Here is a 72,089-nt window from a genome sequence, read left to right as displayed (position 1 = left end):
GGCATGTCAAAGATGGCTCTAATCTTATCCAGATCTACCTCTATGCCTCTCTCACTGACCATATATCCTAGGAGCTTCCCAGAAGTCACTTCAAAAATGCACTTCCTAGGATTCAATCTCAATCTAAACCGCTTGATCCTCTCAAAGAACCTCTCCAGAGTTGTTAGGTGATCTGATCTATCTCGGGATTTCACTATCATGTCGTCTACATAAACCTCGACATCTCAATGCATCATGTTATGGAAGAGTGTGGTTGTTGTTCTCTGATAAGTGGCTCCTGCATTCTTCAACTCGAATGGCATGACTCTATAGCAATAAGTACCCTACTCGATAATGAATGACGTCTTCTTCATGTTCTCTAGAGCCATCAAGATCTAACTATACCCGGAAAATCCTTCCATGAAGAACAACATCGAATGACCTGTTGTATTGTCAACTAGCATGTCGATGTGTGGGAGAGGAAAATCATCCTTAGAACTGGCCTTGTTGAGATCTCGAAAATCAACACAGACTCTCACCTTGTCGTCCTTTTTTAGAACAATGACGACATTGGTGAGTCATTCCGGGTACTCGACCATTGAAAAAAATCTCACACTGAGCTGCTTTTGGATCTCCTCCTTCACTTGCAAACTCCAACGAGGGTGCAACTGTCTCAATTTCTACTTAACCGGTCTGGCATAGGGTAGAAGTGGCAAATGATGTTGGACGATAGATGGATCAAGACTCGGCATGTCCTCATAAGACCATGCGAAAATGTCCAAGTATGATTTGAGCAATTGGATGAGGTTATCCCTCTTATCAGTAGATAAATCCGATCTGATCCTCAACTCCCTAAGTTGATCTGTTGTGCTGAAATCAACAATCTCAGCATCCCCTATAGTAGGTGAAACTCTCTAATCAATGGGGTTCGAATCAGAAGCGGATGATGAGTCATCATTTGAATCATGTTGTACAATCTCATCATCAATGTCAAATATCTGTGATGTGGGTGAAGATGGTGTAGATAAAGCAATATCACAAGAGGCAGGCAAATACTCAAAAATACTCAAATCCATAAATGAAGAGCCAAGAACATCATCATGAAGGGAAACAAATCCCGATAAAACATCAAATGAAATAAGTGGGTCCACAAAGTCGGACGCTCCCTCAACTAGGCCAACAGGGCCATCAAACAAGTCATTAACAGCTATGGCACCCTCAGTAAACTCCGGAGTAGAAGCAGTCGGGATCTCCTCAGCAATCTGGATGACGGACACCCCGAAAAGATCAAATGGTGAAGGGAGCCCAGGCTGAACTATCTCCTTGATCTGGCTTAAGCTCATCGCGAGCATCTCATCGACGTACTCTTTATGTGGAATGGCTCTGTCCACTATGTTTCCAATCTCGAGCAAATGTCTCATGCTCGTTGATCTCATCCGGGAAATAAAGCGTCATAAGGCTCATACGATCTGGAGATGATAGGGCAGCCAACACAGATATCGAAGTGCCAGGAACTCCATCACTCAACTGTAGCTGATAGACGAGGCGCTGAAGCTTGGCCTCTTGAGTAGTTTCGAGTCCCCCAATTATCCCATTTGAAGGCATCTGCGGCACTGACGCCTTCACAAAGTATTCTGTTAAGCTCATGGTGTATGAGCGAACAGGATAATCAAAAGGCGTGTGAGTCAGTTGGGCTCTCACCCATCTCCTTGCGCAGTTGCGCCATATATCGATAATTAGCCTCAGTGGGGATGAACCCGAGTTCGAACGGTACATCGTGATCGGGGATAGCCATGAACTCACTAGGCCCGTGCTGACGTCGCCCCAATCCCATACCGGGAAGATAAGACATACTCCTCATCATATCGAGCACCACCGTGCTACCATGCTAGTCAAACGACATAGCTACGAAGTCTCGGAAAAAATTCTCCATCTTTAGGGTTTGCACCTCGTCGAATGTGAATCCACTCAGAAGTAAGTCATCATCATTGTGACTAATCTGAAGCACCGGCTGAGTAGAAATAAACATATCTCCTATAGACCGCACTGTGATGACCTGACCATCGCAAATGAACTTCACCTTTTGATAAAGGGAAGAAGGAATGACCCCGACTTTGTGAATCCAAGGTCGACCCAATAGCAGGTTAAATGATGTAGGAATCTTCAAAACCTGGAACAAAGTAACAAATGTGATCGGACTTATCAGCAACTCAATCTCTAGAGTGCCCATGACCTCCCTTTGAGTGTTATCGTATGCTCGAACTATCTGAGTGAAGGGACCAAAGTCAGAGGACGCATAACCAAGGGCGATGGCAGTGGCCAGAGGGCAAACGTTCAGGGCCGAGTCGTTATCCAAAATGACAAATGAGACTCGATAGCCTAAACAACCAACTGATATATAAAATGGACATGTATGGTTCGCACTCTCTGGTTGCAAGCCGTCATCAGAGAATACTATGCATGCGGCTCTGCCAGCCATCACCATATGAATCAATCCCTCCGGAGTGGTGGTAGTTTCAACTCTGATCTGGCTCAAGGCTCAAATCAAAGCATCTCGGTGATTACTAGAAGATGCTAACAAGCTCTAGATGGAAATACAAGCATGAGTGCTTTGTAACTGCATCAGAATCTGATCATCCTCCCTCTCGACCTCCTCTTGGGATGACGTTCCCTTCAAGGGTCTAGCGGCAGCGGGGGGCTGCTGCCGTACTACCCTACCTCCGTGGATAACATACTGCACATCTAAAGTATGAACATCATCGACATATGGAGTCTGATAAACATCAACATAAGAAGTCTGAACCCCATCAACATCTGGAATCAAAACAAAATGCGTCTGAACACTATAATGTGAGAAAGTCAATCGCTCGATAGTGGTCGTTTGTACCGATACCGCCTTAGGGACGAATCTGAATGGAGCGGGTATCTAAGGTCCCAAAGTCACCCCACTCATCTCATAAATCCCATCTGACACTATGGGCTCTCGCTCTGTGTCATCCCGGCTCAACATATGGATATGGTCGTCAAACCCAGCAAAATCCAGAAAATGAATGTTATTGGTTGGTGGGGGAACCGCATGTGTGGTGTGGGTCGATAGTGGGTTTGTGGTTACACTCGGCTAATCTAAGTGAACCAAACCCTGGTCGATCAGATCTTGGATGGCATGTCTCAGAGCGGTACAACGGTCAGTCTCATGTCTAGGTCCTTGATGGTATGCATAGTGCAAATCCATCCTGAACCGAGAAGGAAGAGGCTGAGGTGGTGGCCTAAGAGTGAGAGCAATCAACAACCCAACCTCTATAGGTTTCCGAATAGCCTGGCTCAACGGCATGCTTAACTGCGAGAACTATATCTGCGTCCTCAAAACAAAAGGAACAGAAGTCTGTTGAGCTCTAAGCCTGGGATAAGAAGATGTAGGTCTTGCGGTAAACTACGCCGCATAGCATGGCTATCCTGTGGCTGTATATGAAACAGGTGGTCTCTCGATGCCCTGAGTGGCATAGTAAGGCAAAACTAGTGTCTGAGGCATGTAAGCATGATCAAAAGTCGGACGAGGCGCTCGTGGCCTGTACTGTTGAGGTGGATATGAAGGATGAGTCTCAGGAAGCTGTGGCACTGACTAATGACGCATAGGAGGCCTCTGGCTGGTAGAACTAGGGGCGCTCACATCAACTAGCCTCTATCATCTTAAAGGTTTCTTCCCCTTCGAATTAGAAAGAGAAGACTCAGACCATAATCCTCTGGCTATGCCCTCCTCTATACCATACAAGGCCTGTACCAAAGATCCAAAATCTCTATGAGGAAATCCCATCAAGTGTCTAGCAAATCGAGGTTGCAAGCTTCTCATAATCATGCTAATATGATCCTTCTCCGATGGTCTATTAATAACCTATGAAATCTTCTCCCTCCAACGGGAGATAAATGAGGTGATCGACTCCTCTGGCCTCTGTCTCAATGCCTCTAACTCTCTCCTCGAGACGTCAATGACAGTATTAAATGTGAATTGTCTCAAAAACTCCTAGGCCAAATCATCCCAAGTCCGACTTTGGGATGTATCCAATAAAGCAAACCATCACTACGCCACACCGTTCAAGCACATGGGGAAAAACATAATCATCTGAACCTCATCTAGTCCATGGGCCCTCATGATAGTACTATAAAGCCTCAAATGGATGCAAGGACAGCCAATGCCCGTGTATCGCTCAATCTCTGGCATCCTGAACTTGGCCGGCAAACTGGCCACTGGTAGTCCATCAAAATCGTCCCAAGTAACAGGTCTGTCTGAACTCCTCAATTGTCTCAACTTCTTATCGAGCCTATCCATACAAGCATGTGGGTCCTCTGAGGTTGGGGTAGGCACGATGATAGGAGTCGGGACAACCTCGGTCTGACTATGCAGAGTGAAAGGTATGGCTAGTGGTGCTGACTGATTAGGTGGAGGGGATGACGGCACTGTAGGGTCATACTGTGCGCCATCCTGAGGCGAAACCTCCTAGGCCTGCTGCCAACGGTAACCATCTGTGAGTCCATATTTCTATGATCTGATTTCTGGTCTAACGGGTCTGATACTCTGATCAATCTACCCCTAACCTGGATCCAAGAAGTCGAACCCAAACCCTATGTATCAATGCTCCTACAATATTGGAAATACTAGATAAGATACAAGGTTAGGAAAATCTCCACAAAGAAAGTCTATCAAATATGTCGAAAGGTAACTCGTAAGCAATCAAAGTGATATCCAATCCTGAGCAGATGTATAAGAGACCACTACGAAGGTAACTAAACCTATCACTACTGAAGTAACTTTGAAGGCCCACAGATGCACCCACGTGTTAGGGAAGAAATTCCTGATTGAAATATCTAAGGCTCGACCTACAAGGTCAAGGTGGCTCTGAAAAGAAGAGGGGTGGACTTTAAAGGATCCCTAACAGAAGCGATCGTACCCTCCGACGGTACGCAACCCTCTGCACGCCTCCGAAAAGAATGGGCGCTTCTATGCAAGGTGGTCATCACCTCCACACATGCACTACCTCGATATCTCAGGAGGTTTTCTATGGCGAAACCTCTCAAAACTCTCAACACTCAATGGTCAACTAGAGTGCGCAGTGAGCGGTGTGGGTGCATCCGAAAACTCTATGAAGCTAAATCAAAAAGGGAAACACACTGGCCGCACAAATATCCATGAAACCTAGCTCCAGGCTATACAGGTCTTCAATGATCGGACTCCAATTGACGTCAATGTGTCGGTCACCTCCAGAATGCTCCCAAACATCGATATAGCCCGTCGCTAGACCCTACTCCTAACCTCTTCCTCGGTCAAAGTACAAGCACACACAAGGCCTCACACTTGCAAAAGTGAAAACCGAAATAAAGGAAATAATCGAAACCCAGAGCGTTGGAGATAAGGGGATAGATGTGCTACCCACACAAACAAGCAACATGCAAAGGAGTGCAGTCATGCGACATACAACCAGGCAGAGTACATGATATATTGCTCATGTACACATACAAGCTATGACGATCAAATGAATACTAATACAAGCATCATGCTCAAAGACGATCAGGATAATACACAAGCCAAAGAAAACAACACATCAAGTCAAATGGTGTACAATAGTGAGTCTATGCATATGAAGTGAGCAGAACAATCATGGCAAGAATCAGGGTCACTATGCTAAGCAAGGCAAGATAAGAAATTGATACAATCAGTATGTCAATATCCCAAACAAATATAGCAATGAAGCACAAAAAAAATAGCTATCTCGGAATCCTCAATCAAGACAAATCAATCATCATAACCAACATATCAATGTCTCAAAATGAATACAATATCCAAGCATGCATCCAATGATATCAAGAACTCTCAATGTGCAATTAAAAGATAGGTACCCACTGATCGACCCATCAAATGTCGCATTTGCTTCATCTTAAGTTCAAGTTTGACCTTCTAAATCATCCTCAGTGGAGTCGCCATTTTATGGACCCAGCATTTTAGCTCAATGCGTTCCCACTCAATGGCGAACTTGCTTTTTATTTATTTAATGAAAAATATGATTTTTTTTTTTTTTAGAAAAGACTTGGAGTCACCACTTATTTTTGTTTTATTTTTAAAAAGGGTAAACAAAATAAGAAAGAAAACTCTAACTATGACTCCTTATTTTGGAAAAAGTGGTATGTGAAAAACCGAATTGGGTTTGGGGGTCAAGTTACTTATCGAGAAGGTATAGTAAGGACCGTAGCACCCCTCTAAGTCCCTAAAGTCGGGTCTCTACTAATAAAAGAAAGCTGACGTGGCAATCAATAAGGAAATCAACGGGTACTTAAATTGATCATGCACATATGGGAATCAGAACATGCATAGAGAATGACCAGAATAGGAGCGGATGCGCACCTGGGCCACGAGTCATAATGCACTATCAAGAAATGGGTTTAGTGCACAATTAACAAAACAGACTATGTCACACATGCCACTAAACAGAGTGAGAAATCAACAGATATCACAATTCAATTCAATCAAATTTATTTTTAGAGGAAAAAAACACCAATGTTGGGCCCCCCACCAAAACCCAATCTATCTTGCATGAATTAGTCTCACATATTCCATTATTGTGGAATTGTGAAAAATTACATTCATGCTTATGTAAAATCAAGAAAAACAACAGATTATTTGAGAACCGGAATGGAATTAAAATTGTTCGAGTGAAAACTAGATTTTTGAAATTTATTTGAAAATTAGAGTCTCGAAAATTATTTGGAAATTGGAGTCTTGGGAATTAAATTTAAGAATTGGAATTTCGGAAGAATTATTTAAAGATTGAATTTTAAAAATAAATAAGTAAATAATAAACTAATAATAATAACGAAAAATAATAATGATTGAATAAATAAATGCGAAAATTGGAATTTTAGAAATTGTAAATTAAATTCGGAAATGGGAAAATTGGAATCTCGAAAATTGGGAATTGAATTTGGAAATCAGAATTTTGAAGAATTATTTAAAGATGGAATTTTTAAAAGTAAGTAAGTAAATAAATAAAATAATAATAATAATAATAATAACTAAAATAATAATGATTGGATAAATAAATGCGAAAATTGGAATTTTGGAAATCGGAAATTAAATTCGGAATTTGGAAAATCGGAGTTTTGGAAATTGAGAATTAAATTTGGAAATCGGAATTTTGAATAATTGTTTAAGGATTGAATTTTTTAAAAATAAATAAATAAATAAATAGAATAATAATAATAACAGAAATAATAATTAAATAAATGAACGTGAACATTGAAATTTTTTTAAATCGGAAATTATATTTGGATGTCGGAATTTTGAAATATTGTTTAAAAAAATGAAATTTAAAAAATAAATAAATTAATTAAAAAAAAAAGGTTTGGTGGTGGAATGAGTGGAGGTCATCAAACTCAAAGTCTTATTCATGGCCCAATTTCCCATATTTGATTAAGAATCCATGCAACATTACTATGGGCCACCTGAGCCAAAATGTCTACACCTTCCACTCTTACACCATCCCATTGCAGCTCTCACCACAACAACCACAACAACGGAAGTAAAAATAAAATAAAATAAAACACGCCACATGAGTTGACCATGATGTCACCTCTTCCAATGCAAGCAATACACTTCCAATTGGAGCTCTAAAAGCAACAACCACTCCAACACGACAGCAAGGTAGACCAAGGCAACGGGTGTGAAATGAGTGATGAATTCAAAAAGAATGGATTTGTAACATAAACAATTAATCTTACAACATCACACAAGATATATGAATCCAGATTTACACACACATCCAAACAGAACCATATGAACAATAGATGAGACCATGCCACAACAAACCATTGTAAGAGTAAGAAAAAGAAAAAGAGAGAGAAAAAAAAAAGACGAACTTTAGCACAAAAAAAAAACAAATCTAGAAGGTAGGGAAATGATGTATGGAGAGTCACTATGATCATACCGAAACAAATTCACAAACAATGCAAAATAATAACGTAAAAAAACAAAAGGGTAGTAGGATGACCAGTAATAATCTATGAACCTGATCAGTCTTATCAGGTAAAGCTCTCCTTCCATTGGAGTTTTTTGGACTTTCTTTCCAACTTTCTTCATTCTCTTTCCTACTTCGACGTATTCCCGAAAAGCTTGCTCTGCCTGTTTTTCTACAACCAACCCGATAGCTAGGTCACCCTCCAAAAAGATGAAGATGCTCTCCCCTGTTTATTCCCTCTCGTTCAGCTCATTTTCCACCTATTTTTTCTCTCCAGATCTTTTTTTTCCCCCTAGTCTTCACTTGCTTCTTGCTCAGCCAATCTGTTACTATCTCAACCACCACCATGGCGAGGTAGTGGTGCCCTCCTCCATGCGTCTCATGCATGCTAATATTTGAAGAAGTCGGTCTCCCCTCCCCCTACAACAAGCTACCAACTATTCGGGTGGCTAGCATGAGGGGTCTACAAATATGCCCATTTTCGGTAAAGTTCACTTCATTTCGCTCACTATTCACACTTTCTTTTCACTCTAGTGTTCATATTTCTTTACGTTCGTGAACTCTACTGAAGAGGGGCATATTTGTAGACCCTTCATGCTAGCCACCCGGATAGCTAGCAGCTTGTTGTAGGAGGAAGGGGGATCGACTTTTTCAAATATTAGCATGCATGAGACGCATGGAGGACGACACCACTACCTCGCCATGGTGGTGGTTGAGATGGTGACAGATTGGTTGAGCAAGGAGTAGGGAGCATGTGAGGACTAGGGGAAAAAAAATCTGGAGAGAAAAACTGGGCGGGAAATGAGCTGAACGGGAGAGAATAAATAGGGGGGAGCGTCTTCATCTTTTTGGGGGCTAAGCTAGCTGTTGGGTTGGTTGTAGAAAAATGGGCAGAGCAAGCTTTTCGGGGATAGGCTGAAGCAGGAAAGAGGAGGAGGGAAGTTGGAAAGAAAGTCTAGAAAACTCCAGTGGATAGAAAGCTTTACCTGGTAAGACTGATAAGGTTCATGGATTATTATTGGTCATCCTATTACCCTTTTGTTTTTTTATGTGATTATTTTGCGTTGTTTGTGAGTTTGTTTCGGTATGATCACGGTGACTCTCCATACATCACTTCACTACCTTCTAGATTTGTTTTTTTTTATGCTGAAGTTTGTCTTTTTTTTTCTCTCTCTTTTTTCCTTTTCTTACTCTTATAATGGTTTGTTGTGGCATGGTCTCATCTATTGTTCATATGGTTTTGTTTGGATATGTGCGTAAATATGGATTCATATCTCTTGTGTGATGTTGTAAGATTAATCATTTATGTTACAAACCCATTCTTTTCGGATTCATCACTCATTCAACACCTACTGCCCTAGTCTACCTCGCTGTCGTGCTGAAGTGACTATTGCTTTCAGAGTTCCAATTGGAAGTGTATTGCTTGTGTTGGAAGAGGTGACATCATGGTCAACTCATGTGGCGTGATTTTTTTATTTTTTATTTTTTATTTTTACTTCCACTGTTGTGGCTGTTGTGGTGAGAGCTGCAATGGGATGGTGTAAGAGTGGAACGTGTAGACATTTTGGCTCAGGTGGCCCATAGTAATGTTGCATGGATTCTTAATCAAATATGGGAAATTGGGTCATGAATAAGACTTTGAGTTTGATGACCTTCACTACAATACTTTTTTTTTAATTAATTTATTTATTTTCTAAATTCCGTTTTTTTAAACAATTTTTCAAATTTCCGACATCCAAATTTAATTTTCTATTTCAAAAAATTTTAATGTTCATGTTCATTTATTTTATTATTATTTCGATTATTATTATTATTCTATTTATTTATTTATTTAAAAAAATCTATCTTTAAATAATTCTTCAAAATTCCAATTTCCAAATTTAATTCTCAATTTCCAAAACTCTGATTTTCCAAATTCCAAATATAATTTCCGATTTCCAAAATTCCAATTTTCGCATTTATTTATCCAATCATTATTATTTTATTTATTTATTTATTTACTTACTTTTAAAATTTTCATCTTTAAATAATTCTTCAAAATTCTGATTTCCAAATTCAATTCCCAATTTTTGAGATTCCAATTTTCCCATTTTCGAATTTAATTTCCAATTTCTAAAATTCCAATTTCCATATGTGCATGATCGATTTGAGTACCCATTGATTTCCTTATTGATTGCCATGTCAGCTTCCTTTTATCAATAGAGACCCGACTTTAGGGACTTAGAGGGGTGTCATGGTCCTTACTGTACCTTCCCGATAAGTAACCTAATCCCCGAGCCCGATCTGATTTTTCACATACCACTTTTTCCAAAATAAGGAGTCACACTTAGGGTTTTCTTTCTTATTTTGTTTACCATTTTTAAAAATAAAACAAAAATAAGTGGCGACTCCAAGTCTTTTCTAAAAAAAAAAATCATATTTTTCATTAAATAAATAAAAAGAGAGTTCAACATTGAGTGGGAACGCATTGAGCAAAAATGCAAGGTCCACACAATCATTTAAATATCGGATTCTTAATCATTCAAAAAGAATGTTTATAGATGATATTTTATAGATTCAACAAGAATACATAAAGAAACATTCTTGTAAAGAAACCAAAACAAATAAAGAAAAATGTAGTGTCAGATTAATTTATTTACATTTATTAAGCTGTGATTAATCTGGAAGATAGTGGTTGTTTTCTTCTAATAATATTTTAATCATCCCTAATATCTCAATTATTATTTTTAAAAGGAATCCATTCATTTATCGCCTAATTAAAAAATATAATTAGGATATAACAATTTCATTTGGTCATATATGTTGCTAGGAAATAGAAAATGACGGAGAATGTGCATGACCCAATATGGTCTGTTTCTAATACATACAGCTGGTTTGTGATTTCGAACTGCAAGTTAATAATTAGATTTTGGTGCAACACATCCTAACCACATGGTCAATGCATGCACATAGAAGAATATATAAATAAAATGAGTGTCTTAGTAAACCAGTTTTACAGCCTGATGTCTACCTGCATGCAAACTCTTAAATTAACTTTTTTTCTCTTTAATATTAAACCCCGACCATTTAGGGTTTGTTTGGTCATATTTTTTGAAACTTATTTTGAAAAATTATTTTTTATTCTTTAATTTAAAAACAAGTTTCAAAAAACATAGTAAAATGAGTTTATATATTTTTTGTTTTTTAAAAACTAATAAAAACAACTCCTACTTGTTCTTTAAAAATTGTTCTCAATGTTACTTTGTCTTTAAACATTGTTTCCAAAGAACAACATTAAAATAGTGTTATAAATTTTTTAAAATAATTTTTTATTTTTTAAAATAGAAAACCATTTTTAAATCACACAACTAAATAAGCTCTTAGTAACTTAAATTAATATATCTTGTTGTTGTGCTTTGTGTTATGCTTAAGATTTATTAAGTTGTATTTTATATATGGCAATATCTTTGATAATTGTAATATAATTTACTAACCAATTTTAAGATATAACATATATATATTTTGTAAAATAATTAATGAGATAACACTATTTTAAAATCAAATTCAACTTAAAGGGAAAAAGTTAAAAGAAATAATTTTTTTGAGTGTCAATTGTTCTTGTCTTTATTGGTGTTGGATTGTGAAGCTTGAATCAGTATTGTTGCGCTTTGCTTAGGATGTTAAGGTCGAGCTGCTTGGTTAGCTTATGGGGGTTGATGGGGTCATCGCCCTCTGGAGAAATTGTTTTTTATGTGATGATTGACGAGTTTATATCAAATATAATTTATTAGAAGTTTTTGTTCTTATCTTCTGACCAATAAGAATCAATCTTGTTTTTTTTCTAAGAAGGTGCAAGGATAAGCTCACAAGAATAAGTTTCTAGTATTTTAATGCAAGTATTAGGTGAGCTTTTTTTGTATTTTAATGCTAACACTAGGTGAGCAGAAGGAAATCAAATGTTCGTTGAAAAATTCAACTTAGTTTTTATTAAAAATTTAAATACATTATCATCTTTATTTAAATATTGTTAGTGCATATCTATGGTTGAAATTTATTCAATGCAAACTTACATCCATAAACATGTTTAAATTAAAGAAATTTGATGTGGAAATACGTCAACAAAAATTTTATCTAGTGGGCTCTATTTGATGCAATAGTCACATGACCAGTTGGAAATTAATTTATGGTAACTTCCAATACATAGAAGAAAAATAATCATAAGTTTTGTTACAACAAGATCAGACCAGTTGCATGAATAGTAGCTATTCTTCTTTGATTCTTACATGATAAATTTTGTTAATTCTTTAACAAAAATAGAAAAATAATTATGTTTACTTCAAAATTGAAATTTATCTCTTTGATTCAATTTCATAAGAATGAACTTTCTTTCTATTATTAAGATAATTAATCTTATTGACTTTCTAGGTGTTGCCCTTTCTCATAAGAAGTTGTTCATTTCTTCCAACATTAAAGTTATAATTAACTTTCATTGTAGCCTAATTTATATCTTAATACCATCCATATAAACACTATATTTTATGAGTCATTTGGATTATTTTTCAATGAAAGAGGTTCAACAAGGATAAAAGATTAGAGAATAGCCTTACTTAACCATATGTGGTATTGTCATATTCAATGTTCTTACTCGTTTCCCATTCCCACCAAGACATTATTCTTTTTTAATAAGATATTATTCTCAATATATGTTTCTATATGTTTTCTGTTTTTTGACCAAGGGATTGTTCCTTTTGAAATCTTTTATCTCACACACACACACACACACACACACATATATATATATATATATATATATATATATATATATATATATATATATATATATATCATAAGAAGTTGTTCATTTCTTCCAACATTAAAGTTATAATTAACTTTCATTGTAGCCTAATTTATATCTTAATACCATCCATATAAACACTATATTTTATGAGTCATTTGGATTATTTTTCAATGAAAGAGGTTCAACAAGGATAAAAGATTAGAGAATAGCCTTACTTAACCATATGTGGTATTGTCATATTCAATGTTCTTACTCGTTTCCCATTCCCACCAAGACATTATTCTTTTTTAATAAGATATTATTCTCAATATATGTTTCTATATGTTTTCTGTTTTTTGACCAAGGGATTGTTCCTTTTGAAATCTTTTATCTCACACACACACACACACACACACACTAACGTAACAACCTGTTGAGGATTTAAACTACTTTGTTGACATTTCAACAATACTATTTTCTCAAGGAAGTTTCATGTGTATGACTACTTTGTTGACATTTCAACAATACTATTTTCTCAAGGAAGTTTCATGTGTATGCGTACATCAATGCAAGGTACTTTTGTATGTTATACTTTCGAATTTTAGGGTGGTTGTTCACTTCTATTCTTTTTAAAGGCAGGCACCCACCTTCCCACTCATTACCATTATGACCTAGTGCAAATGGCTTTTGTTATATCTCATAAAAGATGAACAACTCATTTTAAATAAATTTTTTCATGCAAATAAATAATTAGTTTAGAGCCACTTAAATGATCAACATTTTTTAATATGTATGCATATATACATGCATGCATACATACATAAACATACACTAATTAAAAAGTAAAAAAAAAATTGAAATTAATTTTAGAAAATAGTGAAACAACTTTTAGATTTTATTAATTTTAAAATTATTTCCAATTTATATATAATTTTTCTCAATATAAGACATGTGAGAACAATTTCTTTCCATGTTTATCTTGATTAAATAAAATATTCATATAAAAAATAATTTATCTTTTATAATAATAGGAATGTCCTTATGAAGAGTATATCTTAATTGAAAAATATGAAAAAAAAAAATTTATTATAATAATAGGAATTTTTTTGCAAAAAAATATATATTTCAATAGAAAAATGTAAAAAGTTATTTGATAATATTGATTAAGAAATTTTTATATATATAAAAAGTATAGAACACTTGTAATTTCTCAATAGGAAATCAATTTTAATGTCATTTATAATGATCTATTCATTTTTATATAAATATTGTCTAGGCTAAGATCAAAATATACATGTATATGCATTTATTATATGTAGTGGTAGAAACTTCACTTTTTAACTAATATGATCTCATAATCATTAAGGTTATGTTTGGTTTCCAAAAAAATCTGAGGGAAAATACAAAGGAAAGAAAACAAAGTGAAAAAAAAAAAAAGAAATGAAAAATTGAAGGAAAATAAAAAATAAGGTTAAAGTCGATAAATTATTTTTATTTGTTATTTCAAACTCATTTTATTTATTTTAACTCATCAACATAAAGATTAAATAATTTGAAAATACATAAGTTCTAAACTAATTTTAATTATATTTTATTTTATTTTTTTTGAAATTTTTCATAAGACAATCAAACATGAAGAATTATTTTCCTTAATATCTTTTTTTTCCTTAATATTTTCTGAGAACCAAAGTTAAATAAAAATAATTGAAGGTGCAACTCATATACATCACAATGCAATATAATCTTAATGGGATTTAATTCTAAAAGAAATATTACTAAGTACAATATTCATGGATATGCATCTATTAATAGTAATGTCCAATGCAAATGGAAAAAGACTTTAAATTTTTAACTAAGAATGGTTAATGGTATTTGACTATATAATTAATTAGAATTATGTGTTTTTTAATTTTCTCATAAAAATTAATCATATTTAATAATTATCATGATATGATTCTAGATTATTTATTTTTTTATGACCATTAAAAATGAAACTAAATATTGAATCTATATATGTTTGCTTTAAAAGATTGATTTCAAACCCCACATTTTCTCTCTATGCAAAAGACTTTTGTAAAGAAGGGTGGTGAATATTTATACCTAGGTTTCTAATGGGAAAAGACCATTCTACTCCCTTTATTATCTTTTTTTTTTTTTTTTTCAATCCAATTAAATATTAATTCTAAAGACTAATTGTTTAAATATAAATGCCCAATTAATTTATTTGGGTCATTTTTTTTTCTTTTGTAACTTTAACCCAAACTAAAAATTAAAATCCAATTATATTTAAATAGCCCAAAGGTTTTATTTTCTTAATTAATTAAGTTACAAAATTAAAATCCAATCATATATTTGTATAAATGTGTCGTCCAACTATATTATCCTTTTACATTTACAAAATTTAAGGTCTTTTCCCATTAAATTACCAATATACCAAATATAATTTATTAGAAGTTTTTGTTCTTATCTTCTTATCAACGAGAATCAATCTTGTTTTCTAAGGTGTAAGGATAAGCTCACAAAAAAAAAGTTTATAGTATTTTAATGCAAGCATTAGGTGAGCACAACAAGAATCAATCTTATTTTTTTTAAGAAGGTTTGAGGATAAGCACCGAAGAAAAAGTTCCCAAGACAATGATTATATATTTATATATCTATATATATATATATATATATATATATATATATATATATTAATGCATTTTAATGCCAACATTAGGTGAGTGGAAGGAAATCAAATGTTGGTTGAAAAATTCAACTCAATTTTTATTAAAAATTTAAATATATTATCATTTTTATTTAAATATTGTTAGTCTACATTAATACTTGAAATTTATTCAATGCAAACTTACATCCATAAACATGTTTAAAATAAAGAAATTTGATGTGGAAATACCTTGAGAGAAATTTTATCTAGTGGGCTCTATTTGATACCTAAGTCACATAACAAGTGGGAAATGAATTTATAGTAACTTCCAATACATGGAAGAAAAATAATCATAAGTTTTGTTACAATAAGATGAGACCCATTGCATGAATAGTAGCTATTCTTCTTTGATTCTTACACGATCGATAAATTAAGTATTACTAATTATTTAACAAAGAAACAAAAAAATAATAATTATGTTCACTTCAAAATTGAAGTTTGTCTCTTTGATTCACTTTGAGGATTCATAAGAATGAACTTTTTTTCCATTATTAAGATAATTAATCTTATTGACTTTCTAGGTGTTGCCCTTTCTCACAAAAAATTGCTTATTCCCTCCAACATTAAAGTTATAATTAACTTTCATTGTAGCCTAATTTATATCTTAATAGCATCCATATAAACACTATATTTTATGAGTCATTTGGATTATTTTCGTATCAAAGAGGTTCAACAAGTGTATGAGCCAACAAGGATAAGGGATTAGAGAATTGTCTTACCTAAACCCTATGTGATATTGTCTTATTTAATGTTCCTATGCATTTTCCATTTTTTACTAAAGCATTATTCTTTTTGACCAAGATATTATTTGATATATGTTCCTATGCGTTTTCCTTTTTTGACCAAGGCATTGTTTAATGTTCCTACATGTTTAGATGTTTCACTTCAAAACTTTCTATTTCTAAGATACATATTGTCCTTTAATGCAAGTTATCTAATGTAACAAGTTGAAAATTTAAACTACTTTATTAACTTTTCAACATTGCCATTTTTTCAAGGAAGTTTCATGTCTCATTCCCTATTTAAATTAAAGTACTTTTTTTTAATTTTGTTAGGTACGTAACTTATATTACTCTTTTTATACTTTCAAAAATCATGTTAAATGAATGGAGACACAATAAAAGAAATGAAATAATTTAGAATAAGGACCATAATGTTCGTCAATGCAAGTTATTTAATTCAACATTACCATTTTCTTAAGGAAGTTTAGTGTTTGCTTCCTCCAGTAGAATTAAAGTTTTCTTTACTTTTTATTAGGTACATGATTTCATTACTCTTTTCATACTTCCAAAAAAGTATATAAGATTGTCACACACACACCCACCTTGATCTTGACCATGTTATTTGTAGTTTTATTCTAACTATTACCTTGATCTTCACCATGTAATTGGATTTAAAATTACTTTCTCAAATTATTTAAAAAGACTTCAATGAATAAAGTGAGAAGATTAAAGGAGGTCTTCTCATTAGATTTAATATTGTATTAGTATTAAAAATTAATAAATGTTTAAAAATAAAGAAAATACCTTCTTCTCTTTTTTAAGAAATGATAATTTTACATAATCTTTTTTAGAATCTATTTACGTTATTTATTTCTAAAGAAATTTGTACCCTAAATTATAATCACTTTAAATAATATAGAGTACCAACTCATGACTCTGAATTCCCTTACCTTTTTTTATCATTTATTATTATTATTTTTCTTTTTCTTGTTTCACCTATTAATATGTTTGCTTCCTTCCCAACCTTTCCTTGTGATAGATGTTACCATTTTATTTATATCTATAAGCAAAATTTCCTAGTGATAAATATCATAAATTTTACCAAGTTGCAACATTCATGTGTAACAATGAATTACTAGATACTTTTTCTTATTTTTTACAAGTCTAATTTAGAAATTATTCAAAATAAAATCTATATTTAGGACAATTCTCACCAATCCCAATCAAAGAAAAATATAAAATACAAAACAACTAAGGCAAGCATCTTGATAAATAATGCTTTCCTTGAAAACTAGCAGAATAAATTTTGATTGAATGAAACATTTTAACTTCATAATGAAACATTAATGTTACTCTTTAATATAATAAATAAAATAAAATTATTGAAAATGTTTTTCTTGCATTCTTGTATCTTTCATGTTTAGGATATTTAGGTCATGTTTAGCCAAGTTTTCAAAAGCACTTCTTAAAAAATAATTTTTAAGAACATTCTCAAATATTTCATTTGCAAAATTGTATTTGAAAACATAAATATAAAACATAGTATTTTCATTTGCAAAGTTTTTGGAGTATTCTCCATCTTTTCATTTTTTGCTCAAAAACTATACAAACAATATTTGAAAATATGTCAAAATCATGTTTTTAAAATAACATGTATCTAGAGCAAATTTTGAAGAAATTCTTCTTGGTCGAAATTTGTCTAATGTGTTTTTTTTTTTTAAAAAAAAAAAAGTTAGAACCTGGTTTTCTACTATAAAAAATAGAAAATTATTTTTAAACATAATTACCTACCAAATCCTTATTTTCTTAATTTTCTTTGTAGAACTTTAATAAATAACTATGGAAGGATTTTATATTTTAAATTGATAATAAGAAAAGTATACTTGCATGATTTCCTTAAAATCTAATGTTTCTAGAAAGATTCAAAGGATAATTTTCGATATAAATATATAAGTGAATTTAATATAAGTAAAATGGAAATTGACATTTATTTTATCACATGCCGACTCATTTCCAATTTAATTTATTGGAAGATGGACATGTTGATAAAGTTGGTTTGGACTATTTTATTTTTCAAAATTTATTTTTGGAATATGTGCCCATTTTGAGTTTAATTTATTGGAAGGTGGGTAGTTGAATTGGATTATACTCTTTTTCAAATCTTATTTTTGACTTATGTATCTATCATTAGTTTAATTTATAGGAAGATGGATGTGTGGATATGGTTGGACTGGACTATTCTATTTTTCAAATTTTATTTTTTGCATATGCACCTAACTTTATTTTAACATTTCCTATGGTATTGATATTTTATTTATATCTATACTCTAAATAATTTATGATAAAATGATATTAATATCAATAAAAATTTGTATCACATCAATTTTTACCATGAAAAACTCTTATTAAAAATGAAATCCATCTAAAATATAAGTCAAAATAAACAACAATCACCTAGCCTCATTAAAGAAAATCCAAAAACAAACAAGTGAAAAAGCCATGAAAGGGGTTACCTAGGTCAGTCAACAAAGGTCTCTTTCGTTCTTGTGAACTTGTTATTTCTACGCAAGGGTCTCCAACGGCCGGGCCTAAATTTAGGCCCGCGGCCCGGCCCGCCCATAAATGGGCTCGGGCCGGGCTTGGGCCCGGCGGGCTTGGGCCGGGCTTTAGCCCGTCGGGCCGGGCCGGGCCGGGCCTAAAGCGGGCCGCGGGCTTTTTAGAGACCCCTATTTCTACGTACTAACGGTCTTAAAATTAAGTCTTTTATAAAATGGCGAAAATGACAACTCAACTCTCACAATTTTTCTCAGGTAAATCATATTTCAGTTATATGGTTTTGAAAACCATGTATTTCTCGTATAACAGCCAGTAATCCCAACTCTCCCTAAAAGAAAAGATCAGCTGTAAATCGCAGAGGCAAGACTGTCGGCCATTGTTGACTGCCAAAAGGGACAAAAGTGAAAGTTCAAAGCTAGAGGGATACAGCTAAGCAGAAATAATTGAGAAAGGAAAAGCACATCCCACCACCAGCATCCAAACTTCATAAAGGCAAAGGATTCAGCTGCAGAACGTGTTTGGAGATGAGATCAGGAGGCTCGGCGGTCTGACGAGGCTGTGCTGGAGTTGATTAAAAATAATAATAAAAAAAATTTGGCTTTGGTGTGACTCTTACAAAGGGCTGGCAGTGGGCTATTAGGGATGGCTGAGGAGATGGTTTGCAGGTTGTAAGGTATGGTTTATCAGCTAGTTTGGTGTGACTTTGGGCAGCTCAAAGGTAAAAAATAGCTGTGGCAGGGGTAAATGGGTGATGGGTGAAAAGATGTATGTCTTGGGCGGCCAAAGCTGGACTGTAACAGAGAGTGGAACAGCTGATTGCAGCTGCAAGGGGCTAAGGCTAGGAGCAGCTGTGCTGTTGACCGGTTATGGGATACTGTGTTTTATTAGATTATTTTAATACCATGGGCTATGGAGGTAGATATGTAAATACATTTAAATGGAAATGTAACTTTTATTATTTTGTTTAATTTAAAACATAGGTTATGATAAACATAAAACTTTATTTTTATATATAATTGATGAAATGTTATTCAAATATGATTAGTTATTATTATTAAAAATAACTCATTTTATATTCCGTGGGGATTGAATAATTATAATGACGTTTTAATTTATAATTAATAAAATATTAAAAAGATTATAATTTCATTATGATTTGTCAATTTAAAAAAAAACATATTAATAGATGTGATTAATATCTTTATTTTTATAATTTATAGAGTGATTTTTAATAAAATGATTGGATGACCTAAATTCTCACTTGTATAATGATTTGTTTGAATTTGTTACACGCCTTTTATCATATTCTACACTTTAAAGAGAATGAAATCAATTATTAATTAATTCAAAACTTGAATCTATTTTATAAAAATTAAAGTTTGAAAATTTTAAACAAACTTAAATATGTTATAAATCAATAAAAAATAAAGTCCTAAATTAAGATTTAAAAATCATTAAAATCAATATTGGAATGCATCTAATCCCTTCAGAATGTCTCTTGCATAAAATAAAATAAAATAATTAGTAATCAACATAATCACAATGAATAGAAGACAATTTTAGAAAAATAGCTTAGAAAAATAACCATAAGTGCATAATAAGGTGTTAAAGGATGTAAGAAGACAATTTTAGATGAGATGTGTTAAAAAAAATAAAATAGAAGATCTACATTATTACGATAGTTTGAAAGGTTGTTTGGTGGAAGTGAAGTTGTGGGTTGAGTTGGTGTTTGGATTGAATGGTTGTAACTGTTGATAAGAATCTCAAAATATGGTCATTTGACTTTGTTCCTACAAGAAAGATACGGGAGAAGTTTTGTTAGTAAAAGAAAACTCAAACTTATCAAAGATTACATATTTAGAGATGTAAACTTGATTAGTTCGAGAATGTAAATAACGATAACCCTTTTGAAAAGAGGACCATAATCAATAAATACATTAGAATATGTTTTCTTCAAATTTGCAACTTATTTCATTAAAACATAAAATCAATATTATTATTTAAAAAAAAAAGGAGTTGAAACTTTTGAATAACAAGAGGAAGACAAGGAGGAAGGAGTAAGATTTTCAACAAAGTTACAATTAAAAGCCATGAAATGGTTACCTAGATCAGTCAATAAAAATTTCTTTATTTTTTATGAACTCTTTATTTCTTCTATTAATGATCTTAAAATGAAGTATTTTCTAAAAAGACAAAAATGCCAACTTAACACTCACATTTTTTCTTTTTAAACCATAGAAAAACTTCTAGCATCATCTTTAACCATCCTCACGATAATAATAATAAAAAGATATAAAGTAAAAAAAGATAAGACTGTTGGGATACAATCGCCAAGAAACAGACATTTTTTTGAAATTCAGGGTTGTCTATTCTTTTAAAAGATATCCACTCTCATTACCACACTTTTATGATAAAGGTGCTTTTGAAATTTAGGGTGATTGGTTTAGCTTATTCTTTTTAAAGGTACCCACCTTCCCACTCATTACTATGATGACCTACATATACCATAATGACCTATAAATTAGTGGGATTTAAGTACAATATTTATTTATGTGCTTCTATTAATAATAAACCTATCTGCAAAATATGAAAAGATTGTGAGAATTTAAATTTCGAGTTTTGAGCATGGTCTTTCTTCCTTAGAATTAGAATTTCATGAAGGTTTTGTGCTTTTTTCTACTTTTCATGATCAAAATTTTCTTTGCCTTTTGTCATATGACTTCTCATATTTTTCTATCTACAAAAATCAAGCTTATAATACCAAAGTTGTTAGCTTTACTTGACATATCAACATAATAAACCTTTATTTTCTACTATAATATTGCTCATTATGCAAAAGACAAAAATTAATTGAATAACTTTAATTTAATGTGCGTTCACACGATCTTATGACCTAAGTAAAGATCACATGGATTTGATCATTTTTTATATTTTAGAAATTAATTGGAAATAAAAGAAAAGAACAGCTGTAAACTGCAGAGACGAGACTGTCGGCCATTGTTGACTGTCAACAAGAGAAAAGTGAGAGTAAAATGTATAAGAAAAGAGTGGAGGGAAATAATTGAGGTAGGGTCTTGAGTCATGTGAACCAGCAAGAGGGATACAGCTAAGAATAAAAACAATTGAGAAAGAAAAGGCAACATCCCACCACCAACATCCATACTTCTATAAGGCCAAGGGAATCAACCCACTAAATACCCAAAGACCCTTATTTTTCTTTCAATTTCTGTTCAACCATGGCCTCTTCTTCTTCCACTTCCCATTCTCAATGGAGTTACGATGTGTTTTTGAGTTTTAGAGGTGAAGATACTCGCAGAAACTTCACTGATCATCTCTACAAGGCTTTGATTCATAGCGGTATTAGAACCTTTAGAGATGATGAAGAACTTCGAAGGGGTGAAGAGATTGCACCAGAGCTCTTAAAAGCTATTGAGGAATCAAGGAGTGCCATTGTTGTCTTCTCAGAAACCTATGCTCGTTCCAAATGGTGTCTGGAAGAGCTTGTCAAGATCATGAAATGCAAAGAGGAAAGGGAACAAATGGTAGTTATCCCAATTTTCTATCATGTGGATCCGTCTGAAGTGCGGAACCAAACTGAGATTTACGGAGAAGCATTTACCCATCATGAGAAGAATGCAGAGGAGGAGAGAAAGGAAAAGATAAGGAAATGGAAGACTGCCCTGAGGCAAGCAAGCAATCTAGCCGGATATGATGCGACGAACAGGTAATTGTAACTTCTCTTCATTTGTCATTTGAAGTACTCTCCTTTTCTCTGTCTGCTGATATAAAAAATATTTATATCATTTTTATAATTTTTAAAGCTAAGTGAGTTTTAAACTTTTATAATTTTTTATTCATTTTTATTATTTATAAAATAAAGATCTGTTCATTAAAATTTTAAACTTGATACCATAATATTACAATTTCTTAAAAACAAAATTCTATTTTATTGATTCATAAAGAATATACTAAATTATTTTAGGTTAAAATTGATGTAAATTTGTTTTCTTAATTCATTCATGCAATAGAATTAAAATTATAAATAAAATATTTTTAATTAATTCATGAAAGTTATTTTTTAATTAAACGGTTTTCAAAAATTTTTGTTCATACAGCTAGAGACAAAAATAAATGCAAAATACAACATATGGAACAGCAAGAGACATTTATCTAAATAAATGGTGAGAGAAAGTCTTGCAAGTATAGAAGATAGTAATGTTGACCGTCTAATCAGTAGTAAAATCATTAGATTAAAAAGCTTGGATGCAGACTAGCAGTTGATCCTATGATGGAATCCCTTATCAAAATAGGGTAGTAATGTTCTAGACAACTCAACTTTATTTTGAACCTTCCACAAGATTGAATAGTATAAGCTAACACAAAAATATTTTAGTTTTTTTTTTTTTTTCCGCTTTTGATAATCCAATTCATATTTTGTATTTTCTTCCCTTATTTCTATCATATACATGAGCAATTGTATAGAATAATGAAATTGTACTGATACGTAATTTGTTAGATGTGGTTTATTTTATTTTAATTTCAATTCGTTTTAGCCCTATTAAGTTAAAGTTGGAAAACTAGGCATCATTAAATTTATTTCATATAATTTATTGTTTTTTGCAACTCATCCTAATGCAATTGGCAGGTACGAATCAGAGCTTATTGATGAAATTATTGAGAACGTCCTTAGAAGCTTCCCTAAGACTTTAGTTGTTAACGAGAACATTGTTGGAATGGATTCTCGTTTGGAAAGACTAATATCATTGTTAAAGATTGAGTTGAATGATGTTCGCATGGTCGGGGTTTATGGGCTTGGTGGTATCGGCAAGACCACCATCATCAATGCTCTTTATAACCGAATCTCAAATCAATTCGAAAGTGTTAGCTTGCTCACAGATGTCAGAAAAGAATCCACAGAAAATTCTGGTCTTCTTAAGTTACAACAACAACTTCTTAATGATACTCTAAGGACAACGAGGAAAATAGTTTTAAGGGATGTTCATGAAGGTATCAAAGAAATAAGGGACAAGCTTTCCTCAAAAAAGGTTCTTGTTTTTCTGGATGATGTAGATGAGCTGACACAATTAGAACACTTAATTGGAAAGCATGATTGGTTTGGTCCAGGAAGCAGAATCATCATTACTACTAGGAAAAAAGATTTGCTAACTAGGCATGAAGTAAATGATATGTATGAAGTTGAGAAATTATATTTTCACGAAGCTCTTCAACTTTTTTGCCGTTATGCCTTTAAACAACATCATCCGAAGGAAGGTTATGGAGATCTCTCTCATCAAGTAGTACAATATGCTGATGGTCTTCCATTAGCACTTAAAGTTTTGGGTTCTCTATTATTTGGAAAGAGACTACCAGATTGGAAAAGTGAATTGCAGAAGCTGGAAAAGGTGCCTAACATGGAAATTGTAAAAGTGCTTAAAATAAGTTTCGATGGATTGGATTATACACAAAGGATGATATTTCTCGACATTGCATGTTTCTTTAGAGGAGATGATGTGAAAAGAGTTTCAAGAATATTGGATGCTTCCGAATTCAATGCGGAAAGTGGAATAAATGCTCTCGTTGATAGGTGTTTCATAACCATTTCAAAGGACAACAGAATAGATATGCATGATTTGTTAGCCCAAATGGGCAAGGGCATTGTTGATCAAGAATGTCCTAATGAGCCAGGAGAGAGGAGCAGATTATGGAGACATATAGATATTTATCGAGTATTAAAAAGAAATACGGTAAGATATATATATATAGAAAATATGTTTTGTTCAAGACGTTATTTATCTTTATCACCTTAGTAAGGATTTATATTTATTGCGCTTTTCTAATTTTATACTCTTATTATCTAGGGGACTGAAAAAATCGAAGGGATATATCTTCATGTGGACAAATCAGAACAAATACAGTTTACATCCAAAGCTTTCGAAAGGATGCATAGACTTAGATTGCTTTCCATCTCCCACAATCACGTACAACTCTCTAAAGATTTTGTATTTCCGTATGACTTGACATACCTTAGATGGAATGGATATTCTTTAGAATCTCTACCATCAAACTTTCATGCGAACAATCTTGTTTCCCTCATATTGGGCAATAGTAACATAAAACTACTTTGGAAAGGAAACATGGTATGATTATTATTTATTTGTGCTTTTATTTTATAATATTTTAAAGTTTTTTAAAATTGATTTATTAATAGAAATTCTATTTTGTTCCAGTGTCTTAGAAATTTAAGGCGCATCAATCTCAGCGATTCACAACAACTCATTGAGCTACCAAATTTCTCAAACGTGCCAAATTTGGAGGAACTAATTCTTTCAGGTTGTATAATTTTACTTAAGGTTCACACACATATAAGAGTGTTATTAAACTAACTTTTTTTTTCCTTGAATTTTATAGGGTGTGTAAGCCTTGAGAGTCTTCCTGGGGACATTCATGAGTCGAAACACCTTTTAACTCTTCATTGCACTGGCTGTTCAAAACTAGCTAGTTTTCCAAAAATCAAGAGCAATATTGCAAAACTAGAGGAGCTTTGTTTAGATGAAACAGCTATAAAAGAGCTACCATCATCGATTGAACTTCTAGAAGGCCTTCGCTACTTGAATTTGGATAATTGTAAAAACCTTGAGGGTCTCCCGAACAGCATTTGTAATTTGAGATTTCTTGTTGTTCTAAGTCTTGAAGGCTGCTCAAAACTTGACAGATTGCCGGAGGACTTGGAGAGAATGCCATGTCTAGAGGTTCTTTATTTAAATTCGCTTAGTTGTCAATTGCCTTCTCTGTCAGGTTTATCTCTCTTAAGGGAACTATATTTAGATCAATGCAATCTAACACCAGGAGTAATAAAGAGTGATAACTGCTTGAACGCATTGAAAGAATTTAGTCTAGGAAATTGCATTCTAAATGGAGGAGTGTTCCATTGTATTTTCCATCTATCCTCACTGGAAGTATTAAATCTAAGTCGGTGCAGTCCAGAGGAAGGAGGAACCCTCAGTGACATACTTGTGGGTATCAGTCAACTCTCTAACCTTAGAGCCCTTGACTTGAGTCACTGCAAGAAGCTTTCACAAATTCCAGAGCTTCCTTCAAGTCTGCGACTGTTAGATTGTCACAGCTCAATTGGGATCTCATTGCCACCTATGCATTCTCTGGTGAATTGCCTCAAATCAGCAAGTCAGGTATGATTTTCTTGTGTTAGCGTGCAATGTTTGTATAAATTGTATGTATTCCTGTATGTTGGCATATTTAGGGTAGAAATTGCATTTTCCATGTAAATTAACTAGCATAGATATTGTATGATATATAATGCTAGTTATTTTGTTAGCTTCTTATGAATTTGATGGAGCAAATGGGGTTGGAAATATGGTGAGTCGGGAGGAGCTACTGCCTGCCAGCTCACAAGTGTTTCCTGTATAGCCCTGGAGTGAATGGAGTTGATTATATAAGACCATTTGTTTTCACTGGTGGAGGGAATTGAGCTTGAAAATGGGATTGAAAGGATAAGCTACTTGTTCCAGGTTGCTAACAGAAGTCCTGGTTTGCTAGAGCTAGGCAACCGAGAACCAGGAACTCAATCCAAGTCTTTTGATAGGATTTCACTACTGCAGATTGGAGTTCACAGGTAATGTGAATGAAAGACTGGAGTGAGTGATTTGAGAAGCATTTTTCATGAAAGAGTTGAAACAATGGGAATCATCTAGGACATATTTTTCTAGACCATAGAAACAAATGGCCAGAAGCGAAAAAACATTTGTTTAGTTAGTTGGATTCTCCTCCACCTAGAAATTTGCATGACAATAGGCCAATAAGAGTGTGCCTTATGTCCCTTGGCACTAAGTTGGTTCTACTCTCATTTCAAAAAGGAAGAGTAAGTGAAACTCTTGGTGGGAGATTTTGAAATGTGAGCTTTACCTTAATTGAGATTCTAAGAGTGAATTTGAAGTTACAATTTGAGTTCTCTGAATCTACATGAAGATGTTGCTACAAGTGAAAACATCTTCTTATTTTGGTTCTCTGAATCTATATGAAGAAGTTGCTTTGCAAATGGAATTTTTGTTTTCTAGTTTTTGGAGATCACTTCAATGAGATAATGAAGGTGATTCTGTTGTAATGTAATTAGTAGAGCAGAAGAAAACTCGTGGTAATTGAAGAGAGTTGAAGGAGGCTATGGTGAGAGATTGGTGGTGAGTACATGATGAGCCGTATTGAAGCATATCAAAACGAGGTGTGGATTGAAGAAATAATCACTTTGAGGATTCCTTAAGGGGATTGGTGATTGATCTTGGAGGACTTGTAGGCAAAACTGGATTTATATTCATAGTGGATTTGCAACAACAAAGGCACCCACTGTTATTTATTTATTTATTTTCCTTTCTCCACTTAGAGATTTTTCATGTTATATCTTGTGCAATATTTGTGTGCTTGTTTGCTGAGATTTCATTAGAGACATTTTAGTCTATGACCTTGTGCTAATCACGCAATCACATTCATGTGCATATGTTATTTGATAATCTAAAAGAGATCTCAAGTTCATTGCATACTCTCTTAAAAACTCATAAATTGTGTCAAAACATGTTTGCTCATGTTCTCAATATGGATAAACTATATTCTCTTAAGATGGAAATTCTCTGAGAAGGAACCTCTATAGGTAGACCTCCATACTTCAAAGGAGATAATTATACTCACTCCAAGGTGCAACTGATATACTTCTTGAAAATGAAGTCTAATAGAGATTGGAGTTCTGTTCAATTTTGTTGATATCCTGATAAGGTGCTAAATAGAGATTGGATGTATATCCACTAGGGTAGGTAAAACTATGTAAAGTTGGGATAGGTGAAGTAATGAATTTCAAATGATCACAACAAAATTATTTTCTTAATATATTATTGAAATCATGGACATTGTGAATGCTAACTTTCAATCTATGTAGGCCTCTACCTGATTCCAAGGTTACTCGAAAAACTGTTAAGATCCCCTTTGATCGTTTTAGACCTAAGGTCATAACAATAGAGGAATGGAACACTGTTGATTCAATAAAGCCAGATGAGATAGTTGGCTTCCTTCAATTGGAGATGACTCCAAGTGTTCCTAAGAAAAAGAAACATTAATATTGCACTAGGAGTAGATAAACATGCTTCTAAATCAGAATAGGAATAAAAAAGGACCAATATTGGAAATTTATAGGCTTGATAAAGTTTCAAAAAGTTCAAAAAGCTTCCAGAAACAAAGGATAACCTATTTGATTAAACAAGGGAAAAGAAATGTGATAAAAAGATTAAAAAGCACAAAAAAGATCTAGTTGATTCAAAGTTTCTATTGTGTCAAGAAAGGTCACTTTCTTGAATGTCAAAAGGATAAAGTCATAGAAGTAATTTGGTATGATTTTGATGAAGAATGTACAAATTTCATTGCATTAAGTTGCTAGAAACATGCATAAACATAATTATGATTTATTGTCACATGACATTGATGATATTTGTGTCTTTTGAGCATGATGAGCCTGACGAAATTGTTGATATACTTGTTACCTTCTATATCACTTTGCAATGAAAAGAAAAATGTTAAATTTGAAACTGATCTTGAATCTGAAAATTTTGAAGGTTCATCTCATGATACAACATATTTGGAAGAAAAGTTGTCTTTTGAGATTGCCAAGGAAGCCTTAAGATTAAAATTGTGAAAGTTGGATGAGAATAAAAGAAGTATGAGAGAAGACTTCCTTGCTTGAAAAAAATCTCTTACCTTGAAAATGAGCAAGGTACCTTGTTAAAAAATTTGAATGTTTTACAATCTGATTATGAGTCACGTAAATCAGAATTGACTAAATTTAAAGAAAGTCTGATCTAGCTCCATTCCTTTGTCCATAAAAGAAGTTGAATGTATGCCAAGGTTATTCTTCAATACTTAGCCAAACTTAATGCTCAGGTAAAATGAATAGTAAATTAAAGAAAATATTGCAAGATCATCATAAAGCTTGCAAGACTAAGAAAATCCAACAATAAAACACCAAACTTAGTGCAAAGTTTTAGATCCTTGAAGGTTAAGGCTTTGTTTAGGAATTTTTTTTGAAAATAAATCTTAAAAAACGGTTATTGAAAAAAGTTCTCAAAAATAGTTTTTTTTTTTTTTTTTTGATAGGTAAAAAGAAATATATTAAACAAAAAGAGGAAACACCAAACTAGTGCCCTCTAAGTATACAGGGAGTATACAAAAGCAACCCACATACTCTAAACCAAGAAAGGGGAAAGAAACGACAACCCCTACCCTTACTTAGAGCCTAGCCACTCAAAAAAGCTAACAAGAGAACAAGGGCTCAAAACTATAAACACCCTAACCCAAGATCAAAAATTACATACAAAAGAATGTTTCAACCTTTGGAGTGAAAACACCTCATTCCCAAAAGCCAATAAATTTCTTTCCTTCCATATTGACCAAAATATAGATAAATGATTCATTTGCCACGCCTTTTTACGGGTTTTTCCCACAAATGCTCCATGCCAACCAAGGAGAGTTTCCTTAACTAAACCAGAGAGAACCCAAGTCACACCAAAGAGGGAAAAAAGAAGATTCCACAATGCCCGTGTCTTAACACAATGAAGTAAAAGGTGATCCACCCTTTCTGCTTCAGAAAGGCAAAGAAAACATCTATTTGCCAAAGAGTACCCCTTTCAATGGAGTTGCTCCAAAGTTAAGATTTTGCCTCAGGATGCTTTCCCAAGCGAAGAAAGTTACCTTAGGAGGCACATACGCTCTCCAAATACTAGTCCTCCACTTTTAGATGCTGTCCATACCACTGTATCCTCGTCCTCCCTTTACACCCTAAAGGCTTGGATTTTTAGCATAAACTGCTCCACCATCTCAATCTCCCAATCATTAAGCGCCCTTGAGAAAAGAGGGGTCCAACCATCCTCTACACCATCTGGTTTCCACACATCTGATACCCAAACATCTTTAGCCAAGGAAATGGCAAATAAAGAAGGGAAGGACTCCTAAAGAGGCTCATCTCCATACTACTTATCCTTCCAGGATCTCACTTTCCTACCACTGCCCACGCGATAGACTAAACTTCTATACATACCCAACCACTCCTTTCTAATAGCTTTCCAAAGCCCTACACCATGCCTCCCACTTACGGCCCGAGTACACCATCCCCCCTCCTTTACATCATATTTGTGACCGATCGCTTGCTTCCACAAAGCCTCACTTTCAATGGCAAAGCGCCAATTCCACTTACCCAAGAGAGCTTTATTCATCAAAGCTAAATTTCTCACACCCAAATCACTTTTCTTTCTTTCCAGACAAACCAAGTTCCACCTAACAAGATGTGACCTTTGTTCAAGAGCTCCTCTTCCCCACAGGAAGTCCCTCTGAATCTTCTCCAACCTTAGCCTTACTTTTTTGGGCAAAAAGAAGAGAGACATGAAGTAAACTGGCAAACTAGAGAGTGCTTCATATTAGGGTGAGTCTTCCCCCTTTTGATATATGTTGTCTCTTCCATATAGTTAGCCTTTTTCGAAACCTCTCTTCAACACTATCCCATACCACCTCTGATTTGAAGGGTGCCCCTAAAGGCAGACCCAAATAACAGGAAGGCAGACCACCCACTTTATAGCCCAATTCCAAAGCCAAATATTCTATATCTTTTACCCTCCCCATCGGAATAAGCTCACTCTTCTCCAAGTTAGCTCTCAACCATGAGCAAGCCTCAAACCACATGGGAAGCCAGCTTAGATGCGTCAATTGATCCTGAGACTCCTCACAAAACACCAAGGTGTCATCCGCAAAAAGCAAGTGAGATATCAGAATCCCCTCTCCACCCTGCCTCTTATCCTCCACCCTAATATAAAGCCCCCACTAATGGCCCTTCTCAATAAGCAACTAAATACCTCAATAACTATCACAAACAGATAAGGGGATAAGGGGTCTCTTTGTCTCAAACCCCTTGAACTTTGGAAAAACCCGGAGGGAGAACCATCTATAAGAACAGAGAATCTTATAATAGAGATACACCACTCCATCCACTTAATCCATCTCTCACCAAAGCCTATTTTTTTTAGCATTGCCAACACGAACTTTTAGCAGACATGATCATAGGCCTTCTCTATATCCAATTTGCACATCATACCCCCTTGACTGCTTTTCAACCTAGAATTCGTAGCCTCATTTGCAATCAAAACTGCATCAAGTATTTATCTACCCTTCACAAAGGCATTTTGGGTTCCGAAATCACTTTTCCCATTACCTTCTTGATTCTATTTGGCAACACTTGGCCAACAACTTGTAAAGGCTCCACAAGGCTAATCGGTCTGAAATCCTTCAAATCTTGAGCACCTCCCTTCTTACGGACTAAACCCAAGATGGTGACATTTAGAGATTTTACAAATCTACCCCTTTCATGAAATTCTCTAAAAAAGCCTATAATCTCAACCTTCACCACATCCCACCAAAAAAACCAAAATGCCATGGTAAAACCATGCGGCCCTAGGGCTTTGTATTTGCTTAGATCTGAAAGAGCTGCAAACACCACTTCCTCCGAGAAAGGATTCTCCAACCCCTCAGCCTCACTTCTATCTAACCTATAAAGGACGACCTGTCGATACTAGGGCGCCACCCCTCTTCTTTTGAGTATGGTTTTTGAAACGCCCCCACCACACTTTTTTAAATTATTTTCCTCTGAGTGTCAATAGCCATTAACTTTCAACTTGGACAACTAGATTCTTTTATTATGAGCATTCGCCAACCTATGAAAAAATCTAGTATTATTGTCCCCCCTCCCGCTTCAGCCACAACTTCCTAGACTTTTGTCTCCAAAAAATCTCTTCTCTCGTCACCCAAGACTTGTAGGACTCTTGCTCCATTTCTTGCTTCACACTCTTTTATATTTAAAGCTGCACATTTCTTCTTTTCATCCCAATAGAGCCCAAACTCTTCTTTATTCCAAATCTTCAGAATATTTTTAAGAGTCCCCAATTTAGCATTTAAAATGTAGTTGGATGTCCCCGTAAATTTTAAACTCCCCCACCATGTCTTCATCTTGTCTTTGAAACCCTCCTCCTCCAACCACATATTCTCAAATCTGAAAGGGGAAGGTCCCTTCGTCAACCCTCCTCCTAGGAGGATCGGGAAATGATCTGAGACAGGTCTGGGGAGAATTCCCTGCATGGCCCCATTGAACAGATTATCCCAGTTGTTCGTCAATAAGAACCAGTCAAGCCTAGACTGGGCCTGGTTATTCAAGCCTCCTCTCCAAGTAAATGAGCCCCCCGTCAAAGGAAAATCCCTCAACTCCAAATCTTCTATCACTTTTGAGAATCTCCTCATTGAAGCAATAAGCCCACCTCTCCTACTACGCTCTTTTGGAAACCTTACCAAATTGAAATCCCCTCCTACACACCAAGGGTCACTCCATAACCCTTTAATTGACCCTAGTTCCTTCCAGAAATCCTCTCTATCTCTATTGCATACTGGCCCATACACTCCAGTGAACACCCACACTACACCATCCATGCAATTTTTAAACCAACGCCAAATTGAGAAAACCCCTTCTTCCTAGCCAACCAGCTCCACCAGTCTATTGTCCCAGAACAACAGAATACCACTAGCTGCTCCCCTAGGATTGACTGCTCTCCATTTTAGATTTCTTCCCACCCCTAGACTACGAACAAGCCCTGTAGTCATTTCTTTAATTTTAGTTTCCTGTAAACAAACCAGGTCCACTCTTTGGGATTTAATGACTGACTTGATAATCTTCCTTTTACCCCTATCATTAGCCTCTTTAACAGTCCACTCCAGCTTCTTGAGTTCCTTGTTGGATTTTGAAGATTTTAAACTTGTCTTCCTAGTCACCCCTCTCTTACCCTTTTACTCAATTTTCCCTGTCATTCTCCTTAAGAAGTACAAAATTTCCTTTTCGAAGCCTTTCGTTGGCATACCCAAGCAGCGACTGAACACCGCAAGACGGCTTGAACTCCACCCTTCATCACATCCCCCTTACCCTTCATCACATCCCCCTTCTTCTAGGTGACAGACACTCCTTTTCTCAAAAAGGCGCGTAAAGTCCGACCTCATCGGGACAAGTGCTAACCCATTCACTCTCTTAGCGTCAACCGAGTCCCAAGAAGGCTCACTCCAGCCTCATAAAGTCGACTCAGCTCTATTCCGCACCACACTCGGTGGAAACCGACCCAACTCCCATTCCGTTCCATAAGCAAACCCCTTCGACACCCCTACAACTTCGGTGTGGCCCCAGAGAGAAGAAGAAGAGGATTCCCGAAGCCCTAAAAACAAAGAAAAATTGGGAATAGCTTAATACCTGGAAGCCTCCTCCATCAGAGCCTTGTCAGTGACGCTCCGACGATGTGGCAGCAACTCCGCGGTGACTGCAACTTCAACAGCCAAGAGCTTCGCATCCGTCCCCCAACACCCCCTGCGGGAATAGATGGAGCCCTAGCTGAGGAGGGACGCTCCAAAAAGCTTGTGCCAGCCTTATTAAAAGTGGGCTTAGGAGACTTACCTAAGCTCGCCTCTTCAAGGCTAACGGACAATGGGCCTTTGGCCCAAACCACTTCACCACTAAAGCCCAAACAACCATTCCCTTTGAAAGCCTTCCCATTTTCTTTTATGGGCCCAGACCCACTGCAAGAAGAGTCCATATCAGCTACACTAGGCAGCTTACCCTTTGCAACCATTACAACTACTTCCTTTCTTTTCCTTCTGCCACACACAACCTGCGCCCCTGTCCCCCAAGACTGCATATCAATTTGAAAATTTTGAACATATTGCACGCTAACTTCGGCACGTGTTTCACCCCCAACCTCATCCCTGATCTCTCGTCTCTCATTTTCAAACTAGGCGAACCTTGCCACTACCTTTGAGAACCATGGGGGAGTTTTCCACCATAGACTCACCGTCCAACAAAAATTCCCGACTGCCACTTGTGAAGTTCCTGGTCTAAACTTCCCAAAGGCTCTCAGCAAGATACGAGCCCACATCAACTCGGAGGAGAAAGCAGTTTCCTTATCCACAGCTATGAAACACCACATCTTTCTCCAATACTCTTGAACACCTCTCTACTCCAAAGGTGAAGTGGAAGTCCGACAACTTTCACCCACACTTCCTTAGGGTGGCTCCCATTTCTAAAACACCCAACTTCAAGTCCCCATTTCTGCAGGAAAAACTCTCTCTTCTTAAGACATCTACTACCCCTTAAAAGCACCAAATCCACTTCAACTTTTATCTTCAACTTCGAACAACACAAGGGCTCCACCCAAATTGGAGATTTATAAACCTCCCTTGAGATACCACTTTTCACACGCCCACTCCTTCAATAAGGACAAAGAAGGGACGACCTCTACACTATCACCAAAACATCCTACTAAACAATGGCTAAGCTGTTCTTCCCTACTGAGCAGGTCACGATCCCCAACATGCACTCACAATGCATCCCCTAATTCCCCTACCTCCTTTCTCACGACTTCTGCATACACTCCTTTCCCTTTATCTTTTCCTTTGGCCATATAACCATTCTTTTCAGAGTTGGAAGTACCCAGATCACCTTTACTCAAGGCTGGAGTAGAAACTCCAAGGGCCCTTAACTTCTAAGCCAACAGAAACCACCCTCCTACTAAGCCTTTACCTTCTGGAAACACTAGACAAAACCTCTTAGCTTCCAAATCCCTCATCGAGCATAGTAGATACCTATCGGCTTCATTTGAACGACACTCCAACCTATATTTTCTTCCTTCTTCTTCCTAAACTTTAAGGTGCCTCGAGCTTGACTCTCCTCTGCACTAGTCTTCCACCCCTTCCAACAGAAAACTGAAGCTCTTTTCACCAAATTTTATCTATGAGGAGAAGCCTTTGTTCCTTTTCGGAATAATCCCATCTGTTGCCTCGAATCCCTTCAATGGGGATTTCGAATGTCTTTGATTCCATTGCAAACAAACTCTTACCACCCTTCGAAACTCCTCTCCCCTTCGAGAAAGCAACCATCGTTTTGAAACTCCTTAAAATTGAGGTTGTGTTCATTTACAGGGCCTTGGGCAGAAAACTAGGCATAGAAAATGTGTGCCCAATTTGCATGATTCAAAAATAGTTGGTCTGATGTTTTCTAGAATAAAAGTCTATTTACAAACTTAGAATGTTTTTAATATATTTTTTGTATTTCCAAATATTTATTAAAAATAACTTTTACTTTTAGTTCTTTATTTTTCATCATTCTTTATATATGTACCATTATTTTTTTAAAACAACCTTACAAAATAAATGAAAACAATTGAAAGCAATTAAAATATGTTATTAGGAGAAACCTTATTTTCAGAACAAGTTCTCAAAAAACTATAATATGTCAAAAAGTTGCCAAACATGGTTTTAGTCTACAAAATAGGTTTCTATTTTTAAGAACTGAGAAATTAATTTTAAAAACAATTCTTAAATAGGATTTAAATTGTCTGTTGGAAAGAAAATCTAGGTTAAGGAGAACCAAAAAGCCTTAGTTGACCATAGGGTCTAAGAGCTAGAGAAAAACACGTTGTGGATTTTGAGAGTGGCTACTCTAGTTGTATGACAGAGAACTTGGATCTCTCTCGACTTTTGAACTCATAAAAGGAGTTTGGTTGTATTTGGGAATGGTTAAAGAAATAATGAACTTATGGTTTTTCTCCACGTTTGAACCTTAAAGGGAAGCTTGGTTGTATTTAGGGATGGTTGTATTACATATAACCAACTCGAAAGTGAAAGGTACCATAGAAGGTCCAAATTTACCTATACTCGAGGAGTTACTATATATTGGATTGAAAGCAAACTTAATTAATGCAACTTAAATTTGTGATTGTATATGCTTTGTTCATTTTACTCCAAATCAGTGTCTATTCAAGGATGTGTGTTGGTATGAAATCAAATTTTTGGTAATTTTTGTTATGCCTTTGTGCACCTCTCTACTTCTTCCTTATCATCTAGTGCACATAGTTGTAAAATGTGAAATTTACATCCAAAGACAGTAGCATTGTATGGTAGCGCATTTAAACTCTAATGATTTGTCTAGGATTACAATTAAAGAACTAGTTAAAGCACTTCCCATTTAGGAAAACCTAAAAATCCTAAAATCTGTCCCATCTAAGAAAATGAATTCGCATGAATGAGAGAGAAAACTGATTCTCTCTTCTTCTAGGATCTTAGAGATGTTGCATATGGATTTAATGGGTCCTATGAGAGTGCAATGCCTAGGAAGAAAGAAGTACATCCTAAGATTCAAAGTGTTATGCTTTCAAATGATGAATAAAGATGCATTTTCAATAAGAAAAATAAGAAATAATAATGGAAAGGAGTTTGTAATTTTGAAGATATAAATGAAATTTATAAAAATCTAATAACAATATATAAATTTTGATAGATGCCATTTTTAAATTTTGTGATAAAAACATTATTTATTAATTTAAAAATTGTAATGAATACATACAATCAGAATAAAAAAAAGTTTACAAAAAAAAAAGGAAATAAATGGTTTCTCATTCTTGACATTGATAATTTCTTTTTTTACTTTTAATTTATTTATTTTTCTCATTTGCATAGCTATTGCAGTTTTTTGACGATTCATTGACTAGGAATTTTGATTTCAAATAACTAGTACATTTTTCAAAAAATTTTATTCTTTATAATTTTTATATCACATTTTTGTTAATTATAATTTTTTTTAAAGAATGATGTAAATAAGTGTTGATAACTCTATAAAGTTTGTTTTGAAATCTTTATTTATTTTTTGTTAAGTTTTTATTTATTTTGATAAAACTATAAAAAAAAAATATAATAGTTTAAAATGAGTATAAGGATAGAAATAATGTTAAATTCAATTAAAAAATATTGTACCTCCTTAAACATCAATTAATTCATGGAAGAGATGACAAAAGTCTCGTCAAAATGTCGTGATGAAGTGAAAGATCATCAGTTTAAATAATGAGAATTATAGTTTAATATAATAATTATTAGGAAGTTAAAATGCCCTCACATGCTTTTTTATTCATGGATAAAATGAATTCAACCTTTCTTTAGCAAATTCTGAAATTTCTAGTGTGAATTTCCACTAGGATTTGAAGGAATGTTTTAGTTCATTAGATGCTCCACCTTGAAACTTGCATGGAAAAAAGCCAATAAGCGTGTGCTACATGTCTCTCGCCTCATGGGATTAAGAGAAACAAGAGGCGAAATTTTTCTGTGAGTTTTTGAAACTTGAGCGAACTTTGTCTTTAAGATTCTGAGAGTTAAGTTGAAGCTACAATTCTAAGATCTCTGAATCTGAATGGAGAAGAAGCTACTGCAAGTGAAGAAGAGATCTGCTTATTCTACTCACTTTCAGTTTCAGTTTCCCCTCACTTCCAGTTTTCACACTTAATCTTGTCACTCACTTTCATGTTCATTGATTATCCGTCATCTAAAAGGGATATTAAGTAGATTCAGGAGCATAGATCAAAGAAAGTTAAAACTGGGAATCAATTTATCAAAAACCGATAACAAACTCTCTCATAAAAACTCACATAATGACACAGACCCACTAGATTTACATTGTCCATTTGTGCAGGATTTGAAACACGAGAAGAGTTCAAATGGAGTATTTCTCCCTAATTCCGACTACATTAGCGATGGAATCTGTATTGTTGTTCCGGGAAGCAGTGGAATTCCCAAGTGGATAAGGAATCAGACAGAGGGATATCATATCACAATGGGCCTTCCTCAGAATTGTTATGAAAATGATGACTTCTTGGGAATTGCTATATGCTCTGTTTATGCTCCAATCTATGAATGTGAGGACACACCTGAAAATTATTTTGCACATACATTGGAGAATCCATCTGGTGACGAAGTCCTAAATGAAGATGATGATTTACTTGAAGCTGAATCTTCAATCTCCACTAAGTTACAATGTCAACTGTCATTGAGTGAAGGATATGGATCTTCTTCCCTGTGTGTGCGACATCTCAGTTTTTGCTCTACTTGTAAATGCTACCATAATGGAGGTGTATCAGGACAAATGTGGGTGATATTCTATCCCAAGGCTGCTATTCTGGAGAGCTGTCACACCAATCGATTCATGCATCTTAATGCTGTATTTATAGACTCTCGCAATCATTTTAAGGTGCTCAAGTGTGGGCTCCAACCTATATACTCCCAAGACCCAATAGTACAGACTGAGGATGTGGATGCTAGCTGCTTGGAATGTCAGAGGAACGTGGAACACCGAAAGCTTTGTTTAAAGGGTCAGCCAATCAGCCTACTACCCATTGAGCATGCCTCTGAATTTGATACCTTATGTTTGCGAGAGTGCAAAAACCTTGAGAGTCTGCCAACAAGCATTTGGGAGTTCAAATCCCTAAAATCTCTCTTTTGCTCTCACTGTTCACAATTACAGTACTTTCCAGAAATCTTGGAGAATATGGAAAACTTAAGGGAGCTTCACTTGAATGAAACGGCTATAAAAGAGCTACCATCATCAATCGAACATTTGAATAGGCTTGAAGTTTTGAATCTGGAGGGCTGCAAAAAACTTGTGACTCTTCCAGAAAGCATTTGTAATTTATGCTTTCTTGAAGTTCTCGATGTCAGTTACTGTTCAAAACTCCACAAATTGCCACAAAACCTGGGGAGGCTGCAAAGCTTGAAGCATCTCTGTGCTTGTGGCTTAAATTCAACATGTTGCCAATTGGTTTCTTTGTTGGGTTTATGCTCCTTAAAGAATTTAATTCTACCTGGGTCAAAGCTAATGCAAGGAGTAGTCCTGAGTGATATTTGCTGCTTGTACTCGTTGGAAGTGTTAGATCTATCTTTCTGCAGAATAGATGAAGGAGGAATCCCCACTGAAATTTGCCACCTATCATCTCTGCAACATTTACATCTAAGTGGGAATCTTTTTAGGAGCATACCTTCTGGGGTCAATCAACTTTCTATGCTGAGAATCCTTAACTTGGGTCACTGTCAAGAGCTTCGACAAATTCCAGCGCTTCCATCCAGTTTGCGTGTCTTAGATGTACATGAGTGCCCATGGCTGGAAACTTCTTCGGGTCTACTCTGGTCTTCTCTATTCAACTGCTTCAAATCATTGATTCAGGTATGATATTCATAGAACAAAACTTTTTCTATGGAGACATGGGGATTTACGTGTTAATTAAATTTTGTGCAGGATTTTGAATGCAGGATTTATCCTAGAGACAGCCTTTTTGCCCGAGTAAATCTTATTATTTCAGGAAGTTGTGGAATTCCAAAATGGATAAGCCATCACAAAAAGGGAGCTAAAGTGGTAGCAAAGCTTCCTGAAAATTGGTATAAAAATAACGACTTGTTGGGTTTTGTTTTGTACTCTCTTTATGATCCACTTGATAATGAATCTGAGGAGACACTGGAGAATGATGCAGCTTACCTCAAGTGTTCTTTGACTTTGCGTGCTCATGAATCTCAGTTTGTGGATGAACTCCAGTTTTATCCATCGTTTCGCTGCTATGATGTTGTACCAAAAATGTGGATGATTTATTATGCAAAGGTGGTGATTGAGAAGAAGTATCACTCAAATAAATGGAGGCAGTTGACGGCTTCATTTTGTGGCTTCTCACATGGTAAAGCAATGAAAGTGGAAGAGTGTGGGATCCATCTTATATATGCCCATGATCATGAAAAGAACAATGGTAAAGCAATGATACCCACCATTTGCCGGAAATGTCAAGCGGATGTGCAATCCCGACGGAAGCTTTGTTTAAAGGGAAGTGCCATCAATGAACTACCCACTATTGAGTGTCCCTTAGAATTTGATAGCTTATGTTTGCGAGAATGCAAAAACCTTGAGCGTCTTCCCAGTAGCATTTGTGAGTTGAAATCCCTTACAACTCTCAACTGCTCAGGCTGTTCACGATTAAGGAGCTTTCCAGAAATCCTTGAGGATGTGGAAAATTTAAGAAATCTTCATTTAGATGGAACTGCTATAAAAGAACTACCAGCATCAATTCAATATTTAAGAGGGCTTCAATGTTTGAATCTTGCAGATTGCACCAACCTTGTGAGTCTTCCAGAGACCATTTGTAATTTGAGTTCTCTTAAAATTCTAGATGTCAGTTTCTGTACAAAACTTGAGGAATTTCCCAAGAACCTGAGGAGTTTGCAATGTTTAGAGTGTTTGCATGCTTCAGGTCTAAATCTAAGCATGGACTGTTTTAGTAGCATACTTGCAGGCATCATTCAACTTTCTAAACTGAGAGTCGTTGAATTGAGTCACTGCCAGGGGCCTCTACAAGTTCCAGAGCTTACGCCAAGTTTACGAGTTCTAGATGTCCACAGTTGCACATGCTTGGAAACTTTATCAAGTCCATCAAGTCTACTTGGTGTTTCTCTGTTCAAATGCTTTAAATCAACAATTGAGGTATGATTTTCATAACATTCAGCCATTTTTCCTCGTGAACACGGAGTAATTGAAATTTTTTTTTTCTGTTAAGTTTTTATTTTTTTTGATAAGAGTAAAAAAAAAAAATTAGAGTTTAAGATGAGTATAAGGATAGAAATAATGTTAAATTCAATTAAAAGTTTATTATACCTCCTTAAACATCAATTAATTCATGGAAGAGATGACGAAAGTCTCTTCAAAATGTGATGATAAAGTTACAGATCACGAGTTTAAATAATGAGAATTATAGTTTAATATAATAATTATTAGGAAGTTAAAATGCCCTCACATGATTTTTTATTCATGGATAAAATGAATTAAACCTTTCTTTAGCAAATTCTGAAATTTCTAGTGTGAATTTCCACTAGGATTTGAAGGAATGTTTTAGTTCATTAGATGCTCCACCTTGAAACTTGCATGGAAAAAAGCCAATAAGCATGTGCTGCATGTCTCTCGCCTCATGGGATTAAGAGAAACATGAGGCGAAATTTTTCTATGAGTTTTTGAAACTTGAGCGAACTTTGTCTTTAAGATTCTGAGAGTTAAGTTGAAGCTACAATTCTAAGATCTCTGAATCTGAATGGAGAAGGAGCTACTGCAAGTGAAGAAGAGATCTGCTTATTCTACTCACTTTCCAGTTTCAGTTTCCCCTCACTTCCAGTTTTCACACTTAATCTTGTCACTCACTTTCATGTTCATTGATTATCCATCATCTAAAAGGGATATTAAGTAGATTCAGGAGCATAGATCAAAGAAAGTTAAAACTGGGAATCAATTTATCGAAAACTGATAACAAACTCTCTCATAAAAACTCACATAATGACACAGACCCACTAGATTTACATTGTCCATTTGTGCAGGATTTGAAACACGAGAAGAGTTCAAATGGAGTATTTCTCCCTAATTCCGACTACATTGGCGATGGAATCTGTATTGTTGTTCCGGGAAGCAGTGGAATTCCCAAGTGGATAAGGAATCAGAGAGAGGGATATCGAATCACAATGGAGCTTCCTCAGAATTGTTATGAAAATGATGACTTCTTGGGGATTGCTATATGCTGTGTTTATGCTCCACTCGATGAATGTGAGGATATACCAGAAAATGATTTTGCACATACATTGGAGAATGAATCTGATGATTTACTTGAAGCTGAATCTTCAATCTCCACTGAGTTACAATGTCAACTGTCATTGAGTGAAGGATATGGATCTTCTTCCCTGTGTGTGCGACATCTCAGTTTTCGCTCTACTTGTAAATGCTACCATAATGGAGGTGTATCAGAACAAATGTGGGTGATATTCTATCCCAAGGCTGCTATTCTGGAGAGCGGTCCCACCAATCCATTCATGTATCTTGCGGCTACATTTAAGGACCCTCAGAGTCATTTTAAGGTGCTCAAGTGTGGGCTCCAACCTATATACTCCCAAGATCCAATAGTAGTACAGACTGAGGATGTGGATGCTAGATGCTTGGATTGTCAGAGGAACGTGGAACACCGAAAGCTTTGTTTAAAGGGTCAGACAATCAGCCTACTACCCATTGAGCATGCCTCTGAATTTGATACCTTATGTTTGCGAGAGTGCAAAAACCTTGAGAGTCTGCCAACAAGCATTTGGGAGTTCAAATCCCTAAAATCTCTCTTTTGCTCTCACTGTTCACAATTACAGTACTTTCCAGAAATCTTGGAGAATATGGAAAACTTAAGGGAGCTTCACTTGAACGAAACGGCTATAAAAGAGCTACCATCATCAATCGAACATTTGAATAGGCTTGAAGTTTTGAATCTGGACCGCTGCGAAAACCTTGTGACTCTTCCAGAAAGCATTTGTAATTTATGCTTTCTTGAAGTTCTCAATGTCAGTTACTGTTCAAAACTCCACAAATTGCCACAAAACCTAGGGAGGCTGCAAAGCTTGAAGCATCTCCGTGCTTGTGGCTTAAATTCAACATGTTGCCAATTGCTTTCTTTGTCGGGTTTATGCTCCTTAAAGAATTTAATTCTAACTGGGTCAAAGCTAATACAAGGAGAAATCCTGAGTGATATTTGCTGCTTGTACTCGTTGGAAGTGTTAGATCTATCTTTCTGCAGTATAGATGAAGGAGGAATCCCCACTGAAATTTGCCACCTATCATCTCTGCGACAATTACTTCTAACCGGGAATCTTTTTAGGAGCATACCTTCTGGGGTCAATCAACTTTCTATGCTGAGACTCCTTGACTTGGGTCACTGTCAAGAGCTTCGACAAATTCCAGCGCTTCCATCCAGTTTGCGTGTCTTAGATGTACATGAGTGCACACGGCTGGAAACTTCTTCCGGTCTACTCTGGTCTTCTCTATTCAACTGCTTCAAATCATTGATTCAGGTATGATATTCATAGAACAAAACTTTTTCTATGGAGACATGGGGATTTACGCGTTAATTAAATTTTGTGCAGGATTTTGAATGCAGGATTTATCCTAGAGAAAACCGTTTTGCCCGAGTACATCTTATTATTTCAGGAAGTTGTGGAATTCCAAAATGGATAAGCCATCACAAAAAGGGAGCTAAAGTGGTAGCAGAGCTTCCTGAAAATTGGTATAAAAATAACGACTTGTTGGGTTTTGTTTTGTACTCTCTCTATGATCCACTTGATAATGAATCTGAGGAGACACTGGAGAATTATGCAACTTCCCTCAAGTGTGGTTTGACTTTGCGTGCTCATGAATCTCAGTTTGTGGATGAACTCCGGTTTTATCCCACGTTTCACTGCTATGATGTTGTACCAAATATGTGGATGATTTATTATCCCAAGGTGGAGATTGAGAAGTATCACTCAAATAAACGGAGGTGGAGGCAGTTGACCGCTTCATTTTGTGGCTTCTTATGTGGTAAAGCAATGAAAGTGGAAGAGTGTGGGATCCATCTTATATATGCCCATGATCATGAAAAGAACAATGGTAAAGCAATGATACCCACCATTTGCCAGGAATGTTAAGAGGATGTGCAATCCAGACGGAAGCTTTGTTTAAAGGGAAATGCCATCAATGAACTACCCACTATTGAGTGTCCCTTAGAACTTGATAGCTTGTGCTTGCGAGAATGCAAAAACCTTGAGCATCTTCCCAGTAGCATATGTGAGTTGAAATCCCTTACAACTCTCGACTGCTCAGGCTGTTCATGATTAAGGAGCTTTCCAGAAATCCTTGAGGATGTGGAAAATTTAAGAAAGCTTCATTTAGATGGAACTGCTATAGAAGAACTACCAGCGTCAATTCAATATTTAAGAGGGCTTCAATGTTTGAATCTTGCAGATTGCACCAACCTTGTGAGTCTTCCAGAGACCATTTGTAATTTGAGTTCTCTCAAAATTCTAGATGTCAGTTTCTGTACAAAACTTGAGGAATTTCCCGAGAACGTGAGGAGTTTGCAATGTTTAGAGTGTTTGCACGCTTCAGGTCTAAATCTAAGCATGGACTGTTTTAGTAGCATACTTGCAGGCATCATTCAACTTTCCAAACTGAGAGTCCTTGACTTGAGTCACTGCCAGAGGCTTCTACAAGTTCCAGAGCTTCTGCCAAGTTTACGAGTTCTAGAAGTCCACAGTTGCACATGCTTAGAAACTTTATCAAGTCCATCAAGTCTACTTGGTTTTTCTCTGTTCAAATGCTTTAAATCAACAATTGAGGTATGATTTTCATAACATTCAGCCCTTTTTCCTTATGAACACAGAGTATTAACACTGTACTTCTGTGCAGGAATTTGAATGCGGCTTCTATTGGATTAAGGCAATCAGAGTTGTAATTTCGGGAAATAATGGAATTCCAGAGTGGACAAGCCAGCAAAAAAAAGGGTCTCAAATAACAATAGAGCTTCCTATGGATTGGTACAGAAATAATGACTTCTTAGGATTTGCTTTCTACTCTGTTTTTACTCCTATTGCTTGTGATGGGTTGAATTGCGAACTCAATATCTGTGGTGATCAATCTGAATGCTGTGACGTGGATGATGTCCTGTTTTATAGCTGCCGAATTTGTGGTGAATCAAGTCAAATGTGTGTGACTTGTTATCCCAAGGTTGCTATTAACAACCAGTATTGGTCAAACGAATGGAGACGTTTGAAGGCTTCATTTCGTAGCTTTGACGGTACACCAGTCGAAGTGAAAGAGTGGGGGTTCCATCTTATATATACAGGTGATGTTATCAACAGAAACATCCCAGAAGATACCAGTACTGATGCTCAGAGAAGCTGTGACAACCCAGAAGCGACCAAGCGCGACCATCAGACAATGATAGAGTACAATGATGAGCAGAGAAGTTGTGATACCAGATCAGCAGCAGAAGATGCTAATTCTAATGCACAAACAAGCTATGACTGTACACAGTGCACTGAGCATAGCGATTCTCCAATGGACACAGAATATTGACAGTAATGTTGTTGATGCCCAAGATGATGAAGAGGACCATATGCACAACCGGTTGGAGCTTTTTTGCAAATTTGTTGAATGGATATGCTGGAGAAGATACTAAACATTTATCTCAAGTTTTTTGTGAGCTACGATCCTTTATTATATGGCTAAGTGATTTAAAGGGACTGAAAATTCTTTCTAATGATCTCGTTTTTCTTCTCTTTTTTTTTCCTAGCTAAACCAATTACAGCTTAGCCTTAGACTTGATCAAGCTTTGGTAGGGTATGATACATTGCTGAATGGATGACATTAAGAGCCCAACCTCTATCAGGTCAGCCATGAAAGTCCTTATTAATCAAGGCAAGTCAAACATTTCATTTCAATTAATTATTCTGATTAAAGCGGTGCCTCACACTTTATTTTATTTTGTACTATACATATTTGTTGGTGTAAAAAAGAGATAGATTCTCGAAGCAAGAATAAGAAATCAAATTATGTAGGAAACTACATTATAAATTCAATTTTTTTTGTCCTTCGGAATATTGTTTTGAGAAGTATTTCAAATGAGTTAAAAATAGAATTACGACATTATTTTGCTAACTAAAGTTGTTGGGATTGATTCTTTACTTCGTAAGTTATCACTTTTGAAGTATTAAACATTTTGTGAACTAGTTCATTATACAAAAATTACACAATTTAATGTCTTATCCTTAGGTTTGATGGATATCTATATGGAATATCTCAAACAATTAAAAGTGAAACCATCATATGATTAGTGAAAGACTCAAAGCTCTGATTGGTCAATCTTTGCTTCCTTTGTGATCAAGGCAAATTAGATACTTCACCTTAATTTCCAATTTTGATTAAAACTTTATTAATTCAAACTCACACTATTTAACATTTTACCCTACATCTTTTAATTCTTTTTTTTTTTTTTTCTTTTTTTTACATCAAAAGGAATGAGAATCTCAAAGTCACAAAGAGCAATCAAATTGAAGACAAACATCTTAACTTCAAATGTTCTGAGAGGCACATGTCTCAACAAAAAGTTGTGACTGTACATGTTGATTATGGCCTGACCGATTTCATAGATGCCAAATTTATATATTTACATATTTTTGAGGCTCAAGTTACCCTTTCTCATAATCTTGCTCTTTGCTTGTCTTCAGAGACTCTAGATTTCAAACCAGCAAAGCTCATCTTTTTCTCTCTAATTTCACAACCTATAAATCATTCAATGATTTCCCTCTGATTTCTCACTACAATAAACACCACTTCTCTCTGATTTTGCCCAAGTTATATTAAGATATTATTCTAGGCAAGATAATGCATGCACTAGTTATGTGATAATCTATTGAATTTGTGTGAACTAACCGAAGTAGTATCACTGGGTTGTCTCAAATCTAGCCTCAAACTTACTCAAACTATGGGATCTAAGGTTGGAATGTCATATAGACTGTGAAAGCAAAAAGTGATTTGTTTTTTTTTTTTTAAATGCAATATTTTTAATCATTAGTGAATTTGTAGGAGTAAAAATTTTAAAATTGAACTATTCATTTTTTTTATTTAATTTGTTATTTTAAGTTGTATTTATTTAATTGACAAAATTTGTTATCATACGGCTAAGTGTGAAATTCTATTTAAACCTATATGATTGTTTTTTCTAATAATATTTTAATTATCTTTATCACCTAGTTAAAAAAATATAATTAGGGTATAATAATTTCATTTGGTCATATATGTTGCTAAGAAATAGAAAATGACGAAGAATGTGCATGACCCAATATGGTCTGTTTCTAATACATACATCTAGTTTGTGATTTTGAACTGCAAGTTTATCATGAGATTTTAGTGCAACACATCCTAAACACGTGGTCAATGCCAGAAGAATGTATAAATAAAAGGGACAATTGTGTTTTGAGTCCAATTGAGTTCAAAAATTAACATTTGGTCCATATAACTTACATAATTAATGGAAATGATATAAGATGTTAAGAGACCAATATGCCCTTTAAATTTCCATATATTACCTTTTAAGGATATAAAATAATAATGGACTAAAACACCCAATGATCTTTCACATAAGCTTTTTTGGTCTTTATTGCACCACTATTCATGCAACTATAATAATTCTATTTTAATAATTTAGATTTTTCATTGTTTTTAAATTTTATTTTATTTATAACTAATTGAAAATTAGCATTATTTTCTATTTTAAATTATAACTAAAGAAAAATATTGTTAAAAAACTATTTAAAAAAATACTTTCTAAGGGTAAGAAAAATACATAATAAAATATATTCTAAATGAAAGCAAAAATTTAACAGAAAATTAATTCTTACTTTCTTATTGATTGATGATAAATGTACAAGGTTGAAGATACAGTTTTCTTTCACAGACAACTTTACACTATGTTGCACACACCTTCGGACACACTTTCTCGAGCACACTTCTTTTCTTTTACTACCACTAATTTATAGGCAAAGTATTTACAAGTGACAGGTGACAATACAGGTGAGAATTAAATTCAAGTGGTTGGACGGTAGGAAAAATATTTACGGTGTTTAGAGGTTTGGTATAAAATAAATACAAAGATGATAAAAGACTTCTGAGACTTTTGACTTTTGTTTATTCACCTGTTCTTCTCTTCCTTCTTGTCTTTTTTTCTTGTCCTTTTCTTCTCTCTTTTTATCACATGCATAATACGTGGCCTGTAGATGTCTTTACTGCTTCTGAACTTGTACTGCCACATTGAATTTTTGTAGTTGAAGACGCATTTACTGCCTCAATGTCGTCATTGCTAACATCACCCTTCCATTGCATTTTGTAAATTATGATAACTTTCATCGTCCAGGTTGTCCCAAAATAATGCGTCATCGCTGAGGTAGGAAGATGGTTCCGGTATATCTACACTGAGTTTGGTTATAAAATCTTGTTCTTCAAAAGTAATAAAAGGTTTTGGAACAATAATGTGTTCTAAAGGTTTTACTCTCCATATAGACATGGTTTTTGTTTAACCAATGAGATGAAATAATTTATTCCGGGTTGGTCTAAGATCATAGATTTGAAAAGCTCTAAAGTGAGTAAAAAATTCTGGAAATTCATCTAAACGGATCATTTCCCATTCTGGTTCTTATCGAGGGATGAGTTGTTCTTTATTATGTTTTATATATACATGATGATAGGCTGGTACTACTGATCCATCGGGTTGAAATAAAGGTGAAATGGTTTCAAAAGAAATATCTATATATTTTTCGGTTTTAAAAAAATAAGTTAAAATATCTTTCAATTTTTCTAGGAAATTTTTAGGGATTTGAGATATATGGTTTATAAAAACATTTTTTAAAATTCCCTGATCCATGAGTTGTGGTACTAAATCAAAATTTTCTATATTTATAACAGACATATTTACATAAGCTAAATATATAACAAAGAAAAATTCAGGGTCGTGATATGCCATATACCCTGTTTTTATCCCGGCATTTTTGGTTCTAAAATGTTTATACAAAAGTTCTTGATTTTTAAATACTTTGTTATATTGATTTTGTAGGAAAAAGGTTTTGACGAAAGAGTAGTTATCAACTCCAATTATGTTTTTAACAACAAGCTTTTCATATTGTTCAATCAGAAGAGTTGATTTCTTAATTAAACTAATTACTTCAAGTTGATTGTTCGAACAACTGGTTTGATTGGTTGACACTGTACTGGTTTTCAAATATTCTATCAGTTTTTCTTGATTTTCTTGGATTTTGAGGTTTTGGAATTTTTGGGTTTCTAAAGCAATCAGTTGGTTTTGAAGGTTTTGTAAATGTTGGGCTAAAGCTAACACTGTTTTTCCATAAGCGTATTCTAAATTTTGGTTCGAAAAACTTTGTGGTTTTAGAGACAAAAAATTATCTACAATAACCTTATGTTCTTCAAAAAGGTTTTGAGAAAATAAAGAGTTAAACCTCATATTTGGATTTAACACTTCGTTCAGACAAATGGTTCCATATTGAAAGGTTCTAGCTTTCGTAGGTTTTCTTTGAGCCATGTTCTTGTAATCATGAAATCAATCATTAGTATCATCAACATTATTAATTATTTGTCTACTTAACTAGTCTGCTAGTATATTATCTTTTCCTTTAATATGTTCAAATTTAGGTTTGAAATCAATTAAAGAGTTTTGAAACTTTATCCATCTTTTGGTGGACAGTTTTGAAGAATTTTTGTTTTCAAAGAATTTTTTAATATTCTCACAATCGGTTCTTAAAGTAAATTGTTCTTGGTTCAAAAATAATTGAAATTTTTCTAAGACTAATATTATTGCTTTAATTTCTAAGTATGTAGAACTAAGGTTCTTTTGATAATCATTAAAAGTTCCACTACAATATCTACAAAGTTTTTCTTCTCCTATATTAGTTATTGCTAAAAGTATACCTCCCCATCCTGTTTGACTAGCATCAGTTTGAACTATTTTATATTCATTTTCTAAGGGTAAATGTAAGGTTGGGAGATGTTTCACAAGTTCTTTTATTTTCTGTATAAGTTTAATATCTTCTTAGTTAAAATATCTCTACCCTGTGTTTTTTGTTTTACTATAAAGGGGTCCAACTAATCTACTAAGGTTTTTAATATATGGCCTAGCATAATTTAATAATCCTAAAAAACTTTGAAAGGTTTTTAAGTCTTCGAGTTTGTCTGGAAAATTATTTATTTTTTGTACTATATGTTCTTGTAATTTTATTTGTCCATCCTCTAATTCTAATCCTAAAAATTCTATTTGAGTCTTAAATAATTTCAATTTCTTTTTACTTACTATTAATCCATGACTAACTAGTTTTTCAAAAATCAATTCTAAATGCTTTATGTGTTCCTGAAGAGTATATGAAAAGACAAGAATATCATCAATATATACAAGAACAAAAGAATATTTTTCAAAAATATTATTCATCATTCGTCGGAATATCTGTGGAACATTTTTTAGTTCAAATGACATTACATTCCATTCATATAATCCACAAGGACATGAAAACGTTGTCCATGGTTTACTATCTTCTTCTAATCTAATTTGCCAAAATCCACTTTTACAGTCTAATTGAGAAAAATATTTACATCCTTGAATAGAATTAATTAAAGAATCTTTATTTTGAATTTTATAGGCATCATCATATGTATTATCATTCAATCTTTTATAATTAATAACCATCCTAACTTTTTCTCGTTTTTCTTCATTATGGTTTCTAACTAAAAAAGCTGAGGATCTATGGGGACTGAAACTTGGTTTTATGAGCTTATTATGTAATAGTTCTTCTATTTGAATTTTGAATTCCTTTGTATCTTAAGATTACATGCTATATCTGCCGTTTTTATTGTTAAATCTGGGTTTTAAATTGGTATTTTACAGGTTTTCTTATTTTTATTCCAATGTTTTTGTGGGTCTTCCCCTATAATTCCTATTTTTTCTGCTTCTAATATAAGGTTTTTTAATCTATTTGCATTTCTTAATTGTTCTGAGTAGTCATTAATTATGTTATCCTTTTGTGCCTCCATTTTGCTAATTTGATGAGATGTTACATTCTGATTTTTATTTAATACATTTTCCATGTTTGTATAAACAATTGTTGTGGTTTTAGGATGAAAACTAACTTGGTTATTTTGTATTGTTATCCCTCCTTGTAAAGAATGTACAAAATTTAAACCTAAAATAAAAGGATATAAACTTATAGTAGGTACAAGATAAGTTTGGGGCAATACTAAGGTTATGTTATTAATTATGATTGGTACGTTTGAAATATACTTGGTTAGTATTAGTTTTTGTTGATTGTATTGGATTAACTCTACTGGTTGAACTAATGTTTGTTGATCTTCTTGAGGGACTAGGGTTTCAAATAAAAGGTTTTTACTGGCTCCAGTATCTAACATTGCGTCTACCTTTAATTCTATGGTTTTTAATTTAATTGTTGTTGGAAAAATAATAGATTTAACTTTATTTGCCATATTTACTTGTTCTATTGTTTGTATGGTTATTTTTTCAGGATTCATTGGTTCTTTTACAGGACTTTTTGGTTCTTCTGTGTCCTTAGGTTTTGAACAACTATCTTCTTCTTCTTTTGAAAATTTTCCTTTGATTATTATTTGTAAATCTTTCCATATATTATAAGGTTTTATTTTACTTTCTAAAGGTTGTACAAGGTTTTCTAAATTTAAAGGGGTTTTCTTAGCTTGATTTTCCTCTTTTTCAATAATCATACAAATTTCTTCTTTTTCATTTTCACTATCTTCTATACTATATACACTTGAATTTTCACTTTCAAAGTCTAATTCATTGATAAGTTCTTCTTCTTCACTATCTAGCTGATACTCATTTATTAGGTTTATTTTTACTTGGGTTTTTATATTTCGTTCATTTAATAGTTTTTTAAGTTCAGGACATTCAAGTCTTATATGGCCTTCCTGACCACACAAATAACATTTACACTGTCTTTTTCTTTCTGAGGTTCTTTTTCTTTTTATCCAAAACTTTCCAGGTTTTTTATATTTTGTCTAATATGGTCGTTTTTTTATAAAAGGTTCTTGACTTTCTTCTTAAAAATTTATTATATCTCTTAGGTTTTCTAAACTTATATTCTCTACATCCTATATCTAGGTTTTCTCCTATATGTAATTTTCTACAAAGTTGTTGATTTATGTCTTGTTTCTTTATTTGACTTCTTTCTCCTATGCTTACACATTCTCTTTCTAACCAATTTTTTACAAATTCTATTCTAGCACCTATATAAGGAGAATTTTTATACTCGGAAGTTGTAAATTCATTCCATAGTCTAAGTCCTACAGATCCTTGTATTTTTAATATATATTTATTTAAATATTCAGGGGTTCTGTCTACTCTAGCAAGGATTGCATATTTCCTAAATTTTTGTTCATATTCCCTTATATATGAAAGGTTACATAATTTCAATTGTTCTAACTTATGAAAGTATATTGCAGGTTCTTTTACATCTTCTTGTGTTGTTCCCAAAAAATAAAGTTTTATTAGATTTGTAAATACAGATATGCTAAAATTATTTCTAACTTCTTGAAAATAACTGTTGTTTTCTTGTTCCATGTTTCTAAAAAATTGTAGTACAGTTCCTCTAAGGGTGTTTTTACAAAATTCGTAAATTTCTTGTTGGTTTTCAAAGGATACTACCACACCTGCTGAATTTAAAGATTGCTTCCAATTTTCTATGGTTTTTCTAAGATCTTGCGCACTATCTATATCTAATAATACAGGTTGCAAAGAATTATATACTGGTTGCAAAAAACTATAAGGTTCTGTTTTAGTTTTCCATTGAGGTCCTTTTGGCTTGCTATACGGCTTATTATATTTTACTATTTCACTTCTTACATTTACAAATTCCTTTTCTTCATTTATTGTATTTATTGATTCGTTTGAGATGTTAACTTTTGGTTGAATAGTAAATTGATTTATCATTTCTATATCTATAAGTTTTTTTGATTAAATTGGTTTTATAGAGTTGTTCTATTATTTGGTCATTTGTATAGTTTTTACACATTATATTAACAAAGTTTTCTTGATCCACTTGTTCGTCTAGTAATGTTGGATTACTAAATTCCTCTAACATTATATTTACTAACTCTAAGATTTTGTATAGGTTTTCTACTGTCTCAATGTTTAGTAAAATATCTTCTTATATAACATTCACAGTTTCTATCTCACTATCTGACTCTACCTCTACATTTACAGTTTTATAATTTCCAAAGGTTATACTTGCACTTCCATCTTGGTTTTCATATAAGCTACTGGATGTTGGATATTTTATTATTGGTTTATTTATTTAAGGTAATTCCCACTCTCGTCCTAGTAAATAGTCTATATTTACAGGTTTTGCTTCTATCATATTTACTGTCTTACTTCCAAAGGTTTTTACTATATCATCGAATTCCATTATACATTTTAAACTTAAAGCGTTAGTAGTTTTTCCTATAAATCCTATAGCTATGCTAAGGTTTTTACTTCCTAATTCCATATCATAACCTTTAGTATTTACAGTTATTTTTATTTTTTCTGTGAATTCCTTAAGATCTATACAAAATTGAGGTATACAATCAATAACTGCATAATTTTGGTTCATATTAACTTCTGCACTAGCTAAAAGAGCTCGTCTTACTATATTGTTTCTAGTATCTAAAAGGTTAATATTTATAAGTGCTCCAATTTCTTTACGATGAAGTCCTATTATTCCTATTAAAATTATTCCTAAGTGCATATATTTATCGGTTTTATTTTTTAATAATTTGTGTTTTGTACATTTATCAGCAATCAATAAGAAAGTAAGAATTAATTTTCTGTTAAATTTTTGCTTTCATTTAGAATTTATTTTATTATGTATTTTTCTTACCCTTAAGGGGTAAAAGGGGTAAAAAGGTAAAGTATGGAAAAGAAAATTATTTGAATTATTTTTAAGTTTTCTTTACTATTTAATATATGTAATATATGTGGATCCTTTTTATATAATGTTCTCATCAACATAAAAAAAAAAAATCGGGTTATTTAGAAAATTTTGGGTGTAAAATCATGTTTTAAAACTAGAGTCTTTAGTCTTAACCCTTAACCTTAAACCCGTTTTTGCCTGAAAATTGGCATGTTAGGGAGACTCTGTCTGGTCAGAAGGGGGGTATTACCTTGACACGAAGTGACGTTTTAAAAATTTTTGAATTTTATTACCTGAATTTTTGAGATATCCGATTTCAAAAACTTAATTTTTATACATTAAATGGTTTCACACTATAAGCACAGAACCTTAAGTTAAATATATATTAAAATAATAATTGTCTGAAACCTTTTATATTATTTTAATGAGTGTTTGAAAATTTTATATTAAAATATTAAGTATTTGGAAATGTCTATATTATTTTAATGTTAGCAATAAATGCGTTCACACTTTAATTCAATATAAAATTTTCATTAAACTTTCATTGCTAACGGAGATTTCAAAAACCCCTACCATTACTTTGACTAACAAACTGTTGTTGAAACTGCTGATGGGAAAAGTTGGTGTCAAAGTCTCTCTGTGTATTGCAGTATATTAATTAGGAAATGAGACTGTAGATTCAAATTAATTTTCAGAGTACCAAAATTTATCTTACCCCATTTAAAGCCTGATTAATTTTGCTTAATTTATTCTAAATCTTTATTTACTCTGCTTATTTGATATGAATTAATGTCTTTTATTCCTTATCCTCATGGTATATATAATATAGATTATGATCTTGTTATTTTAAAAGAACAATTAGCTAACATAGTTTTGAAAATAAAATAAAATAACATTTTATTTGTTTTAATTATTTTAAATGTCAAACTATTGGGAACATAGTTTACACACTCATGTGGATATAATTTATGCATATATGTGAAATCTATATCATTATACAAGGTTATTACACTAATTGTACAAGAGGTGTACAAGACTGTACATTTTGAACAACTTTTTTTTTTCTTGTCATCTATGGATTGTACGCTCTTCTACCACAAATTCTTTTAATTCATGTACTTTATTTAACTCGCATATAACAATTCAAATATTTACCTTAATAATTATATTTAGGGAAAAATTTTGTTTTTATGTTTTATATCATTTTTTAAATCAAACCATTGGAAACATGGTTCACACATCATATGTAGCACATAATGTATGCATATGGATGAAATTTGCACCATTGTACAAGGGTGTTATACTAACTATACTGGTAAATGTTCTAACTATACAAGGGGTATACAAGACTATCCTTTGTGAAAGATTTCAATCAATTTTGGACAACTTTTTTTTTTTTGTCTTGTCATCTAAGGATTGCACACTCTCAAGGTACACATTCCTCTATCACACACTCATCTTATGCACTTTATTTAACTCGCATATGACAATTCGAATACTTATCCCACGAATGATGTTTGAGAGAAAATTTTATTTTTCCATCTTCCACTATTTTTTGAACCAAACCAATGAAAATATGGTTAATCTACCTATGGTTACACATTGAGTAGGGGGTATATGGAATTTGAGTCACTGTACAAGGTATTTACACTAAGTGTACATGATAAATATACTAACTGTACAAGGGTACAAGACTATTATTTGTAAAGGATTTTAAGTGATTCTAAAAAACCTGTTTGTTTATTTCCCCTAACTGAGGATAGATGACATTCCTTACACACATTGATTAAGCACATATTCATCTCATACACTTTATCTAACTTGTATATGGTCATTTAAATAGGTACCTCACTTATGATGATTGTAAAATAAAATTATACAACAATTTTCTTCTTTTTTAAAACAAAACCAATGCAAACATGGTTAACCGACTTATTGTTAGATATTAATGAGATGATATATGAAGTTTGAGTTATTGTACAAAGGTATTACACCAGCTGTACAAGACTACTTTTTGTTAAGAATTTCAAGTGATTTTGAAAAACTTTTCTATTTTTTTCCACTCAAGGATTTTTCCGCACTCAAATTCTCTCACTCAAGAATTGTTTCAAATTTTATTTTTAAATTTCATCATCAAAATTTTGTAATTTCATATTTTGTTTTTGTAGTTTTAGCAATGTTCTTTCTTTTCACTATTTTTTTTTTTGTGAAATTTTATCCAAATGAATCTATATTTAAAATTATAATCATATTTATTAAATTTTTTACTAAAATTATCTTTAATTCTTTTAATATATTTATAGTCATTTATTTAAAAAATGAAAAACTAATTTTTTTTGTAAACATGTTCTATTACATTTCAAGTAAAAAATTAGATAAGTTTGAAAGTTAATAAAAAAAAATTAAATACCACTTTCAATAATTTTTAGATAAAATTTTATATAATATATTTTATTTGAAATTTAATTTTTAAAGTTTCACTAAAAAATTGTATTAACAATTTTCTTGTTGTGAGTCAAAATACTTTGCATTAGTCTATCTGGATAAGAAAAATTATTAATATAATATTAGAACTTCATATCTTAGTTATTTTTTTCAATAAATTTATCTTTTAAAAAATTTTAAAATAAAAACATTAAAAATTTAAAAACTAAAAGGAGGATATATATATATAATAAGAGTGAAGTGATAGTATATTTTAAAATTTTTTAAAATATGGTTAATGTAGAAAATAAAAAATAATTAAAAATAAGAGAAAAGTATAAATGAAAGGGTAATATAAATTTAAAATAAAAAATGAAAATTAAACTAAAAGATAAATACAAAAAGATAAAAAATAAAAAAAATAAAAAAATTGGATGAAAAATCCCAAAATTTTTATTCTTGCTTATAATAAGAGTAAAAAGATTCAATATCTTTAAAAATGAAAAAAAAAAAAAAAAAAAAAAAACCTTATTGCTTTTTATTTGACATAAAATAGAAATATAGATTGGAAGAAAAAAAAAGTTAGAAATGAGTAATACTTAATAGAGAATAGAAAAGGGAAAAAAATACAAAAAAAATTAAAATTCACACTCACTAAATGTCTACGTAAGGGTTAAGGGTATTTTAGGGATTAATGAAGGACAATATCCTTCTTTTCAATTTTCAGACTTTCTTTGGGTGTTGCGCTTAATTATGTAAAATATATGGACCACATCTTAATTTTTGGACCCAGTTGGGCCCAAAACACAATTCTCCCTAAATAAAATGGGTGTCTCAAATAAACCAGTTTTACAGCTAGATGTCTACCTACATGCAAACTCTTAAATTAACTTTTTTTTCTCTTTAATATTATAAACTCCAATCATTTAGGGTTCGTTTGGTCATATTTTCTGAAACTTATTTTTAAAAATTATTTTTTATTTTTTAATTTAAAAACAATTTTTAAAAACAAATTTAAAAAAACATGATCAAATGAGTTTATATATTTTTTTGTTTTTTAAAAACTGATGAAACAACTCCTACTTGTTCTTTAAAAATTGTTCTCTATTTTACTTTATTTTAAAAAATTATTTCCAAAGAACAACATTAAAATAGTGTTAAAAAAATTTTAAAATAATTTTTTATTTTTAAAATAAGAAAACTATTTTTAAATCACACAACTAAATAAGCTCTTAGTAACTTAAATTAACATATCTTGCTCTTGTGCTTTGTGTTATGCTTAAGATTTCTTAAGTTGTATTTTATATATGGTAATATATTTGATAATTGTAATATAATTTACTAACCTTTTTTAAGATATAACATATATATATATATATATTGTAAAATAATTAATCAAATAACACCATTTAAAAATCAAATTCAACTTAAAGGGAAAAAGTTAAAGGAAATAAATTTTTTGAGTGCCAATTGTTCTTGTCTTTATTGGTGTTGATTGTGAAACTTGAATCACTACTGTTGCGCTTCGCTTAGGATGTTAGGGTCGAGCTGCTTGGTTAGCTCATGGGGGTTGAAGGGTCAGCACTCTTTGGAGAAATTGTTTTTTTATGTGATGATTGACGAGTTTGCTTCTATTCTATATTTAACGATTTTTTTTTTGAAGGAGTGCGATCATAATTGAAAGCTTCTTTTTCAAGAGCTTCACCATTATAACTTTTCTCATTCATTTTAGAAAAATTATACAACATCTAATGATTTTAGAAAAAAATTTAACAAGTTCTTTTTTTTAAAAAAAAAATTATTAAGCATTAAGTTAATTTTTAATTTTACCCGGTTGCCATATTTTGGAATAGGCTTGAGATGATATTACTGATTAAATATTATCGGTCCTATTTTTAACTTTTAACCCTAAGCAAGTCCCAGTGGTTTGAAAGCAACTTGTGCACTTCAGGTCATCAAACTAAGTTCATGTGCTACATTCTATAGTTCTATGATTTTTTTTAGTTTCTCCTTTACCATCTAACAATATGAAATGCCATTAGGTATATTTTAATAAAAAAAATGATGATATTTTAATATGTAATGCATTTTTTAGATTGGTCTTATTTGAGTTGTAAACTTTTTCATTTTTATTCATTCACTTTCAATATTTTATATTGTTCGATCTTTAATTTTTTTTCTTTTTTATCTTATTTGTTTTTCTTATTTAAAATTAAAAAATATCAATTTATTTTATAACCCTAACCATAAATAAATAAACTAAAAACATATTATATTTATATTATTTTAAATTAGTTTTTTTAATTGAGACCAAAAATTGATCCACTCATAAACACCCTTTGAAATTTGTAACTTATACTTTTTCGATTTATATTTGATATTATATTTATAAAAATAATGAATATAAATTAATTTTCAAAATAAGGTTCAAAGTTATTGGACCATAACATCTTTAAAGCTTATGCAATGTATAGAAAATAATAAACTCCAGTTGATATACTTTTTCAGTTGATAATGTCTGTGGGGAGCTTCCCTCCACATGTCCTTCTCAAATTCAAAACCCTTTGGCTTATTAGGACAAACATATAACCCGTCTGGATAAAGATAAGCTCCGTCTAGCACCAAAAGTGAGAAGTTTTCCTTCTTCCATAATGTCAAACGGAATGGACAGACCAAGCCGATTGGACATTTCAGACGAGCAAATCAATCCAATCAAGTCTTCAGAATTTCTGACATGCATGGTTAATCACACCTGATATCTGAGTGACGAATTAGACAACATTTACACCCAAAAGTCAATGTTAATCAATTGTTACACACAATCCCAGACATATGCAAGTGTAAATAAGGTTCAAAGTTAATGGATCATAATATCTTTAAAGTTTATGCAATGTATAGAAAATAATAAACTCCAGTAGAGATATTTTTTCAGTTGATAATGCCCACCACCTGGTTGATGAAATGCCACACGATAGTTTTGTTTCTTGGATTGCTCTGGTTTCATTTGGGTAAGCCCTCGTCTCACCTTGTGTTGATATTCTTGAAGAGGAAGCAACAACATCAACAGCCACAACAGCACATTCCCTGTAGCAACTAGCAACACATCACCAGCTGTAGTGATAGCAGTTGCGCCCTGTTAGGTCCCAACAAATGCGATAGATGTTAACGTAAATGACTTTCTCTTCGGGTGAGAAATGAACCATAATAGTTGAATAATTTTTCTCCTGCTTCTTGATAATTTCTGGGCTGCTTTAAATAAGCAAAGCCAATTACAATAATGTCAAAAATGAAGGGAAACTAGTAGCTTAATAACCGGAACTTAAACACATAAAACATAGCATATAACAGACAACACTAACGGAAAGAAAATGACATAAAATGCGTAACTCCTGAAGACCCATTCCTATGTAAACTTCCAACGTAAACTTCCAACGTTCCCCACGACCCAAACTTCATGTTGATCACGTCCAGCTTATCCCAAGTATTTGGGATTTGGATTACGGGGCCTCGTTGACTGACGTGGCCTATCAATACTTCCCCCGTGTAGTGGATCCTCGTCCTCAAGGATCGTTGGTGAGAATTCGTTGAGCAATTTCTTCGTTGGTTCCCAAGTGGCGTCCTTCGAGAGTAGATGTTTCCGTTGCACTAGGCTTTCTTCAACAAGTTGGCCTCTCTGTTTGACCAAGCGGGTGTCCAGAATCTTTTGCGGTTCAAGTGCGACCACTCCTTCATCGGAGATAGGTGGCAACGTTGTCTACTGTGGCTCCGTAAGTCCATCATTTTCTTGGTATCATTTAAGTAGTGACACATGAAACACTGGGTGGATGCGCGTGCCTTTTGGTAAGTCTAATTTGTACGCGATTGGTCCGCATTTCTTCAAGATCACATAGGATCCGTAAAAACGACTAACCAATTTCTGATGGACCCGTTTGAAGGCCGTTTGTTGGACCCGTTTGAAGGCTGTTTGTTGGCCGTAAGGATGCAGCTTCAACAACACCCATTCGCCAATGTCAACGAAATATCCCTCTGCTTGTGGTCTGCCATTTGTTTCATTCGATTAACTGAGCTTGCTAAGTTAATCTTCAATTGCTAAAGTAGTTCATCGCGAGTCATTAACTGTTGATCCACCTCGTGTACTAGCGAAAGACCTATGTACGATGGAATGCCAAGAAGCGGCCTTCCATACAGTGCCTGGAATGCGGTCATCCCTGTAGAAATATGATAGTTGGTATTATACCAATATTCTGCTCAAGGTAAATAAGAACTCCATTTGCGTGGCCACTAGTGCACGAAACAACGAAGGTATTGCTTGAGGCAGTGATTGACAACTTCCGTCTGTCCGACGGTCTGTGGGTGGTATGCGGAACTGAGTTGCAATTTGGTGCCCGACATCTTGAAGAATTCTTGCCAGAACTTGCTAATGAAAATTGGATCTCGGTCACTAATGACGAACTGGGGCATCCCGTGGAGCTTGATAATTCCTATACAAATTTGTCTGCCACTGTTTTAGCAGTAAATGGGTGGGAGACATCTTAGAGGGAGCTTGGATCCTTAGTATGGCCGCAGAGGCATTTTGTGACATCATTTCTCTTTTAGGATTAGAGCCTTTGTGTTCATCTACTAGCCTGGGTGACTTTGCGTTTCACCAGTGTCCCTATGGGGGTCTCTTTGATTCTTCGGTAGAGTTCACTTCATTCCACTCACTATTCACACTTACTTTTCACTTCAGTGTTCATATCTCTTACACTCGTGAACTCTACCGAAGAGGGGCATATTTGTAGACCCCCATTTGGGTGTCATTTTCTACAGCCATTTTTGCCAAGTGCCGCAGTCCCATAGGGCCACGTGTCGTCTTGTGGTTGGTGGTCATAGAAACAGATGGTGGAATTGAGGAGCGAGTGAGAGTTTGACACGTGGCATGGAGATATTCTGGCCGTTAGGAGGAGCGCATATTTTCTGTTAGAGGGGATTTTTGCAGGGGGGTCAGCTGGCCAGAGGTAGGGTGCTTTTCAGAAGCTGCTGCAGGGTAGAGAGAGAGGGCAGAGAGAGGTGGCCAGCTATTTGAGAGTTGGGGAGAGAAGGGCTACAGGAGGAGTTTTTGACAGAGAGGTTGAGTTGGGGGGAAAGCAAGCTACACGGAGAGTTTTCTAAGAGAAAGCTTGCAAGCCGAGGAGGAGAAGGTTGCATTGTGGAGCCATTAGTAGCATCACTTTGAATCTGGTGCGTTTTCATCTCTTAAAATCTCACTTCATTCTCTGCTAATCTGATGAATATCTATTTGTGATTTGCTGTGGACGATCAAGGGCCACAGGTTTGCTTCGTTTAAATGTGATTATCTGCTCCTATATGTTATGTTTTATTCTCTTCTCATGCTCTCAATCTTTTTTTTTTCATTGCAATGGGGGTATTACTCTTTACCTAGATTTGAGTATGATGTTTACCAGCTCGTGTTGAGGACCCCCTGTTTGTTCCACCATTTTTGAGCTCGTTCGTTTTTCATGGAACGCAGCTTTATATATACGATTCCGGGATCTTTTGATTTTTGTTCTTTTTTTTTTTTTTTTTTTAACGATTTTGTCCCCCATACCATCTCTGCTCCCTAGAACTAGTCGTGGAGAGTTTCGATTCTCGTATTACTACCTGAGGCTGGTAGTAATGGTGGATTTATGAAAATGGTGTTCCTCCGGAAAAGATGGTTAGTGGAAGTGACTATGATGGGGAAGGTGACAGCTGTGAGAATGTTAAGGATTGAGCAGTTAAATCCAAGAATGAAATTGAGGCTCTCCTTCCAGTTTCTTATTTAGACGTAATTTTTCAACTCCATCATCAGACCCTGTCAGTGAGAGGCATTTCTTCTCTGGTGGATGACTTGTTCCACCATATCCGCAGATGGTGCAGGTTGCGGGTTTTATCCCGCCTTAAAATGGAATCAGGGTAAGTGAAATAATGCCTTGTCAGTAGCAACGAAGCATAGTCTTTCTTTATGGTTTCCTACAGTGAACTGTTCTTTGGTCGCGACTGTGAGAATAATGAAAGGCACTGAGATGAGATGTTGGCAGTAATCATGTTGACAGTAAGGAATTGGCTGCAAATCTCTGGAAAATAAAAAAAACCGGGAAAAGATAACCCATTTAGTCATGCATGGTCCCACACCACCTTACCCACGTTCCTATTTTCCAAGCCCACTACCCACATCCCACTCACCCGTCCTTCATGCCCGATGCATGCATCCATCCAACCCACCTCAAGCTCTCCATCACTCATCATCCATTCTCCATCTTCCATTTCCCGTTCTCCATCCTATATTCTCCCATTAAGCGCATTCACCATCGTCCTTAATTCCCACACCCATAATACCCACGTTTCCTACTTCATTCTCATCACCCATATCCTCCAATACCCATCCTTCATGTTCCTCCATACCCATCTTCCTTCATACCATTCATCCCCATGCATGGTACCCATCATACCCTTCTCTCATACCCATCATCCTCCTCACATACCCTTCACCACCTTTCCTCTCACTACACCACTCCATAACTACATCATCCCATCCCCCATACCATCATACCCATAACCCTATGCGTGACTGCACTCTCCCCATGAGATCCTTGCCCATTCTACCACGCATTTCCACTTTAGCCTATCTTACTCCATGCACCATTTTTCATCACCCTCAAAGGTCTTCACCGCATCCATCCTCCCATACCCGTGACTTTACTCGCAGCTAAATCCGTACATCCTTTCTCTCACCACTTCACTCCTCCATCTTTGCATGCATGCATGGGTCCAATACCCATTACTTGAATGAGATGCGGAGGTGTATTCAGACGAGGGCACCAGTGGGTCTCGTTGTGATGTTCCGAAGAGGTACGTTATGCATGCTGCTTGGAGTCCTCCTACGGGATTAACCAGACTCACATTTGTCGTGAGGTACGCGACGAATGGTGCATGCAGTCTGTTGTGACAAGCAATGAAGGAAGCCAAACCAGTCGCGGTTTGAATCCATGGCGTCCAGAATTCTGAAGCGAAGCATGATGATGAAATCAACGGTGGAGAGTCTCCGAATCGCAGCTGCAGCAGACTCTTAAGGAACTTATCCATGATACCTGAAATCTGCATTGCTCTGTCTAGAGCCTCCTTCTAGTGCCCTAATGGTTGAGACAGTTCAGCCTTTGACAGATGCAACCAATCAATATCTTGCTAGTCGTTACAAAGACACAACCAAGTTTCAAGAAGAGGCGATGGCCTTACCCCTTGTCAAGACTGAAGCATTTTTGTCTAGTGATGAACTCCAGGTTGCGTCAGAGGATGCAGTGTATAATTTTGTGTTAAAGTGGGCCAGGGCTCAGTACCCAAAATTGAAGGAGCAACTGCAGAATCGGTATGATGTCTTAAGGATGTAATATGTCACTGTCAAGACGCTTCTTGATCAAAGTGACTTTAATTGGGATGAAGACACATGCATTGTCACGGCTAAGGATGACACATGGGGGCAACTACATCAAGGAACATCCCGAAGCTGAGAGTATGAGAAGCACTGGCTGCCCAATTTACAAGCAGCTATGCATGACCACCTTTTGGGCCACGTGTCTTTTATTTATTTTTTTATTTATCTATTTATTTCTTTATCTTCAATTTAAAAGTAATTTCCAAATTTCCCGTTTTCAAATAGTTTCCAATTTCTAGATTTTCAAATAATTTTATTTTATTCTTATTTATTTATTTATTTTTCAAATTTTCATCTTTAGAATTTTTAGGATCACTCAAAAATCTCATTTCAAATAAAATTCACTGCCATTCTTCCTTCTGGCCAATAATTTTCACAACTCCTATGAATTTCAAAATGTTTTTAAACAAGCAAGAAATCAATCTTCGTAATTCTCAAATGATGAGATTTATGAGATTAATTCATGCAAAATAAACGGGCTTTGATGGGGGGCCCACATATGTGAATTCATGACTGATTGATTGCTTGATTGATTTATTTGTCATGCATGATTGATTTACTCTATTCCTTGATATGCGCTTAATTATATATGTTCATTGTTCACTAACCATGTTTCATGATAGCGCATTCGTGATTGCCGCCCAGGTACGCATCTATTCATATTTTGCTCATTCTTTATACATGCTTTGTTTCTCATATGTGCATGATTGATTCGAGTATTCATTGATTTTCTCATTGATTGCCATGTCAGCTTCATCTCATTAGTAGAGACCCGACTTTAGGGACTTAGAGGGGTGCTACGGTCTTTACCGTACCTTCCCGATAAGTAACCTGACCCCCGAACTCGATCCGGTTTTCACAGACCGCCTTTTCCAAAATAAGGAGTCACACTTAGGGTTTTTCTTTCTTATTTTGTTTACCCTTTAAAAATAAAACAAAAATAAGTGGCGACTCCAAGTCATTTTCAAATAATCAATAAAAATCAATTTTTCAAATAAAAGTCGAGTTCGCCATCGAGTGGGAAACGCATTGAGCAATCAAAATGCGGAGTCCACACTAATGTTTCTAGAAATATTCAAAGGATAATTTTCGATATAAATATATAAGTGAATTTAATATAAGTAAAATGGAAATTGACATTTATTTTATCACATGCCGACTCATTTCCAATTTAATTTATTGGAAGATGGACATGTTGATAAAGTTGGTTTGGAATATTTTATTTTTCAAAATTTATTTTTGGAATATGTGCCCATTTTGAGTTTAATTTATTGGAAGATAGGTAGTTGAATTGGATTATACTCTTTTTCAAATCTTATTTTTGACTTATGTATCTATCATTAGTTTCATTTATAGGAAGATGGATGTGTGGATATGGTTGGACTGGACTATTCTATTTTTCAAATTTTATTTTTTGCATATGCACCTAACTTTATTTTAACATTTCCTATGGTATTGATATTTTATTTATATCTATACTCTAAATAATTTATGATAAAATGATATTAATATCAATAAAAATTTGTATCACATCAATTTTTACCATGAAAAACTCTTATTAAAAATGAAATCCATCTAAAATATAAGTCAAAATAAACAACAATCACCTAGCCTCATTAAAGAAAACCCAAAAACAAACAAGTGAAAAAGCCATGAAAGGGGTTACTTAGGTCAGTCAACAAAGGTCTCTTTCGTTCTTGTGAACTTGTTATTTCTACCTACTAACGGTCTTAAAATTAAGTCTTTTCTAAAATGGCGAAAATGACAACTCAACTCTCACAATTTTTCTCAGGTAAATCATATTTCAGTTATATGGTTTTGAAAACCATGTATTTCTCGTATAACAGCCAGTAATCCCAACTCTCCCTAAAAGAAAAGATCAGCTGTAAATCGCAGAGGCAAGACTGTCGGCCATTGTTGACTGCCAAAAGGGACAAAAGTGAAAGTTCAAAGCTAGAGGGATACAGCTAAGCAGAAATAATTGAGAAAGGAAAAGCACATCCCACCACCAACATCCAAACTTCATAAAGGCAAAGGATTCAGCTGCAGAACGTGTTTGGAGATGAGATCAGGAGGCTCGGCGTCTGACGAGGCTGTGCTGGAGTTGATTAAAAATAATAATAATAAAAATTTGGCTTTTGTGTGACTCTTACAAAGGGCGGTTGTGAGAGTCGTATATTAGGTTATGGGGTATAGGTTATGGCAGCTTTAGTATGAGCTGTGGCAGGGGTAATGGCTGATGGGTGAAAAGATGTATGTCTTGGGCGGCCAAAGCTGGACTGTAACAGGAGTTTAAGACCAAAATAATATATTTGTAAAAAAAAATGATAAGAATAGTATCCATTTGAAAATATTTGTCAAAGTAATCTTTTTTATCCACGTAAGCATCCACATGGATTTTTAGTGTAAAGAACCACCGTTGGTGACTGTGGTTTTAGTACTTACAAAAATTTCCTTAAAACCACAGTTACAAACTGTGGTTTTACAATTTCTCTTAGAACCACGGTTACTAACTGCGGTTTTAAAAGAAGTTTCCTTAAAACCACAGTTACAAACTGTGGTTTTACAATTTCCCTTAAAACCACAGTTAGTAACTGTGGTTTTACAATTATTTTTAATCCGTCCTCATTTTAATGGTGTTATAATTTTAATATTATTTTTAAAATATTTTTTTTTATCAAAACAACCATAAAACCACAGTTAGTAACTGTGGTTTTACTAATGGTGTTGTAATTTTAATATTATTTTTAAAATAATTTTTATCAAAATAACTATAAAACCACAGTTAGTAACTGTGGTTTTACAATTATTTTTAATCCACATCTATTTTAATGGTGTTGTAATTTTAATATTATTTTTAAAATATTTTTTTATCAAAATTACAATTATGTTGTAATTTTCACAAATATTTTTAAGGGGACTCATGTATAAAAAAGTATGGGATTTTAGAACTTTGCTTTTCACAAATTTTTTTGTTACGACTATTTAAAAATATATATATATATATTTTATCTTTATTTTTTCATATTTTCCTTGAAAATTTGAGAAAATAATTTGGTCTACATGCATTCCCATAAAAATTTATATATTTATAGTAAATAAAATATTTATTTGTTTTACAAATATTTTCACATATGAACTAAAGAAAATTATTTATTCATATTATTTTTAAATTTTAAAATAACTAAAGAAATTGTTTATATTATTTTAAAATTTTATCTTTTCATATGAAAATTAATGTTAGTGATTATGATTTTAGGTTATTTATTATTAAGTATGATTTGAACTTATGTCTTGGTTAAAATGTATAATTTTTTAATTATATGAAAGAAAAATAGGTAATGGTTGTAATAATTTATTTAGTTATAATTTCTTTCATTTAGACTTTAGGATGCATTTGAGTTTTATTTGTTTAAATTATCAAGGAAACATGTGAATAACATAACATCACTAATTTGAATTACAACACCATTAGTAAAACCACAGTTACTAACTGTGGTTTTATGGTTGTTTTAATAAAAAAAATATTTTAAAAATAATTGTAAAGTTAGGAAATTGTAAAACCACAGTTTGTAACTGTGGTATTAAGGAAACTTCTTTTAAAACCGCAGTTAGTAACTGTGGTTCTAAGAGAAATTGTAAAACCACAGTTTGTAACTGTGGTTTTAAGGAAATTTTTGTAAGTTCTAAAACCACAGTCACCAACGGTGGTTCTTTACACTTAAAATCCATGTGGATGCTTACGTGGATAAAGAAGACTACTTTGGCAAATATTTTCAAATGGATACTATTCTTATCATTTTTTTTTACAAATATATTATTTTGGTCTTAAACTCCTGTAACAGAGAGTGGAACAGCTGATTGCAGCTGCAAGAGGCTAAGGCTAGGAGCAGCTGTGCTGTTGACCGGTTATGGGATACTGTGTTTTATTAGATTATTTTAATACCATGGGCTATGGAGGTAGATATCTAAATACATTTAAATGGAAATATAACTTTTATTATTTTGTTTTAAAACATAGGTTATGATAAACATAAAACTTTATTTTGATATATAATTGATGAAATGTTATTCAAATATGATTAGTTATTATTATTATTATTACTGAAAATAACTCATTTTATATTCTGTGGGGATTGAATAATTATAGTGATGTTTTAATTTATAATTAATAAAATATTAAAAAGATTATAATTTCATCATGATTTGTCAATTTAAAAAAAAAACATATTAATAGATGTGATTAATATCTTTATTTTTATAATTTATAGAGTGATTTTTAATAAAATGATTGGATGACATAAATTCTCACTTGTATAAAGATTTGTTTGAATTTGTTGCAGGCCTTTTATCATATTCTACATTTTAAAGAGAATGAAATCAATTATTAATTAATTCAAAACTTGAATCTATTTTATAAAATTAAAGTTTGAAAATTTTAAACAAACCTAAATATGTTATACATCAATAAAAAATAAAGTCCTGAATTAAGATTTAAAAATCATTAAAATCAATATTGGAATGCATTTAATCCCTTTAGAATGACTCTTGCATAAAATAAAATAAAATAAAATAATTAGTAATCAACATAATCACAAAGAATAAAAGATAATTTAAAAAAAACAGCTTAGAAAAATGACCATAAGTGCATAATAAGGTGTTAAAGTATGTAAGAAAGACAAATTTAGATGAGATGTGTTAAAAAGACAAAATAGAAGATCTACACTATTACGATGGTTTGAAAGGTTGTTTGGTGGGAGTGAAGTTGTGGGTTGAGTTGGTGTTTGGATTGAATGGTTGTGACTGCTGATCGAAATCTCAAAATATGGTCATTTGACTTTGTTCCTATAAGAAAGATATGGTAGAAGTTTTGTTAGTAAAGGAAAACTCAAACTCATCAATGATTACATATCTAGAGATGTAAATTTGATTAGTTTGAGAATGTAAATAACGATAACCCTTTTGAAGAAAGAGCTATAATCAATAAATACATTAGAATATGTTTTCTTCAAATTTGCAACCTATTTCATTAAAACATAAAACCAATATTATTATTAAAAAGAAAAAAAAAAAAGTTGAAACTTAGAAATTATAAGAGGAAGACAAGGAGGAAGGAGTAAGATTTTCAACAAAGTTATAGTTAAAAGCTATGAAAGGATTACTGTAGACCCCCTCAACTGGGGGCAGGTTTTTTTTATTTTCATGCATTTTCTTTTTTTTTTCTTCTTCTTTTCTACTTTCTTTATCCACCCGAGGACGGTTGGAAGAAAAGCAGGAAGAAGGCAGAGCTTTTGGGCTGCAGATGGGACGGGATACGGCGGGCTTGCTGAAGAAGACACGAAGAGAAAAAAAAGAACGGGGGAAAGAAGAAAAGGCAAGCGGGACCAGGGCAACAGGAAGGAGGAGGGGGAGAGCGGGCTGGTTCGAGGGATCTTGGAAAGTGAAGCTTGAAGAAGAAGGGAGCGTCCCCAGGTATGCCATTGATGACTCCTTGCTCCTACTTAGCATCTGATTGTCCCATTTTTTTCTTTCTTTCTTGAGTTATTTTCTGGTCATTTTCCCTTTGATCCAGATATGGATAGCTAGTAGTTGATGTATTGTTGGATGAGGTTTGAGTTATAAGTGTGCTTTGACATTATTGATTCATGCTTTGTTCACAAACCCCCATTTAACCACTCACATCCGAGATCACCATACCCATCTTTTTTTTTTTTTTTTGGATCTCTTCATGCCCATCATCTCTCATGCACATCCCCAACTCCGTCAACCCTCGCCACACTCACCCATTATCATTTCCACCACATTTTCTCTCTCTAGCTCCACCCCCCACGTCAATGCTCCCTCCAGCCTAGGACGCGGCTCCGGAAGCGGTGTTTTTCTTCTACAGCACTCCGGTGAGCCCCATGCACTTCGCACCTTGCGTAATGCCGACGCCGTCCACTTTAACCGTAGCCTCATCGTCCACCGGCGCCGGGTTCGAATCTTCCACATGGCTCGCCTACTATGGGAGCTCCGCGACGACGACGTCGAGGATGCTGTCAGCACATGAGCTCTTCCTCAACGACCAGATTCCGGCCGACGAAGCTCCACGCTCCTATGAAGGCTGCAGCAGCAGGCTCCACACCGACACTAGGCTGCTGCAGTTGGGCATGTCCGAGGTGGCGCGGGAGGATGGCAGCTTGGACCAACTCCGAGGACCTCCGACGATGTCTCTCTCACCTCCATTTTTCTCCGTCACTGTCTCCGGAGATGAGGAAGAAGAGCATGTGATAAAGGGCTTGGGCTTACTCATTGATTTGGGCTTGAGCTTTGCTGATGGGCTTTGGAGGCTTAGGCTTAGGCTTGTGGGCTTAGGCTTATGGGTTTAGGCTTATGGACTGGGCTTGTTGAAGATGAGGCTTGTTAGTGGATCCATGCTTATGGGCTTTGGGTTTGATGGATGCATGTTATCATTTATTATTATTATTATTATTAATTATTGTTATCATTGTTATTATTATTATTATTATGGTTATTATTATTGTTATTATTATTATTATTATTATTATTATTGTCATTATTATTATTATTATTATTATCATTGTTCTTGTCATTATTATTATTATTATCACTATGATTATTATTAATTCAACTCTCAAAATCTTATTACTATTATTATTACCTCAACTTTCAAAATCTATTTATTCTTATTATTATTATCATTAATCCAAACTTTCAAAATCCTACTATTATTATTACTAACTCAACATTCACAAATTTCATTACTATTATTATTATTAACCCAACTTTCAAAATCTCATTATTATCATCATTATTATTTCACAAATTTCAAAATCTATTTATTACTATTATTATTATCATCATTAATCCCAACTTTCAAAATCTCATTATTATCATCATTATTATTTCACACTTTCAACATCTATTTATTATTATTATTATTATCATCATTAATCCAAACTTTCAAAAATCTCATTATTATTATTATTATTACTTCAACTTTCAAAATCTATTTAGTACTATTATTACTATCATTAATCCAAACTTTCAAAACCCTATTATTATTATTACTAACCCAAATTTCAAAATCTATTTATTACTATTATTATTATCATCATTAATCCAAACTTTCAAAAATCTCATTATTATTATTATTATTAACTCAACTTTCAAAATCTATTTATTATTATTATTATCATCATTAATCCAAACTTCCAAAAATCTCATTATTATTATTATTATTGACTCAACTTTCAAAATCTATTTATTATTATTATTATCATTAATCCAAACTTTCAAAAATCTCATTATTATTATTATAAACTCAACTTTCAAAGTCTATTTATTATTATTATTATCATCATCAACCCAAACTTCCAAAAATCTCATTATTAATATTATTATTAACTCAACTTTCAAAATCTATTTATTATAACTTATTATTATCACTAATCCAAACCTCCAAAATCTCATCATTATCATTATCATTAATTCACATTTTCAACATCCATTTATTATTATTTATTATTATCATTAATCCCAACTTTCAAAATCTCATCATTATCGTTATCATTAATTCGCACTTTCAACATCTATTTATTATTATTATTATCATCATTAATCCAAACTCTCTTATTATCATTATTGTTAACTCAACTTTCAAAATCTATTTATTATTATTATTATTATCATTAATCCAAATTCTCAAAATCTTATTATTATTATTATTATTAATTCACACCTTCAAAATCTTATTATTGTTATTATTATCGTCAATTCAGACTTTCGAAATCTTATAATTATTATTATTATTAATTCAACCTCTCAAGACCTCATTACTATCATTATTATAAATTCAACTTTCGAAATCTTATAATTATTATTATTATTAATTCAACCTCTCAAGACCTCATTACTATCATTATTATAAATTCAACTTTCAAAAGTCTATGGTCTCGCAGTTCAATTTCCTAAAGTCCGTTTCTCATTTTCTTTAAAAATTTCGATTTAATCACCAGAGCTCTAATCTTCAAAATTTAATTCCAAATACTTCAATTTTCAAATAAGCTCCAATAATTCAGTTTTCACTCGAATAGTTCTTAATCACATTTCAGTTCCTAAATAATCTTCTGATCTTCTTGATTTTACATAAACAACAGTGATTCCTTCATAATTCCAAAACAGGGGATTTGTGGGATTAGCTCATGAACAATAAATCGGGCTTTGTTGGGGGCCCTATGTTTGACCCCTTTTGACTGTCAATTTTCGTGCTTACTGTATTTTGTTTGAGCTTCGCTTTGCACTCCGATATGTATGAGCTATGTTTTGTATTCATTAATTGTGCACTAATCCCGTTTCTTGATAGCGCGTTGCTGTTTGCTGCCCAGGTATGCATTCACTCATTCTGATCATTCACTATACATATTCTGATTCTCATATATGCATGATTGATGTGAGTATCCATTGACTTTCTTATTCGATTGTCACGTCAGTTTCACTTTATTAGTAGAGACCCGACTTTAGGGACTTAGAGGGGTGCTACGGTCTCTACCGTACCTTCCCAATAAGTAACCTGACCCCCGAACCCGATCCGGTTTTTCACAGACCACCTTTTCCAAAACAAGGAGTCACACTTAGGGTTTTTCTTTCTTATTTTGTTTACCCTTTAAAAATAAAACAAAAATAAGTGGCGACTCCAAGTCATTCTTTTAACCAATAAAAATCATTTTTCAAATCAAAATCGAGCTCGCCATCTAGTGGAAAACGTATTGAGCCGAAATGCGGGGTCCACAATTACCTAGATCAATCAATAAAAATGTCTTTATTTTTTGTGAACTCTTTATTTCTTCCTATTAATGATCTTAAAATTAAGTATTTTCTAAAATGGCAAAAATGTCAACTTAACACTCACATTTTTCTTTTTTAAACCATTGAAAGACTTCTATATCATCTTTAACCATCCTCACGATAATAATAATAATAAAAAGATAAAAAGTAAAAAAATAAGGCTCTTGGGGATAAATTGTCAAGAATCAAACATTCTTTTGAAATTTAGGGTTTTCTATTCTTTCAAAATATACCTAACCTCATTGAGTATCGGGTCAAAATGGTCAATTTATTAAAAAAAAAAAAACATTTAATTACTTTTTGAAATTTATGTTCAAATTGGTCTCTTTGTGTCATGTAGGTGTCATATCATTAAATTTTTTTTTCTTCATAATTTTAGTTAAAGTCTCAATTGATAACTGAGACTTCATTTTTGAACTAA

General features: G+C 33.6%; 2 protein-coding genes across 2 annotated transcripts; both read left to right on the top strand.

The window, feature by feature from the left end:
• The first annotated feature begins 21,820 nt into the window (after positions 1-21,820).
• LOC132253208 (uncharacterized) lies at positions 21,821-43,307 on the top strand. The gene is made up of 9 exons (XM_059734782.1): positions 21,821-22,444; positions 23,366-24,464; positions 24,579-24,857; positions 24,948-25,050; positions 25,129-25,907; positions 37,301-38,824; positions 38,897-40,123; positions 41,005-42,507; positions 42,580-43,307. Exons 1-9 carry the CDS (start codon positions 21,957-21,959, stop codon positions 43,117-43,119), a joined length of 7,542 nt encoding a protein of 2,513 aa, XP_059590765.1. The 5' UTR covers positions 21,821-21,956; the 3' UTR covers positions 43,120-43,307.
• On the top strand, positions 43,306-45,051 carry LOC132253177 (disease resistance protein RUN1-like; the record flags this gene model as incomplete). The annotated part of the gene is made up of 3 exons (XM_059734602.1): positions 43,306-43,809; positions 43,880-44,671; positions 44,766-45,051. Coding segments are annotated over 2 exons (1,173 nt in total), but the record flags the coding sequence as incomplete, so codon positions are not given.
• Between the last annotated feature and the right edge of the window lie 27,038 nt (positions 45,052-72,089).

This window comes from Vitis vinifera, chromosome 18 (assembly GCF_030704535.1).
Source record: "Vitis vinifera cultivar Pinot Noir 40024 chromosome 18, ASM3070453v1".
NCBI classification, from domain to species: Eukaryota; Viridiplantae; Streptophyta; class Magnoliopsida; order Vitales; family Vitaceae; genus Vitis; species Vitis vinifera.
Note: the sequence above shows the minus strand (reverse complement) of the source record. Positions and strands in the feature narration are given on the sequence as shown.

What these genes read in the sequence shown, in the direction of transcription:
- LOC132253208 (XM_059734782.1), top strand. Translation starts at nt 21,957, where the DNA reads ATGGCCTCTTCTTCTTCCACTTCCCATTCTCAATGGAGTTACGATGTG. An exon ending in GGAGGAACTAATTCTTTCAG is followed by an intron (nt 25,051 to 25,128) that starts GTTGTATAATTT and finishes TGAATTTTATAG; the next exon opens with GGTGTGTAAGCCTTGAGAGT. An exon ending in GCCTCAAATCAGCAAGTCAG is followed by an intron (nt 25,908 to 37,300) that starts GTATGATTTTCT and finishes CCATTTGTGCAG; the next exon opens with GATTTGAAACACGAGAAGAG.